The sequence below is a fragment of the Saccoglossus kowalevskii genome, chromosome 21, assembly GCF_978046115.1.
Source record: "Saccoglossus kowalevskii chromosome 21, keSacKowa6.1, whole genome shotgun sequence".
NCBI lineage: Eukaryota > Metazoa > Hemichordata > Enteropneusta > Harrimaniidae > Saccoglossus > Saccoglossus kowalevskii.
In genome coordinates, this window is record NC_140661.1 from 17,510,303 (window position 1) to 17,582,391 (window position 72,089).

At 36.8% G+C, this 72,089-nt stretch overlaps 3 protein-coding genes and 1 long non-coding RNA gene across 4 annotated transcripts; 2 read left to right on the forward strand and 2 right to left on the reverse strand.

Annotated features, from left to right (window-relative positions):
- The first annotated feature begins 15,101 nt into the window (after positions 1 to 15,101).
- Positions 15,102 to 16,029, forward strand: LOC146729673 (uncharacterized). The gene is made up of 2 exons (XR_014928075.1): positions 15,102 to 15,368; positions 15,856 to 16,029. It is a non-coding gene; the product is annotated as an uncharacterized LOC146729673 (long non-coding RNA).
- A 13,866-nt stretch (positions 16,030 to 29,895) lies between these two features.
- LOC146729674 (uncharacterized protein F54H12.2-like) lies at positions 29,896 to 31,071 on the reverse strand. The gene has a single exon (XM_085495053.1). It carries the CDS (start codon positions 31,069 to 31,071, stop codon positions 29,896 to 29,898), a length of 1,176 nt encoding a protein of 391 aa, XP_085351179.1.
- A 13,482-nt stretch (positions 31,072 to 44,553) lies between these two features.
- Positions 44,554 to 45,351, forward strand: LOC146729675 (zonadhesin-like). Its single transcript, XM_085495054.1, has 3 exons — positions 44,554 to 44,766; positions 44,879 to 45,164; positions 45,299 to 45,351. Exons 1-3 carry the CDS (start codon positions 44,554 to 44,556, stop codon positions 45,349 to 45,351), a joined length of 552 nt encoding a protein of 183 aa, XP_085351180.1.
- Positions 45,352 to 62,564: 17,213 nt separating this feature from the next.
- Positions 62,565 to 67,056, reverse strand: LOC146729676 (zonadhesin-like). Its single transcript, XM_085494908.1, has 8 exons — positions 66,955 to 67,056; positions 66,304 to 66,322; positions 65,788 to 65,931; positions 65,520 to 65,661; positions 65,232 to 65,296; positions 64,753 to 64,997; positions 62,952 to 63,238; positions 62,565 to 62,825 (listed from the first exon to the last, which is right to left on the reverse strand). The coding sequence occupies exons 1-8, from the start codon at positions 67,012 to 67,014 to the stop codon at positions 62,816 to 62,818; spliced, it is 972 nt and encodes a 323-aa protein (XP_085351034.1). The 5' UTR covers positions 67,015 to 67,056; the 3' UTR covers positions 62,565 to 62,815.
- Positions 67,057 to 72,089: the final 5,033 nt, after the last annotated feature.

A 72,089-nucleotide genomic window follows, 5' to 3' on the forward strand; every position in this document is an offset into this window, starting at 1 on the left:
CTAAAGTCATTCTTGGGTTTCTGTGGGTACTACAGGCGATTTGTGGAGGGTTATTCCAAAATTGTTAAACCTTTGAATGATCTAACAGCTGGCTACCTTCCTCCCAAATTAAGACAGTAACATCGAACCAAGCCTAACCCAACCATCGCCTACAAGTCTGCGACAGAGCCTTTTGGTGACAGGTGGATGATCCAATGTCAACGAGCCATAGAAATTATCATTGACTGATTGACTAAGATTCCAGTGTTGGCGTTTGCAGATCTTACCTTGCCGTTTGTTGTGCATGTGGATGCCAGTTTGGATGAACTCGGAGGTGTACTCTATCAAGAACAAGCAGGTAATTTGCGGCCTGTTGCATATGCTAGCCGTGAAAAAGTGAAAAAGCATAATCTGTACACAAGTTAGAGTTCCTGGCACTAAAATCGTGTATCACAGACAAATTTAGGGATTATTTGTGTGGTACTAAGTTCAAGGTACTCACAAATAATAATCCAGTAACCTATATTTTGACCATGGCCAAACTTGATGCTACTGGGCATCGCTGGCTGTCTGCGTTAGCTGCATATGACTTTACCCTGCAGTACAGAAGAGGCCCCACAAATATCGATGCTGACGGACTGTCAATACGTCCCAGAGGTCCCCCCATTGATGACCCACACTTTCTTACCACTGAGCAGAAAATCCAACGTCTGAAGTCACGGCTCCAAGGGCAGGGAGAAGAGACTGAAGAAGTTCTACCTGGAGCAGTGATTGGTGCGATTGCTATGAGTCACAATGGAGTAATCAATCTGGGGATGCCCAGCCTCATAATGTATTGTGTAACACTACAGCTGCCTACAAAGATCTGCTCAACTACTCAAACGCTACACCAGCCTTAATTGAAACGATATCGATGTCCCCAGACTCAATCCCATCACAGTGATGTTCGCCTAGACAGCCTGGCTCAGATTTGTCACATGCCTCAGTGGTAACTGACTGGTATGAAGCCCAGAGAGAGGACAAAAGCATAGATATTATTACACAACACTTATACAAGAATATCAAGCAAAAACCCAAAGAAGTGAAACTTTTATTAAAAGAATGGGGAAAATTGCGCTTGAAGAACAGAGTTCTGTACAGACATATCCAGGATCCAAGCGGGAAACAAATTGATCAATTGGTTCTACCTGCTGTTCACGGGGAACATGCACTCAAATCATTGCATGATGATTTGGGGCATTGAAAGAACCTTAGACCTTGTACGGGAAAGATTGTATTGGCCCAAACTAAAGGAAATGGTGGAAGCCAAGATCCAAAGCTGTGATCGATGTGTGAAGCGCAAAACACTGCCACAGAAGGCAGCACCATTGGTCAACTGTTCAACCAGTAGACCGATGGAGCTGGTTTGCATTGATTTCCTGTTGGTAGAACCATATTTTAGTAACCATCACAGTATTCTGGTAGTAACTGACCACTTCACGCGCTATGCTCAGGCCTATCCCACTAAAGACCAAGAAGCTAAGACTGTAGCAAAGGTTTTATGGGAAAGGTACTTTGTATATTATGGATTGCCAAAAAGAATACACTCAGACCAAGGAAGAAACTTTGAAAGCCGGTTGATAAAAGAGGTGTTACAGATAGCAGGCATACGTAAATATAGAACTACCACATAGCACCCTCAAGGGGACCCACAACCTGAACGGTTCAATCGTACGTTACTCAACTTACTTGGTACCTTAGAGGAAAAGCAGAAATCCTATTGGAGCCAGCATATCAGCTTCCTTGTGCATGCTTATAATTGCACCAAAAATGATGCCACTAACTTCTCTCCATACTACCTAATGTTTGGGAAAGTAGCTAGACTCCCACTCGACCTTTGTTTTGGTTTAGAGGACACCTGTAACTCCAGTTCTGACTACATGCAATATACCGCAGAACTGAAGAGTAGTCTACAAGATGCTTACAGACTTGCTACACGAGTGGCAGACAAATTAGCAGCTAACAACAAGAGGCGATACAATGGCAAAGTCAGAGTATGCAACCTACAAGTTGGTGATCAGATCTTAGTCCGTAATTGTGGGCTGAAGGATAAACACAAATTGTCAGATAGATGGAGACCAGAGTTGCATACTGTGAAATTGTTATTAATCTTATTATTTTAATGGTGAAGTATGGTTTTACTATAACTGAAGTTACTGCAGGTCGAGACGCCCTGATGAGTTGGAGGTGGGAGATGTAACCCGATTCCTAATCGAGTACAGATGTTTATATGCAAATGTCGGGTTGCTTCGCCCCATGGTGCATTGCACTCTCTGAATCCCTTTTCACATGTTGGTCGGTAACCATGTGGAGTGGTAGCCTGTCGCTTTTTGTGAGCCACGGAATTGTCTTGCCAGCAGTCGTTCCTTAAAGTTTGCACTAAGACTGTAATTTAAATTCGGTTGCAGAGCTGTCGGGCTATATTTTGCGCCGTAATGGGCCGTGCCACGTAGGAGAAATTGGTAGACTCGGAACACGTATAACCAGGATCCCGGAGTTGGCTACAAATAATCGTGTTGTCAAGCTGGATAACCACCTTGCTGTCGTAATTATTGCCGATATATGATGAGATTATAGTGAACTGTAGTGACTTGTTAATTGTATTTCATATTATTGTTAAATGTATCTGCGAACATGTCCCGCCCAATTAGTGTAATCAGCACTTAATCTATTCCTACCGAGGTGTACCTGTGTGCATATTACCGCAATTCAGGTGCCACTGTTTTGCAGATTGTTATATAATAGTCTATTGCCATTATTGGTTGTTCCACTATCGTGTATACGTTACACAGGTGAGAGTGTACCTGAAGTATTCAGTGAAAAATTGGGTTGATTGGATTTGGCCACTCTAATCTAACTTGCTGGTTACTGACAAGGTGGACCTCGTTTTGTTACAATTAGTCGGTACATTCTCCTTAGGTGACGTGCACTCGGCATGGACGTGACTGACTTTAGAGTTTATAATTTTGGTGTTAGTAATCCTAAGACTGATTAATTATTAAATAAGTTGTTGTGAATGATAATAAGTGTGGTGACAATCATTTGGCATAGCGTACCCGGGCCCGGTGTTAAAGGCCGGTTACACAAGCCTTGCTTGTAGATAGAAAACTTAACTGTTGATATGCAAGTTTGAAAGACAAATAACATAAATATCTTACATAACCTTATTGTTATATACCCTAGGAGGTTACTCCAAGTCAGACCCGGTACCCATGCTGAAGTAATGCATTTCTAAAAAGCCTCTGCACATGAATTTTCCCCCATTTCAAATGTAGAAACTTTAAATACATACCCTATATACATACTAAAATCATATTGTTTCCAAGTTGAGGTAACATAAATTCATGAGATTCCTTTTTATCACACGTTATTACTATACACGCGTATACAAGTCAAATAACTAAAAACACCTTTTTTACACGTTTTTTTTTTACTTTACCTTGTGTACCTTATTTTATTCGCAAAATGTGTAGTACTACTCACTGTGCCCGCGCTCTGTAGACTAACTCTTATTTCGTTCATCGCATTTACTTGTATAATTCACCCCTGGTATTGATAATGATATAATATAATTATCAATCAATCATGATTTTGTCATTACATAATTTGGATTTGTATTTGCAATCTCTTTTAATCATATGTGCACGTTTAATTTTTACAGTCTCATTATTCGTCATCGATAAAATGATGTAATTACCCCGTATTACATTTTACATGTAACATTGTCTGACTGCTCGATTCCATGGATGATCAGGTTATTTTGTACACATGGGTAGAACCAGACAATTAAACACTGCCAAATATGGCTTTCTGATGTCTCCGATGACCGATTCCATGACTTTTATCGTCAATATAGACGATAACAGGAAAATGCTTGGGGCACTGCACAGCGATAACAGTTCAGCGTTTAGGATCAGTACATGATGACATGGCAGTGATGGGGTCAATCGACGCGCATATGGGTTCGAGTGATCAATATTTTTAACGATAGCTTATACAACAAACTTACCAATATCTGTTCACATAAAGACATTCTAGTCAATGTCTTCTAGAATATATCCGTGTGTGTATGTTCGCATGTCGCCCAGGGTTAATATACGGTGATGACAGGGCAGTGCTTGGGGTCTATCAATGAACATACAAATAAGATTACGTGTGTTCGATCTCTCAACAGTCAATGTTTTCCCACATGTGCATGGAGACCTTAAACAACAAACGCACCATTCATTCAAGTTACAAGTTAAAAATTCCTGTACAATTTCTTCTAGAAATTACCACTTGGGGTACTACTTGGGGTAAGTAATCTATGATGACATGGCAGTGATTTGGGTCAATCAACGACCACTGTGTAACTGAAATATAAATGTCTATGACGCGTACTGTAATTGTTTCTTTTTAACAAAACTGCTGAACGTATATTCGACTTTTCTACAGTACATTGTATTATATTTAACGAAAAAAATCCCATTGATACGTAATAGTTATGTCTTGCCCAGTATCGCTCACAACACTGTTCATGTCCTGCCATCACGTGATAACGCTCTCCACAAATTTCGTCATACAATTTATAAATATTATTTTAAAATGTAGTGAAGTATGGCTCACATTCGAAATGCCAATCAAACCATAGTTTAGAATAATTGACAATGGCTGATATAATCCTATCACTATGCTGACTGGGTTTTAATGCACACCTGCAACCCGAATAAAATTCAGTGCACCAAAATGCTATCATCCACGGCATTGTTGGAACCACAGAATCTGACAAAAATCGTTCATTTTAATATACAGTTGTTTGTTATAGAAAGATAAAGGAGCTTTTTAAAAATTATTTTGAGCAAAAGCATGTCAGAATATCAATGTATCAATCCTCATAATAACACAATTATGTTGTTGTTCATGAAGTCATAGAGTTATTTGTTACAGAGAGATGGAAGAGGCATTTTATATCTCCCCAATCTTTTGGAAATATGAAACTACACAAAGGTACAGCTGCCTGTGCAATAAAAATAGGGCGTTCCATTGTTGATAAAGAGGGCGTCGCCCCGTAGCATCGTCAAGACAACATCAAAGCAAGTTGGTGACACTTTTGTTCAACCAATAGTCTTAATAAATTGCATGCGTTGTCATGACTGCACGTGGACTCTACCACTGAGGGTGTCGCCCCGTAGCATCGTCATGACAACATCAATGCAACTTGGTGACACTAGACTATATTATTAAATATTGCAAATATACATTTGCTCAAGGATATTTTCCACATGGATGAAACGATTTTGATAATGTATTTTCTGAACATGTAACATCATTAATCATGAGCATATCTTTTTTCTATTTTCCGCTTAGAATTTTCGCTGAAGAGATGACTCAGTGAAGATGAAATTCAGTGAATACACTTGTTTCTATATTCAACTTATCAAAAATTAAGGAAAACTAATTGCATACAAAACACAAACAAAACACATTTCAGTGAAAATTAATTCTTGCTAAAATAAAGATTTTTTTCATTAGATAGTAACCATATAAATGCCAATCAAACCATTGTTTGCAATAATAGACAATGGCTACTTACTTCGATAAACTGTTAGTTGGTCATGTGATATAATTATAAAGTGCATACATAATACCCACAAATGTACATCAATATTCATAGTATTGCACATGATTTGACATAGATACACAGATTTGACTTGAAAATTATTCTTACAATCACATGTCAATGAAGCTGTTACTCATATATAACATTTGAACATTAAATATATTACACTACAGTGAACACAAAGTTTGTCTGTACACAATCAAAACGTGTATTAATTCATGGTGAATATATTTAAATATATATAACGCATAACTGGTTCTAAATATCGCTTTTTATCCTTAATCTATCGTTCAAATGGACGGATTTCTTTTTAAATTATAGTATAGATTTCTTTTCAATTATAGTAGTTAATCCTAAGTTTATATCACAATTTTCAGCACAATTCATGCACGTAGTTAACTGTTATTGTTAAAAGATGTTCATACTTCGACGTTAGCTTAATGGATAGAATCTCTTATTGTTAAGTATTTGTATGTCAGTGTATTAAAGATGGTGAAGCATTTTAAGTGTTGACCAATTATTTGATTAGAGAGTCCGGTTTACTGTGCACTTGATATGAACGTGATACGAGATTGCTATATTTAATGCAAATAGTACATTCTATTAATACTTGAATATTCGGAAGGGGGTCTGAATAAAATAGCCCATCTGGAATTGGGGCTCTACTGTGGCCGGACAATATGTAACAAGTTAACTGTTATTATTATTCAAACATTAATCATATTTGAATGTTAACTTAAGTTCGTTCGGGAAACGTAATTTAAATTTTCGCCATGAACCTAAAAATCTGGTTATAGGATAATGTTTATACACATTGAATGGCTTGTATATCTCCATCGTTTCACTCATTTCTTAATCATATATCTACCGTTTAAGGGTGTACACAGTATACTTCAAATTTGAGTAATTTAGTAACTTCGTGATTTGAACATCTACTAGTAATGGAACATGGAACATATGCACCGTGCCTTGGGGATTCATTCGACAAGTTAACTGTTTTAATATGACGTCAAACGTCATTCAATAAATATAAAAGAAATAGATACAATTTATTAAATGTTTATGTACTGTGTCTGGCACCCTCAAACTTGCTAATTAAAGCGAGAAAAAAATCACAATGTATGGTTTGAAATACACAGCCTACCAATATAAAGCAAGACAAATTATGTTAAACGATGACAGCAAATTATTGTAATGGAAGGGTCGAGTTTGAATAAATGATAAGATAAACGATTTCATCCCTGACTTCTAAAAGGAGTCTTGTCCGCTTCATGTCAATACTGTCATGTCAAGAAATGTATGAATACACTATTCATAACGTTTATCAAATGCTTCAATGCAGTATTAACTGTACTCTTTCCCTTGATGACAATGCCTGCACATTAGATAAGTATTATCTAGATTGCAATCTGAGGCTAATATTCCCATAACCTCATTGAATTTGTTGGTTCCTAAAACAAGTATAATTGGCCAAATAATACGTTAATAAGGTTAATAAGCACTGATTGAAACTAAATAAAATGTACACTACTGCCAGAGCAATTATCCCCCACAGATACACTAACTATAAATTTCCAATATTCTAATCGATTTGAATACCAGAACATCATCTGGGTCTGGGTCGCCATACCTACAGACGCGTACGTGCAACCAAATGATCAAGTCAATATTTTTTTCAAACCCGACAAGCAGCCCAACAACGAAAATTGACAATCTAAATGTTTACTTAGTCAAATTCTATCTTTCTTTTTTTTTAACAAATTATTTTTTTCAAGCAAATTTTGTATACTTTGTATTTGGCAGAATATACAATCAATGTATACCATCAAAATGGACGTGCATGAGGCGTTATACACATTTCGTAAAAAATAATTATTTGATTAATTCATTAAACATGCCTGGGTACCTTGGAAAATCCGTTTGAAGGTTCCTTTGATGACGAAAGTGAATCATATCTAAGTGCACTGTAGATCTTAGAAGCACTTAAAACACACCGTTATAATTGAAAATACACTGTAATTACAAACATGTGTATTATATAATAAAACTCTTGTGTTTTCTATCTGAACAATAGTGTTTAGTACTTTTAGAAAAGTGTTTTAGGGAGTTATCAAAACACATTTTGACGAAAATTAAGCACATTGTAAACACACATAAATGTACTATACAATTTTAAAATAAAACACTGAGTGTTTTACGGCGGCATTAATGTGTCATTAAAGTATTTGTTCATAAAACATTAATGGACGAATGCATCCAAACGAGTAAACATTATGGTATATATGCCATCTTGACAATCACCGAAAGTGACGTAATTCAACGCAAAGTGAAATGGGATGTCAAGCACGAACCCATATGGTCTTACCAACCTAAGTACAACTAGAAATCGAGACAGGTGGTGAATTAACAACCTCGTGGCACAACGGATTTTATTAATCTGCATTTGTTGAACGGTAGCTGTAGTTCCAATCACATCTGAACATTCTCACATGTTATTTAAAACACTTTGAATTTGAAACACTTTAGAAAGCAAAATCACCAACAAAGTTCCAACTATCAGGGGGGAATCTTCTCTCCTCTGGGTTCTCCACACATGCCAGGGGGGTAATCTCGTCTCTTCTCTCTATCGCGTCCCCTTGAGGTACCGGACCGGGAAAGTCACTTAAGCTTTACAGTCAAATAAGACGCACACAACGAAATACGTTTCAACTCTCGTCTTAGTCAGTCAGTCGAGTACTCTATAAGACACAGCGACCTGGGGAAAAGTCCCCAAGACTATCGCAAGGCTGACCCAAGACGGCCCCTAGACTGCGTCAAGACTCGCCCCAAGATTCTCCAGGACTGCGTCTGCTGTGGTGTACTCGCCAAGACCAACTAAAAGTTCTTTATTCACTTTCAAAACCTTAACCATTTAAAAAGCAGTAAAAGGACTCTAGGGCGTAACCTTCAATCATTAAGCCAATCACACTAAGTACTGAACACGTCATATCTTTTAATTAATCGTTCACTACATTAATAACTGCGAATACTAACTGTCAGAAATAGTAGTCTGAATAGCGACGGTTATCTCGTAATTAGTTCCAAATCACTGAGTCGAGTTCCGTCCAGAACCTCAAATGGGTTGAAACGATGACAGACATAACACAGCCATTCACTCGTAATCAACTAATTAAGTCGATCAACAGATACGTGCAAACAATTTCATCATACATCCCTTCACTCAAACTGAGCCATGCCTCCTGGTATAACACGTTCATAAATCAAAGATTCCGTCAGCTAATCATCGTCATACGGGTTAAATACAATACTAATAAAAGGTATAAATCAAAAGATTTAAACACACTAATTAAGTACAATGATTATAAAGTCCAAATACAATGATTACAAAGTCACAAATATTAACGGTTATAAATAAAAAAACAAGGGAAAGGCTATCAATCGACTCGCTTTTCTCAAACAATCCGCCCAGGGTAACCCTTCGCTGAATTGTCTCCGTTACTAAGGTTACAAACTGTATATCAAAAGGTCAAAAAAACTAAGGCATGGCGGTGTAACCATGTGAACAGCTAATCGCGGCCGTCGACAGCACGATCACGTGATTACCAGGGATGCGTCTCTCGGTTAAAGCATTGCAAGCGGTAACTAATAAACAACGAATAAACAAACTATTAATCAAACTCCTGTCATATACACTTATAAACTTCAACTGAACTCACAAGTCGTTAATCTAATCCTCTGGCAAAAAGACGGGAAAGGCTAAAATGATAGACACTATTAAGTTACATATAATCCTGTCAATCATGAACAAAAGCTTGCGTAATCAAACAATACGTATATAAGCGCACCACCTATCATCCCAAAAAGACATTAAAAAACGAGTTGGTGCTATCAACTCAAAAAGCGTCAGAAGTATTCTGGAAACAACACGTAAACAACAACAACTCTTAAAACGTCGATATCTCTGTACATCGACAAATCTCAAAACTCTTAAAAACACGTGGGGCATCATTCTTCCCATCATATTCCGTACTCATAAACTCATTAAAACACCATAAAACTTCACAAAACTCATAACACTGTGTTGCAAATACTTGTCCACTGAGGCGCGCTTAAATCGTTATAAAGGACCTTGCATGTCACTATATATCAGTTCAAAAAAAGATCTGGGCGCTTACATAACATACAATTCAACATCACAATAAAAACGTTCAAAAAACGATAGGAAAAGCAAGCAATACGTTACATACTGAACAATAGTGTTTGGATTCTGAAAAAGAGTTCAACGTCTTGAGTTACACAGTGTCAGTTACAGTGTCCAGCGAACAGTTCTCTAAGCAATACACAGATAGCTAAAGTTCTAATTCAAAATCTATATAGCGTCTCTTCTCTTGTCATCGCATTAGTCCGGGTCGTTCTTTGTCATCTTCTTGTATTTAATGTCGCTCAATTCTTGATTATTCAGTCCTATTCGATACTCGTCCTTCCGAAGGGGCTCCAAGGTCTTCATGTCTTCAGCGTTGTTCATCAGTGCCATACTAGTAAAGTCATTAGTCGTCAAGCGCAGTTTCCAAGTCGTCTCTGCCATCGAGCTGCTAGTTCAGTTCGTGAGAAAGACACACCTTCACCATTTCAATGTTATTCACAGGATGTCAATGTGTGTTAAACACCTGTCCTGGTTCTCCACCACGTATCAGGGGGGAAATCTTCTCTCCTCTGGGTTCTCCACACATGCCAGGGGGGAATCTCGTCTCTTCTCTCTATCGTGTCCCCTTGAGGTACCGGACCGGGAAAGTCACTTAAGCTTTACAGTCAAATAAGACGCACACAACGAAATACGTTTCAACTCTCGTCTTAGTCAGTCAGTCGAGTACTCTATAAGACACAGCGACCTGGGGAAAAGTCCCCAAGACTATCGCAAGGCTGACCCAAGACTGCCTTTAGACTGCGTCAAGACTCGCCCCAAGACTCTCCAGGACTGCGTCTGTTGTGGTGTACTCGCCAAGACCAACTAAAAAACTCTTTATTCACTTTCAAAACCTTAACCAATTACAAAGCAGTAAAAAGACTCTAGGGCGTAACCTTCAATCATAAAGCCAATCACACTAAGTACTGAACACGTCATATCTTTTAATTAATCGTTCACTACATTAATAACTGCCAATACTAACTGTCAGAAATAGTAGTCTGAATAGCGACGGTTATCTCGTAATTAGTTCCAAATCACTGAGTCGAGTTCCGTCTAGAACCTCAAATGGGCTGAAACGATGACAGACATAACACAGTCATTCACTCGTAATCAACTAATTAAGTCGATCAACAGATACGTGCAAACAATTTCACCATACAACCGAAAACACCAGACTATAAATGTTTCGCAAAGTGTTAATGTATAAGACACATTTGTGTTCATGAGAGTAAAACACCAAAATATTTTGCTTCCAAAATGTTAAATTGTTTTATCATGAAGCATTTTCTAAAAAGAAACACACATGTAATATTTCAAGGTAAAACACTCGACTATGCATGTTTCATACACGACATGTACACAATTTCATCAGTGTAACAAAAACACTTTTCTTACAAATTGTTTTATCTTGAAGCACTTCCTAAAACAAAACCACATGTAATGTTTCGAGGTAAAACACACGACTAGGCATGTTTTATAAGTGTTTATGTATACGACATGTACACAATTTCATCAGTGTAACTGAAACAATTTTAATTCACCGACATGGTACACTAAGAGGCCTCAACCCAGTGCATAGAGAAATAAAACAAAACAAGGACAAATTGTCACAAAAGCAGTATTGCGAGAATTAAAATCAGAACTGCATGCGTCTTGATCGTGCACTTTTTGTTTCATGATTTTTCAAAGAACAAACTTTCCAAAACTAAACAAAAAAGAAAATGCCTTAGTATGTTTATTTCTTGTTCTAAGTAAGTTACGAAAGACTGAATCAGTTTTCAAGAGTGCCATATATCAAACCTAAAATGTGTATGCGCGTATTTATATATATAATATATCAATCCCTTCAAAAGATTATTTTGAAAAAATAGAATGAGTAGTTGGGCAAGAGTCGCGTTCAGCTATTGGCTTAGCTTGTTGCATTTAAATGAGTATAGAAACCATTCATGCTGAAGTGTCTAATGTGAGGGGTGGAGAAATTCACGATTGCAATGACTGGCTGTAGCTTGCTATTTTGTTGTTTAGAATGCAACCAGATATTTGTTGCATTCTTGGTTGTTCTATTATGGATAAAATGTTTGTGGCGGGTGCAAGATGTGTGTTGATCATGAGAAAAAAAGTATGCTGAAAACGGGGGCTTTCGGAATGGTGTATTTTGTGAACATTTTTTCGTTTGCAAGTTATCCAAGTAAATTGTAACAGCGACTCCAGTGACTGTCAAGTATGCCATGTCTCCTCTTTCTCCTACCTCATTCTCGGCTATTGTTACTGGTCCACACGTAATGCAACTATATACATTGATGAATTTATGAATTAATAACATCTGTAATTGAGTGTTTTAAATTAATAACATGTAACACTTCTAAACGTTTTAGTATGCCTGTGCATAGGCAAAGTAAAACTCTAATGAAACCAAGCGAAATACTACACAAATTATGTAGCGAAGTAGTTTTAAAGAATTAAGTGTAAATGTGACTTTCCTTCATGGGTAAATTATTTTAATCATTAAAAATTATTGGAACACGTGGCTACACATGATTTGGGAAGTTTTTTTTTTTTGCTTTGCGGCTTGGAGTAAATATTTTAGACACGGGATAGTGAAGGTGGAGTGTATGTATGACTTCACTATTTTGATGTCAAAAATAACGTCTTGTCCTAGCATGCTCATATTGCCCGGTAAAACATAGTAGTTGTTATTTACACTAACAGTTCCATATTAGTTTGTATATCAATAATTTTCAACTATTTAAAAGATTACAAATGTATGCACGGTGCTGAAGAATACAAAATGTTCAATACTTGAATTTAAGATGCTGTGTCATACATTTTGACTCCCAATTCTTTGGCTTCATTTAAAAGTGACCTACTGTACTGTAGTTAAACCGCTGAAAACCACGAAGGGAATTTCATTAATTGCTCAAATGATGAACCTCTTAAATTCACCAACTGGGATTTACACGAGCCAAATAATGAACGTGGAAACAAGCACTGTGATGAGATCTGGTAAGTAAATTTAATGTCTGCTAAAGCACGAATTAAAAATAATGCTGAAGAAAAATGTTTAACAATGAGGGATGAGGTTGTTTCTGCATTACACACTACAACAAAAAACATAAACATAACAAAAAACGAAAGATTGTTTATGCAATTATAAATTAGTTAATGAACTTATACTTGACAGGGAATTAAATGGTCTATGGAATGACGTTAATTAATTGTACGGTGGTACGGACCAATGCATTCTGCGAGAGTGAGTATGGTTCTAAAACATCTAAGTCCTTTATGTCAATCGCTCTATCACTTTGGTATGTTGGTGGTAAACCATTTACTTGCCAAGTAAAACATTTTCTATAGAACGGCTGTTTAGTTCAGTATTTCTGCTTGTAAATATAATTAAATTCATTTAGATATATAAACATTTTGTAAACACCCACTCTTACTTACATCACTATAAACTTTGCAAATATAAAGACTTATTTACTACGATTTCTACTGCCGATGACAGAACACATTTTTCAATTGAATAATCTTGTGTTTGTCATTTGTAAGTCGTTTATTCGATGCACATTAGTATAACAATTATATATGATGTGCAGCGTTGTTTTTATTAAGGGATTACATTCATGATAATCCTCATATGAGGACATTCGTTGGAAGTGAATATACATTTCAGGGCATAGTCAGGTACTATGTGTTAAAGGACTGTGCCGATAATCGTCGTTTTGAAGTCGCTACCAAGTTTGAACATAGAGAAGACAGTACCCCAGACCAAGTCAGACCGAGAGCTGTAGCATATAAAGTAACATTTGGAAATCAATACGTAATTATTGATGGACTATATGTCAGTACAGTAAGTTGTTAGTATGTAGTATTGCAATGTTGCAGATATATATATTTTTTTAGCGATCATAACAAGATGTTAACTGGACACGGAGGAAACACGAGTTAGATATTTCACACTCTGGCTCTTTTTACAGCTATGTGGTCAGACGGGTAATTCAGATAGTGATGTAATGACTTCCAGAAACCAGATGGTAGTAATGTAAAAGACGCTCTTGAAATTGGCGGGAGCGTTGTATTTTTACATCAGTGTCCTTTTTTACATCCTCATGTTTCTCTAATAGTAATTAGAAGCCAGAGCACGTTTTATTGTATGTTAAATTGTTATGTTTCGTCTCTACTTATTTCAACAAGTGGTTTGAAAAAAATGAAGCTAGTTGCCTAACATTTTGTGTGTTTATGTAGACTCATTGGAAATGACGATTGGCCTCGTAGTTGGGCAGATGTATTGCTTCTCCCTCTCTAGATCAAACACTAGCTTTTTGAAAGTCTGGATGGGTTTTTTTTTGACATGAACTATGTCTCTTCTTCTAGATCATTCGCAATAAAACCTGTAGCGGCCACGTGACCTATGTCACCATGACTCGTTCTTGAAAAGCGGCAGTAAAAGTTGAGAAGCTATTTTTTTAGAACCAATGAACATATTGAATTGCAGATTGTAGCATCTATATATAATGTTCATTAAAATTACAGAAGCTTTATATGACGTTATATCACGTGGCCACATTCTTGAATTTCTTCTAAATAGGAAATGATTTTAAACATTTCTCCATTAAAATTTTCTATGTTGCCTCTATCTACTTAAATACAAAAAGTGATTAAGCTAATGATTTTAATATTTTGCATCCTACATGTATAGCCAATGTTGTTAATGTAAAAATATATATCAGCGTTGATCAGTCACATGTGTTGTATAGGTTCGTTTGGTCCAAAATTCGGCATGTACATTACATTCTAGAGATACATTTCCCGATATTTAAAATGACAATTTTCATTTCAACATTCCTCAATTTTATGAAGCTATGTGTTTATGAATCTATGTTATACATTTGACCCAGCTGGCGTGAGGGTGAGCGTGGTAACAGCTTCATCCGTGTTAGAAAACAATATTTTGAACATTTCATGGAAATGGTTATCTGTGAGTTTCAATAAGTTGCAAATACTATTGACCGTATCTAGTGCCAACACAAGCCACCAGTTTCTCCGGCTAATAGTCCGCCCATAATGCTGGTAGAAAACATAGACACATCACACAAAATACACTGATCTGTCAAAAGCACGTCAAATAATCGCTTTGTATCCTAGCAAAGGAATGACAAACGGGATCAGCGCGTTTCGGTTTCTTCCGACTGGACGAATAATTCACCACATACAGCGGGTCAATCTGATTAAAATCTGATGTAGTGTACAAGCTTTAATTAGTTTGGCTATAAACTTATTTTAATTTTATTTTTTTTACTTTTGTTATTAATGCCCTTTTATTTCATTATTTTACTTTGATTTTGATTTTGTGATTTTTTTAATTCCGCCCTACCTACATCTGACCCGATGCCTATGTAACGAGATTTCAACGAGACCCACTATCGACGATTTTAGTCAACGAATCACAGACCTCCTTCTATAGCGCACATGATGACGTCACCGGGCAGAGTCAGGTGGCAAACACACTCAAATAAAATGGCGGATTATACCGACGTTAGCGACCGTGAATAACACGGCTTTTCGGTAAGTTTATCATTGTCAAATGCAACGAAAGTCATTTTCATGTTAATATTGTGGCTCGAATGGTTCGACTTTAGATCGTTATTTCGTACAGTTATTCTGGGAGTGACGATTTTGTTTCCACCGGTTCGACCAAACCAGTGTCTTTTTCCAGTCGCCTGCCCTGGAGACGGGTGATGTTTTGTTGACGATCGGGCGAAAATCGTCTACGGTATTGAAGTTGTAAATATTCATCAAATTGTATCAACATTTTGTACATTATACAATAACTCTTTATTAAAGTAATTGAGCTGATTTGAACTGGAATAAAATATTTTTTATTTGGAATACATCGCAATTGATCAGGAAATATTTGTTTGCTCCAATTTTCTGCGTCGATGCCGTGGGCCGGTGACCGTTATACAATTTAAAACCAGTTTGCATTGTTTACTATAGCTGTTTACAGTGTTCTAATCATTACGATTTACTTATTTTTTTGCTTCCATTCTAGATAATTATGCTCAGTGATGTAAAATTGAAGCGATGACTGAATGAACGAACCTTGGCTGGCGAAGATGTATCTGGAAGTGTACACATTTGTTGGAAGTGAAAAAAATATTCAATGTAATGACAAAAATTGTAAAATGCTGTGGAATTTCTTTTGCAAATAAAAATATACTAGTAATTTTCTATTAATGGTTTATTCAAGTGGGCAAAATATAATGTACAGAAGGATTGCCCGTATACACTGAAAAGTAAGCAACCGACAGCCTGTATAAAAGGGGGGCTGTGATTGGCTGTTACTTACGCGAGATTTGAACGGGACTTACATAGGTGTCGGATCAGATGTAGGTAGGGCGGAATTAAAAAAAAATCACAAAATTAAAATCAAAGTAAAATAATAAATAAAAGGGCATTAATAACAAATATAATAAAAAAATAAAATTAAAATAAGTTTATAGCCAAAATAATTAAAGCCCGTACACTACATCAGATTTTAATCAGATTGACAGCGGGTCTGACTATATGTTTTGCATGGGTGGGAAACAGATCGCAATAGTCAACATATAGCATACTTTTTGAGATAAGAACAATTCACAACATGCCATACAAAAGCTCCTGCGCAAATGGCATCACGTCACTATTTTATGATGTGATTTGCATACATATCTAAAGAAAAATGTGTATAAAGACATTTGCAGGTCCAACAAGGCCAAAACAAATCACTGAGAGCAATCGACAAAATCCATCACAACAAAATAACTGATATGTACGCGAGGAAACTTGTGTGACAAAAAGATATGGTACGCAATGATGAAAGCTGTTTCATTGTGTGTTATAATCAAATGGATTATGTATCTGGCAAAACAAAGTAGCCGCGGATTTTAATTAGAAAACCGATTGTGAACAATGGTATAAAACAAAGAGTATCCAACACCCAAATAATGTAGAAGTGGATATTAACTATTTCGCAATCTTCTTTCATGATAAGCATACAGCACAGCACAATGTCAATTGAGTCCACTTGCCACGTATAGGTAGCTTATTGTAAAATAGCTCTGTTATCACACATTAAGTAGCAGTTACCATTTCTAAATTAGAATTGGATGCAGGCTGTATGTTTCATTTGATCAGAAAGGAAATGTGCCTATCATTATACTTAATTATATTATACCAGTGTATCACTGCCATCAATGCATCATTGTGATTTGTTGGGAGACTGTTTTAATTTATGCAAGCCATGGTTAAATAGAGCATAATGCACAGTTATGGTGTTCCAAATAAGGCCCCAGAATACGAATTAAGCAATAACCCACCGCCGGAGGCGGGTATACCACGAGATATTGCACAATTCACGACATATATGCACGAGCGGTAGCGAGTGCATATATGGAGTGAATTGTGCAAGATCGAGGTTTATTGCTATTAGATTATACCAACTTCATTTCTGTGGCATTTTCGACACTCTCGGCCTTTTTACAAAATAAGAAAGAGTCGTTTGCGAATGACGTGTAATGAGCATCGGCTGGTCGACACGGTGATCAGAAGAAATGGGCGCTGGAACCAGTATTTAATCTTTTATCACACACTCGCGCTCAGTACACAGAAACGCACAGAACATCAAGTTTAGATATCATCACAATCAAAGGAAGTTTATTTCTACGACGCAAGAAACTAGCAAATAATTAGAAATTGAATAAACTGAACAAGCTCAACGCTTAATTTACATATGAATAGCTGTGAATAAATTATCATCAGCAGAACATTACCGGCAGCGCGCACTGTGCGCCATTTTTGAAAACATGTGCTGTGGACTTATTATCGTTGTCGAATTTTCTATTTTGTGTTTGTTATGCTGACATTAACTGGTCCACTAAAGATGCAGTTATGGAACAAAGCAGATGCTGCATGTGTACTTTGATTGTGGGTATTAGAAATAGAAGCGGTGCCAGATTCTGCGGGAGTTGGTCCAGACACTACTATGCCGGTGTTTTCTGGGGTACGGATAACGTTGTCGGAAACACCCACTTCGATCGCTACGGTAACTTCTCTGTCAGAGGATTTGTTTTTATACCCAAAACTGCGAGACAGGATACTGGACATTCCTTGACTCTGATTATTTGTGAGTTTGTTGGTGTAAGACCGAACACTAGCTTCGTTTTTATGTGCCGTGAAATACATAATGTGTCTGGGTTCAACTCCTGCCGAATCTAACACAGCGCACGCAGTTGCCCTAACATAATGATTTGTATGAATTGTCAACAAATTTGCTGCTATCGAAATCTCTTTCATCATAGATCCCAATTTATTTTCACGAATACCAGACTGTGTCAGTGGGCGTTACATTTACACGAGGCCTCTGAAACAACGCATTTTGCAATTTGGACAAATACATTTTGAAATGCTGCAACGGGACAATTTTCGCCGCCGGTAGCATACATTTTAGCCTGTGTTTCGAAATCGTAAAGGTCAATTTCATTAAAATTGGCAAAGCGTTTCTTTCTCTCCGTCTGCACGAATTCTTCGGTTTCTGCAAGAAAATCTTGCTCTGACAGCTCCCGAACATGATACTCGGCCATGTCTGTTGCAGACAACGAAAATATGTCGCAAAGAATAGCATGCATAAATTGTAGGTTGTACAATTTTTTTTATTTAACCACTGCCAAAATAAAATTTGTATATAATATCTTCATGCTATCAATATTACCCCAAAATTTCCCTAAAATGTAAATGCTCTTCCCTTTATTTGTTTACGAATTGAACTTCATTCATATTCTGGGGCCTTATTTGGAACACCATAACTGTGCATTATGCTCTATTTAACCATGGCTTGCATAAATTAAAACAGTCTCCCAACCAATCACAATGATGCATTGATGGCTGTGATACACTGGTATAATATAATACAAGTTTAATGTGTAAACAAATAAAGGGCATTTAAATAGTAGGGAAATTTTGGGGTAATATTGATAGCATGAAGATATTATACACATATTTTATTCTAGCAGTGGTTAAATAACAAAAATTGTACAACCTACAATTTGTGAATGCGACATTATTTCGTTGTCTGCAACATAAACATGGCCGAGTATCATGTCCGGGAGCTACCGGAGAAAGATTTCCTTGCAGAAACCGAAGAATTCGTCCAGACGGAGAGAAAAAAACGCTTTGTTAATGTTAATGAAATTGACCTTGACAACATTTAGTTGCTAAAAGACGAGAAAGCAACCACAAAGCAAACAGCGTGGGGAGTAAAAATTTTGAAATGTCAGTGACAACTTTGACATTGTGCCTTTTTTTACAAACAAACCATTGCTGGTTTGACCTCTTGATATAATTTCAAATAAATCGTTCATATCATTTTCCCCAGCATGGCTGATCGAGAAAAACGAAGATTCAAATTTTGAATTTCTCCCACCTGATGAAATAGCGGCTATATTACGCCGTTTCTACGCCGAAGCTAGAAGCAGAGATGGGGAGCGGTACTCCAAATCAAGCCTATCGGGAATGCGTGCAGCCATCAATCGATACCTCAACTCGCCACAATACCACCGAAATATCAATATAATCCACGACACAGAGTTCAAATCTTTCCTGCGTTAATAAAGAGCTCAAGGCAGACTGACTGGATAAAATTTGTCATAAAACCCCAATTACCACCTTCGACTTGAGAAAGTTAAAGTCTAGTGGGGTGATGTCAACTAGCGACCCGCTGAGTCTGTTACGTAAAATTTGGTTTGATTTGACCTTTCATTTTGGCCGCAAGGGTCGGGAGGGATTTCGAAGTTTGACAAAATATAGCTATCGCATCCAAGACAGCTACAACGAAACCCGGTATGTGGAATGTACATATTCTGAAAAAACCAAAACTCACCCTGAAGACGATTTCGAAACACAGGCTAAAATGTATGCTACCGGCAGCAAAAATTGTCCCGTTGCAGCATTTCAAATGTATTTGTCCAAATTGCACCCTGAGCAAAATGCGTTGTTTCAGGGGCCCCGTGTAAATGCAACACCAACTGACACAGTCTGGTATTATAATTCACCCCTTGGTGAAAATAAATTGGGATCTATGACGAAAGAGATTTCGATAGCAGCAAATTTGTTGACAATTTATACAAATCATTGTGTTAGCGCATAAAAACGAAGCTAGTATTCGGTCCTACACCAACGAACTCGCCAATAATCAGAGTCAAGGAATGTCCAGTATCCTGTCTCGCAGTTTGGGTTATAAAAACAAATCCTCTGATAAAAAAGTGACCGTAGCAACCGAAGCGGGTGTTTCCGACAACGTCATCCGTACCCCAGAGAACACCGGCATAGTAGCGTCTTGACCAACTGCCGCAGAATCTGGCACCGCTTCTATTTCTAATATCCACAATCAAAGTACACATGCAGCATCTGCTTTGTTTCATAACTGCACCTTTAGTGGACCAATTAATGTCAACATAACAAACACAAAATAGAAAATTCGACAACGATAATAAGTCCACAGCACATGTTTTTAAAAATGGCGCACAGTGCGCGCTGCCTGTAATTTCTGCTGATGATAATTTATTGACAGCTATTCATATGTAAATTTAGCATATGTAAATTTACTGGTTCCAGTGCCCATTTCATCTAATCACCGTGTCGACCAGTATGCAGCAGATGCCCATTACACGTCGTTCGAAAACTACTCTTTCTTATTTTGTAAAAAGGTCGAGAGTGCCGAAAATGCTACAGAAATGAAGTTGATATATAATAGCAATAAACCACCGTCGGAGTCGGGTATAACACTCGATATAGTAGATTCTATATGCGTTTACAAATAAGACAATAAATAATTAATGAGCCTTCTGCAAACCCCTTGGACATTTCGCAAAGTTTAAAAATATAAGTTTTTTTGCTCAGAAAAATTTGTTACATAATAAAATGTATGGAATCAGGAGCAACAAAGTTACAATTTAAATAACCCCAATCGACAAAATTGGTAATACATACAACGTTATTTATAATAACGATCATCCGATCATTGATAATACAAACCCTGTGTGTAATAAGGATCAACTCCATTTCTAATTTGTCTCCTCTTTCTGTGGGGTCAATATTTCCCAGTGTATATGGTATGTAGTATAGGTTATTTAAATATTTAGAGGCGAGCGCAATTTTCGAACTCGCAATTAAATTCAATTTAATTCAAAACTAAACTAAACAGTTTGAATATTGCTAGATAACTGAAACATTCAATAGTTTCTTTTGAACAATTTTGTCAATGTTAGGCAGATGATGTTAATTGTCATTAGTGTTACTTGTTTAATGTGTGGACTGTTTATTTCTAACAGAATAAAGGGTAACTTAGAACATGTGTATAATGATATCATGCCATCACTTTGTTTACTTAATTTAGAGGTCAAAGGCCAAAAATCGTATTGGGATTCTTAAATACTTGTCTCAAACATGTAAGTTTACTGCCTGACTGGAATGCTGTAGAACGTTTTACGTATATATATATATATATATATATATATATATATATATATATATATATATATGCGAGTTTTTTTATGACTACATAATGAATTACGAAGGTCCGTCACGCCGCTCTCAATACCTGGGTACATTTCCGGGATAAGGGCATAAAGGTCAACATCATAGTAATGTGTTTCTGTATATTCAGTTTATAACTATATGGAGGTATCGAATAACTTCAAACATGTCTCACAAGTTTCTGTGTTTTTATTTTTGCGACAAAAATGGGACTGTCAATGTTTTCACAATAAACCAGAAACGGCAATAAACAACACAATTTTTCATGGGATGCTCCGATACTTAGTTACACATTAAGGTCAAATCTTAGAATCACAATATATGTGTATACATGTATAAACAATATACCCATAAATGAAATTAGCTGCCACCTACAAAAATCAGTTTATTAGACATGTGCATAATTAATGAGTTTACATGACCACTCTATCTAAATCTCCCTCTCTTAGTGGAGAATTTCCAGGTGTTATTAAACACATTTCTGCACTAACCTTAGAAATAGATATGCAGATACCTATTGAGATCACATTTATTCTGAGCAAATAGTTCGCTAAGGTTATCCATTGTAAGAATCACATTTATTTATTAATAATTACCCATAAAAACAAGGCTGACATTCATTTTTGTAACAGTATGTCATCTATATTGTACGATAAATAATTTAAATTTAATTGTATTGTGCTTGGTGGAATCTGATGTTCGTAGTTTTCTTTCAAATTTGAACGAATCCCACCAAAGTTCTTGCTTGAATGTTGTGCTTTCATACTATAATCCAGCAATCAAGCCGCATATGTGCCACCTAATATCTATCAGTCCTAGACTTTGTCACCAACTACAACAACCAGTAGGTGCTGAGTGTACTTATGCTGTATGATATTTAGTAGAGGAAGAATTTCTAAAGCTAAATTAGATACTGCAATCACAAATAATGTGAGCCTCCCAAAATGTCAGAATGGGGTATAGACCAACAATCATTAGATATACTAAATGAAGTTTTCTGTGGTTTAGGTCTCTATCACACCTTTATGTGGACAGTCAAAGCGCCTTCACTTTCAGACACAAGCCATGTGCATCTGATGGCCGGCCCACTGGAATAATTTAACTGATAAATATCAGTATAAAGAAAAAACCCACAACGTGTCAATCTAAGTGTCATCTAATCATCTACCTTATGTGATCCCCACAACTGTACCAGTGACAATGTACACCAGTCTCACCTTCCAATATGCAATGCCATACATAACCCAGTCCCTCATTATGTGGAGTGCATGCCTCCAATATTACAGTGACTTAATTTCTTGGGGTCAAAATTCGGGTTTGCCTATTATGATATAAACACAAAAATAGATGATGTCAGTCAATCAGAAAATCAGATATTTTTGCGTTTATATCATAATTGGCAATGAAGTATGATATTGCATCAGCACTAATGAACTGGCAATTTCCCTACAATTTTTTTCTATTTGTAATGGTCAAATATTTCACCCAGTACATGTATGGCTTGGTCGTGATTATTCAGTGTGATATATACAGAGGCTTGTGCAAGCTGTTGTTGCGTGAACTCATCATTCATACGACTAATGAATAATTCAAGTCCCGAGATTTTCCAGTTGAAACGGCACCTGGGTGTAGTTTTCATTACACTTCCCGGTTTATTTTGGGGCGAGTTAGTATGAGTGAGTTTAAATTTAAGACAGATTGAAAGATGGTCAGATGCATCCAAAGTAATAATAAACATGTCGTCAACAATATGAAACAACTCTGAAGATAAAATGCCATAGTCAACAACACTGACGCCATTGTTAGCGTAACACGTGAAATCACCGCTTTTATCCCCAGGAAAACGACCGTTCGCAATATGTCATTCTAATTTCTTACATAGATCTAAAAGTTATTTTCCATATGAATTAACACATTTGTCTTTTGAATTTCTATGCCAATCCAAGACATCAGTTTGATAACCAGGCTGTAGAAAAGAATCATTATCCTGTACAATAAAATCGGGCATATTTCCTGTGCGGGCGTTAAAATCACCAACAATAATTAAATTAAATTCATCTAGACTAGAATATGCATCAATTAAAAATAATTCTAATTGTTCAATACCATTAAGAGAGTTCAACACGTACGTCTGGGAGTTTTCTGGCGGTATATACACAGCTGCTAACAGAATATCTGTGTCTGAACCAAAAACAATTTTGTCTAGAATAATTGAAACTACATTTTTGGATTTCTCGAAGACTCGCTTTACATGGGGAGCTATATAGTCGGCAACAAATATACATACCCCGCCAGAATATCGACCAAAACGACTGCGTTTAACATTAAATGTTGAAAAACATTTGTACATGGGGATAGCATTTTCAAACTCGCTCTCCGATATTGCCCATGTTTCGTTTAAACACACAATCGGATAAGTGTTGATTAACGACATGATATCAATGTTGCCGAGCTGTTTCGTCAATCCTTGACAATTCCATGAAAATATTGACAGTGGCTTGTCACTCTGTCGGGGCCGGCCGTTCCCCTAGCTTTGTGGTTGGTTAATGCTTATTAACTCTTTGACGACGTTTAACTCGTCGTCATAGATATAAACGCGTTTACCCAACTCCGAATTTACAATAAGATTATCAAACCTGGGTCTAACTTTTGCGGGGCTATCACAAGCTAGAATTTGACGTCTCTTTGCTAGTAATTTACTGGGAATTCCTCTAATTCTTGGAGAGAAGTCTTGAAATTAAAGGCATTACGTAGGACATGATCTTTGTCATTGAAAAAAGTGAATCTTGCAATGATTGGACGTCCAGCACGAGAGAACGGGGTTCCGGCAAGTCTGTGCACACGTTCAAATATAACTTCCTTGACTATGCCAAGTTTATCCCTAATCAAATCTTTGACTATATCCTCAGTCGTATCCCAATCTTCAGACGAATTCTTTTGTTCTATTCCACGGAATATGAGATTACACCTACGGTCCCTATTATCTTTGTCATCATTTTGTTCCCGCATAGTTATCACTTCGCCCATCAATTCAGACAATTCTTTCTTACATAGTTTCAATTCATTTTTATATTCTTCAATCCCTGCTTCAACTTCGTCGATTCTCTTTGCGCTTGAGATAGTAGTTACTTGAATTTCATGTAGGGTGTCTTCAATATTGTCCATTCGGTTCTGAATAGCAGTAAATCGGGTTCTCAAATCTTTTGCTATGTCGGCTAAAGAGCTCAGTATCGCGTCGATATCTTTTCTTGGCAATTTTTGGGAACGGGTGTTAGGACCAGGGCCTGGGTTGGATTCGACGTTTCCGCTCATAAATAACAACATTAGTATTAGGTAAATACACTTGAATAGTATGCGATGTTCGTTGATATGCAAATGAAGAAGTAGAACAAAAGGACTCCATGATGTTTTTTGACTCACACCAGAGAAACAACCGATTCTGGATCTGTAAGCTTCTAACGTAATTCCCATTGTTTCATATAACCGACAGATAGCTAAAGAGATTACTTACAAATAACCGTACAAAGTTTTAGGATAAACCAGTAAATCGTAGATAATAATGGAGCTGACAGGAGACAGTGATCAACGCATAACGCCCTCTATGAAACTATAGAAAACACTTTCACCTGGCAGTTATAGCTTTATATGGTTTCTTGTTTGAACATGAAAATGAAAACAATGAGTGATAAAAAACCACATACAAAAGTGGAAACATATAAAATACCTTCCTATTTTTATGTAACAAATACATTTATGACAAGTAAAAATTACATCACTGCATCAGAAATTTAACAGCAATGGGCACGAAAGTGTCTCAACATTGATATTCGGTTGAGATTTTGCTCAAAATATTTTAAAAGATCATTAATATTTCTATAACAAATAACTGTTAACTGGACGCCAGAATCTGTGGTTCTAACAGAAACATATTGGTGCAATGAATTGTTTTTTCAGGATGCACCTGTGCATTAAAACCCAGTCAGCATATGGATAATATTATATCAACTATTGTCTATGACTGTATACAATGGTTTGTTTGGCATTTCTAATGTGATGTAGAGCCTTATTTCACTCCATGTGTATAATTAGCAAAATTAGATTCATGATTTTAAGAGAATAATTCTAAATTGTATGATGGAATTAAACAAGTATATTGAAATTAAAGGACGCCGTATTATTGTCTATTATTGCACGATAAAAGGGCAAGCACAGTGATGTGTGCAATATTGGGCAAGACATGTTTATCACGTATTAATTGGCATTGCGAGATTCTTTACATCAAATGTAGTACTATAGACTGTATAAAAGTAAAATATACATCCAGCAATGGCTTTAGATGAAAACAGGTATGTGTGTATTACTGTTACGTGTAGAAGACCATGAACAAAGGATATGCGAACATAGGCAGGCAATTGAAATTACCTGGATATCTTAACCTGAACAGAAAATTGTGCGTTTGCTGTTTGATGCTACCCATACGGGGAAAACAAAGAATGTTAACTGATCGAACACTTTCAATATTATGCTCGTTGACTTACCTGCACGTAATGCAGTGTCAAAGCAGTGCATCGACCCTAAACGCTGCCCTGTTATCGTTGGGCAGTGCTCTAGGAATTCCCTGTCAACATCTCTCGTGGCGATAACATTCATAAGGTCAGCAAAGACATCAGAAAGTAATTACTTGACAGGGTTCAATAGTCTGTTACTAAATATGTGGTCAGCTTAAAACAATAACCTGTATAACCATGGAATCAAACAGTCAGACAAGGCGACATTTGACAATACGCATGTGCAGGTACGCCATTTTATCTATGATGAGTTACAAATAAATAATTGTAATGTTAAAATAAAACATGCAGATTTTACTAAAGGAGCTCGCATATTTCCGCAATCTGTTAATGCGATGTTTGACAAACAAAAGCTCAAACGTGTCTTGAAATAAGTGAAACATGAAAACACTGTTAGCAGATGCAATAAACACAATTATCATGTTGATAATCCTGAAAAATATTGATTTAAATATATAATTCGGGTGATTTGTATGGTCATGTATTACCAAATTTCTGTACTAAAATGCGTATTGTCAATTACATTTATTTGATTTCATGTTGATTGCAATCATTATTCTACATGCATTAATTATAAATGGGCGGTGTAATTGATTATGATTACGAAGTGTTGACAATTTAGCTCGTTTTAATGTTTTGCTATGGTGAATGAACAACATGTATCCGATCACAAATCACTAATATTTTATGCTCGTCCAATTCAGCGTCATTGTAATGATTAAAAGTCAAATATTTGTTTGGTCTGACACTCGTGTACACAACGCCGACAATATAATGAATAATTTTAAAGAGATGTTGCTCTCGACTGCCATTTATTTATCAAATTCGATGTGTGATATGATTGTAGATATGGAAATCAGTGCATGTAGAAAGAGTAAGTTTAAGGTTTGTCGGACAGGCGTATAGCGACAAGAACCAGTCCTCCGGAATTATAATACACTTACCAGGGCTAGGATTTGGCTGAAATGGGTTGTGGTTGGCATGAAATAATTGGGACACAGGTTTCAATCATGAATTTAAACAACTGAATTACAGTTTAATACTAATAAGCTACGAAATAATGCAAACATACAAAATAATTAACTGTGAAAATGTGGATAGAATGATAACATCAACATATTCAAGTTTGACCAGTATTAGTTTAAACAAATCTCGTCTATGTTCCCATGCTAAAATCTAAATCAGATATTAACAAAGCAAAACCTTCGCAAACATAATTGCTTTGAAAAAAACCTCTACTTGTTCTATTTTGAAGCACACTCATTATATAATGTTAAAAATGTGAAAAGAAATGAATGTTTTTTTTTATATTAATCCTCTTAACAGCCATGTAAAACGAATGACGTTGACATCTATAAATATAAAAAATAAGAGGTTATACGAACAACCTTGCTGCCTATATGCAGTTCTTGCTATTGTGTTTAGATGAGTGTTTTGTCCCAGCATTACTAGCTAGTTTTATAAGTTAACGAATCTGTTGATAGAAAATCAACTTTACATCATTTTTGACTATTTTGATGGGTTTGACATTTTTCCTTGAGTTATTTGAACCTTTGTTCCAACAATTCTGTGCTACATTGTGTAATATAATTCACTAATCTAGCCGCATCTGTGCCACCTAATACGTATCAGTGGTGTCCTAGACTTTGTCACCAACTACATCAACCAGTAGGTGCTGAGTGTACTTATGCTGTATAATATTTAGTAGTATGCACGAAGAAAGTACAGCGAAAACTTTTAAATTAATGTCAGTTTTGGAAAATGAGAAAGACAATTGAAAATAACATCATATATAATACTATTGCATATGAATCTATAAGAAAACGCCCTATTTCTTTCACACTTTTAGCTGACAGCTATAGCTTTATGTGGTTTCACGTTTAAACATGTAAATAAAAACAAAGTGTGATAATAAACCACATACAAAAGTGGAAACATATAAAATACCTCCCTATTTTTATGTAACAAATACATTTATGACAAGTAAAAAATACATCACTGCAGCAGAAATTCAACAGCAATGGGTACGAAAGTGTCTCAACATTGATATTCGGTTGAGATTTTCCTCAAAATAATTTAATAACAAATAACTGTTGACAGGACGCCAGAATTTGTAGTTCTAACAACAGCATGTCGGTGCAACGAATTGTTTTTTTAGGCTGCAGCCAAGTCAGCATAAATATAAGGATAGAATTATAACACTGGCATTTCGAATGTGATGTGATGTAGACGTCATCCCATCCCAATATGACGTCATCGTTATTTCTGAACGAACGACAGAGGGCGCTCACAAACACACACATATTACACAAAAGAAGAATATTAACTTTAAAAAACATGACATTTTAAAATGGTTGAAATAGAGTATACATTTTGACAAAAAACTAGTATAATCAGTTACATAAAATATATTTTTTGTTTTTGTTTTTTGTTGATTTTGTTGAAATAATTATTCATAAATTGAAATGATATACATTCTCAAACGCTGTTAAGTATTCACACTGAGTAATATAAGAATGATATTCTTAGGAGTAATAATGAGAATTAAAAAACGACATTTTAAAAAAGGTTGAAATACATACATACATTGAAATACATAATATCGAAAAGTCAATACACTTTTTTTTCTAATCAGAATGATAATCGCTCATCTGTGATAAAAAGAAAACAAGAGAAATAATATGAAATCGACAATTATATAAAGAGGGTATAAGTTATATATACATGTGGAATTTCAAAAGTATAATTCATCTAGTAAAACTGCGTGGGGAAAAATATTTGTCATAAATAGGGAGGTTGAGTCCGGTCACGTTTTCGATTACGAAGTGTTGACAATTTAGCTCGTTTTAATGTTTTGCTATGGTGAATGAACAACATGTATCCGATCACAAATCACTAATATTTTATGCTCGTCCAATTCAGCGTCATTGTAATGATTGAAAGTCAAATATTTGTTTGGTCTGACACTCGTGTACACAACGCCGACAATATAATGAATAATTTTAAAGAGATGTTGCTATATATTTTTTGTTTTTGTTTTTTGTTGATTTTGTTGAAGTAATTATTCATAAATTGAAATAGTATACATTCTCAAACGCTGTTAAGTATTCACACTGAGTAATATAAGAATGATATTCTTAGGAATAATAATGAGAATTAAAAAACGACATTTTAAAAAAGGTTGAAATACATACATACATTGAAATACATAATATCGAAAAGTCAATACACCTTTTTTTCTAATCAGAATGATAATCGCTCATCTGTGATAAAAAGAAAAAAAGAGAAATAATATGAAATCGACAATTATATAAAGAGGGTATAAGTTATATATACATGTGGAATTTCAAAAGTATAAGTCATCTAGTAAAACTGCATGGGAAAAAAATATTTGTCATAAATAGGGAGGTTGAGTCCGGTCACGTTTTCGATATATCTGTTCACATAAATGTCATTCAAATGTCTATCACACGTAAAAGAGTCGGCTACGGACTTCATAGGTTCCCCTCGACATCTGCGCAGCAAGTAATACAGGACGTATTGACCACACACTGTAGAGAACGGAGCTTGTAGTATTAGATGATTGTAGATCCATGTACAAACGTTTTTATCGAGAAATCTCTTAAATTCCACGTAATAAGGTTGACAACCGTACGAGTCAAAATATTCTCCGCGGTAGGGATGTTTGATACAACGCTGTGGGATACTCCAACACTTTTGCCTTAGGCAGTTGATCTCTAGCATAAACGCCGAAGAACACATTTCTAGTGTACGGATTAGTCGACAGAATATGATTCAGTTGATTCGTGTCCATCGCAGCTCGAAATCGGTCAATATGTTTCTGTTTCTGTCAATCTCGATAACGTTGTCATATTCAACATGAATCAAAACGGACACAGTCTCAGTCAATGCTTATCTGAACTGAATCTCAAGACCAATCTTTCCTTCTTGTATCAAATTGAGGTGATATTCGCTCGGTCAAATGCGAAGATTGTGTACCCTTCGGGATATTCGTCTCGAGTGATGCCGTTGCCTTGGTCTTGACCCATTTTATTTGTACCAGTAAATAGAGTGTAATAAGCCATGATGCAACTTCTGCCACCAGCCGCCGTGAAGTCCGTCTTCAATGGCTTTGCGGGAACTTTCTCGCCTCTAACATTGAGGACAAGTGATGTGATACCGTAATTCTGGAAGTTGAATGGATTGGTTTCGTAGGATCCGTTGAAAGACGTATTAGAAACCAGACACGGGATGATCCTTTTGGGCAACTGACTGAGGAATATCAAATCTTTGTTTAATGACATTGTATCAGCCGGGATGGAAGCGATTTTCATAATGCATCGATGGATGGGGTATTTTGCAGTACCATGTTTCAATGCTTCGACGTGTACCAGTTGTATGCTGGGGCTCAACTTGACTTTTCTCATCAGGAGAGTAGCGTTGGTGATGACTACTTTGAATGCGGGGTTTTCGGTTGAACTGATCAAGCAGAACTGATTTTTAGTTCGATGTAATTTCAGTCTAACTTCCACCCCATTGAGTAAATACTTTGGTTGAAAAAGTATGTCTCCGTGTATTTGTCCGATCATGTCAACCGTCTTACTCAGCGATGTAAACGTGTATCGACAATTGAGTCCCATGTTAGCGTCACCATCATCGGCTTTCGGGTTTGCGACATTCATTTTTCCAGCAGTGTCCTTCTCAAATATTGCTGCACCAATCTGCATTGATTTGCCGTCCCCTCCATAATTCGATAGCGTTTCAATCATGGCTCTGTAATAATAGGTGGGAGATGCGTCCGAAATGTGTTTTCTATTTAGGTACACTTCGATTTGATTGAAGAGGGAATGCAACCAAAAGTGTGAAGGCCCTACAGTGGCGTCCGCAGCCAAATTACTCCCATTGGCATTCGTGATTTTAGCCTCGATGTGCAAAAGCATAGAACCAATATTGATGTAGTCACTTCTGGCCGAAGGTATTACGAATTCGATCAGACCATCAGCTATATTCGTGAGTGGGTTTACCTTTTTTATAACTTCTTTTTTCAATACTTGTCCGTGTCGGAGAATAGTAAAGAGATCGAGTTCTGTCTTTGCACATTCGCAGGAGTGTTCGTGTACAAAAGCCATGGTGTTCAGTCGAATATATCCGGAGATCTTCTCCACTACTTAGCCTTGGAAGAAATGACATGTCTCGTTGTTGTCTTCTTCCTTTTGATGGTGCGCCCTCGCCCCATTTGATAGGGTCTTCCAAATAAATTGCTCAATACTGAAGAAGTAATTTGACTACCTGCAGTTATTGCTCTACTCGAAGCCACTTTTTTAAAGGTTTTCCCTTGTACAACATCACCTAGAATACCCAAGCCAGCATCGAGCGCTGGTTTTGCCACTGCTTTCAGACCTTGTGTTAACAGAGGTTCAGTCGATGTCGCCAATCCAAAAAACATACTTCCGATTCCATATCCGCATTGCAGTCTTGTGCCGGAAAATGCAGACCTTCGTCCAATCTGATTCATGTAGTAATTTCTATAAACTCCCACGTGAGGAGTGTAAGGTCGATGTCTGTTCATTTTCTTTTTCTTCACACTAGCGAAGGATGAGCTTTGCGAAAACGCAGCGTCACGATCACACGCCCACGTTGAAATGGCAACTTCTCCCCCGTATCAGACTTTATATCAATCTCCACAGTCTCGAATGTTGACGTTCGAATCGGAAGAAAGTATGGTTTGTCGTAAGTGTGATTGATGCTATCTCCGTGGGTTCCTTCAACATTGACTATTCTCAAGAGAGGTACGGAAACGTCACCGACCATCTTAACTGTTCGGCCAATCCACCCATCAAGATTACACAAGCTTCTTCTTCGACCACTATGGTCACTCTCCTAGACCTCGAATTATATGTCATCAGTATTTCATCTGGCAGACCTTTTTCTCGAATCACGTCTAAAATCATTTTGATCAAGTTGTAGTAGCCCGGATTCAAGTTCAGTTTTCTGTGATCTCTCAGACTGGGTGAGGCATCGTAAAAGATCCTATTTTCGCCATGTACGACGTTGTACCATGAATTTGGGGAGTGGATGTTGGCCAATGCTACTTCCCAATTGCCATCTAACTAAAGCGTTCTTGATAGTTTGACAGTGTATTTTGTCAAGCGAGGCATTACCAGGGAGCGTCAAAAAGAAGTCCTGCCCCGACATGATGATCTTTGAAATGTATCAGGTCATCTTGTGTGTGAAAGGTATTTATAAACGTTCCAAGTCCCTGATCCAAGAATTAAACGAATCGTCATACCCATCCCACTTAACAAAATATTCCATAAGGCCTTTACGTTTTCTCTTGCGCAGTACTTTCTCCACAACATACAATGCATCATCGTCCTTTACTTTTTTTCTGAAGTTCTTCTTCGTAGAAAGTACCTTCCAACATTTCACCGTTGTAATCTGAAATTTTGTAAACAGGTGGTTGCGTGTTGAGGCATCCAACAATCGTGAATACCTAATTGGTCCAATTGGGCAGGTATCCTTTTTGAAAACGTGTTTGGTTTTACTGATTCTGACTCAGTCACCGTGTTTATAAATCTTCTTCCTCCCCTTTTTCTCTGAGCTTAAATCACCATAGGATATGTATCTGACCTTTTTCTGGTTTGCGTAGGTAACAAGTGAGGGTTTGGTATTTATACTTCTGTGATGAGTATTGTTGTAAGAATGTACCATGTCATCTAATACAGGCAGATACGTCAACGTGTTGTTCTTCGTGAAATATCTGAACATTTTTCCCTTGATGGTTCTGTTGTATCTCTCCACAACGCTGGCTTTAGTCTCATTGCCTGTAGTAAAGAACTTAATGTCTTCGCTCTTGAGGTAGTTTTGAAAAAGTCTGTTGGTGAATTCCTCTTTCCGTGTGCAAAACGTCGAGGCGACGCCCCTTCTTAAGTATTTTCCAAAATGCCTCGACCAAACTCCCCCCTCTCTTGTCTTTCAGAGGTACGATGAAAGCATATTTTGAAAAAAACGTTGATACATGTCAATAAGAACTTGTATCTTCTGCTGTATCTGGATATCGAGGAGAGATCGCATAGATCGGCCTCCCACTGCTCGTCAACTTTGAAAACCACCACCCTCCTTCTTTTAAAGGACCGTCTAGAGGGTTTTTGCAGAGTATATGTATCCTGTTTACTCAACCACTTCTTTACGTCCGACTTGGTTATCTTTTTTTCTCTCTTTGTTTTATTTTATGGCAGCGTAAAGGGAATTCAAACCCCTGTATCTTCCAGGACTTTGGACATCGTAGAACAGTTCGTCTAGGATGGTACCTGTCTTCTTCATCATTATTTATTTCACACATGCAGAGGCAGTGGATACGTTCGATAAACGAAAGCAAAGAGGGACATGGATCCATCATGACTGACTACACCAAAGTGAGATTGAGGGGATGCGTTATATTTAATAGGTCACCCGAGTGTGTCAAGGATGAATGGGAGTGGAAACCACATGGGGTCCATGTCTCTGCGGAACTCTCCCCTTGAGTGTGTTGCTATGCATGTAAGACCACCGATCCAACAAGGTCTTGAGGAACATTTGGCATTTTCATAACTTCGGCAAATTCTCTCCAACCTGTTGGAGTGAGATTCTTCCGTTTATGTAAGAAATCATTGACTAAATCAATCGCGTGTGTGCCTGGCACAGATTGTTCGTCAATGATTAATTCATTGTTTTCACCCCAGTTGACCAGTTGGTTCTGTTTAACTTTCTGAAGTAGAAGCTTCGCTTTTCTCTACATGCTCTTGGGACCACTTTGTAAGACTTCGGATGTAATTTGATCTGGTACACTGTCTTTGTCGGATTGAGATTCTCGATCGTCTACAGCGACAGCGCTGGGTAATTGCTGCGTAATGGAGATTGGAATCGGTCCGTTTTTTTTCTCCCGCAACAACAAGTATTTGCGCAGAACTTGTTGGTACACTTTGACTTTTTCGTCTTCAGGCAACTCTTCCATTTGCGTTGTGTCATTCACGTCTCTATCCAGCAAAGTCAATGATTTCACCACAGGTCTCGTCATTTGAGCATTCTGGTTTTGCATGGTAGAAAATAGCTCAGCAGGGACTAAAGCCATCTTCTTCACGGATTCCATCTATTTAAGACCGAGTAGGGGTGGGAGTATGCTCGAAATTAAGGGAGCGATTAAGGCGGTCAGGAAACCCCCTTTCTGAACCAGATTTTTTTTTCTTTTTTCTTGACTGGTGTTTTCTTATTGGACAGTGCTCGGAGATATTTCATGTACAATGCCAATTTTCTTCGCTGACTAGGTGATAGCTGGACGTTCCCTTTCAACACATTGAGCGAGCATTCGCACAGACACTGTATCAAGTCACTAGAGGCTCCATCAATTATCCCCTTTTGTTGTTTCGAGTTGGCCTTTTGCAATACAGAGAGAAAATCAGCATTCTTTCGCATGCGGGTTGACATGATGAAATGACTGATGGTGGAGGTAACCGTGAGGTTCTTGGGTGGAATCGGTGAATGTCTCCTGAAGAAACTAAATGTTTCCAGGGTTCATTTGCCTAGCCAGAAAGTTGACTTGTGATACGTCCCTTGGAAAAAACAGAAAAATGTAGTGCGTGCTGAGACTGATGGTTCTCGATTGCCTGCCCTCATGAAAGAGAGTTTGCAAAATCAGTATCACGGATAAATTTTGATGGTGAGAACCCTTCGTGAAGAACTGGGCGATTTGTTTATCGTAACCCGTTTCTGTCATCAGATCATCTATCACCAACAAGTTTCTTTTAGATGGGTCAATTATTCTACCAATAACTGGAGGTATCCCTTCGATAAAACGAATTCGAGGCACTGTCTTCATCATTTCCAAATAGGCTGGCTGAAACTCGCCGTAGCACCAATAGATAACGTCTGGTGGTGTTTCAATCTTGCATCCATGACGATATAATAGGACCTCGCTCGTTATCGCTCGTTATGTTTTGTTTTTAGAAGCCGTATGGGAGGGTACAGTAATCATCTTGTATCACCCGTTTGTCATACACTAAACTGTATGTTTTAACTTCTCTATGGAATATTATATCTCCCTTGCGCATTATTTTTCAGGGTCTTTAACATGTAGAGGACCGCTTGTTCTCCGAACGAGCCAATTCATGGAGTCAAAATTAATTTCCAGTTGATTTCGGTAATTGAGGGTGAACCCCCTCACTTTACACACCGTTTGGTTCCCACTTTTGTCCGGTTTGTGTAGTCGGTACACGTAATTCTTCGGTCCTCCCAATACGAAATGTGTGATGTAATTATCCACGAGTTATTTCTCTCGTCAAATCTCTGAGATAATCACCCGTTGGTGGATCCCATTCTCCAACTCGCTGGATGTAAATGATAGAATCTGTGTCAAAGTACAGGACTGTACTACCTAATTTCTCCAGAACACTGTAGAGTTTAAGTCGGGCATAGCTCGTTGTCATGGCAGCCAGTACAACGTTCGTATTGGATATTGCTTTGTAATTTAATGTAGTCTTCTTTATCGCAGTGCTGGACAAGAACCATTTTGTCAGAGACAATAAAAAGATCTGTGACATACTTTGTACTATCCATCAACATTTCCAACAGTTTGGCGGCCGTTTCTACATACGTGCTCTGTCCAAAGTTTGATCTCTGTCCCGGCTTTCCCCAGAATGAGTTGAGGTTTAGCTTGGCGAGAGCTCTGAAGCCTGGATTTGGGGTTATCTTGCTTCTGTCCAAGACGATACCTTCTCTTTCACGGTATCTTTGGATGTACATGGTTCGGTCTTCGTCGGTGCGACACCACTCGGGATAACTGGAAGACTCTTGTTTAATTTTAAGAAACATGTTGATGTACTCAGTGACAACCCTCCTTCTCCAGTCTCAGAGTTGTAGGTTGCCGACTCATTGTAATGCCAAACTTCTTATAACTTGGAGATGCGATACTCTACTTCTTCAGCCTTTTCCAATTCCGGAGTGCACGAAACACCCATCAGTTGGCATCTTGATTCATGGTTTCCGCGCATTTGGAACAGAGTGGGAACATCAGTTTGTTGTTCACCCTGAAAGGTAGAACTGGTATATACAATCTACTCCGAGGTAAAACATCGCACTTGATAATACCGAAATAGTCCAGGGGTTCTACGATAAAGTCTTTAGTTACGACTGTCGGGTGGCCAACTGGATATCGCGAGGTCTTATGGATGTACGGGTGGAGGCTGCAAAAGTCAACATATTCTATCTTTTCGCCTTCCTTGATTTCGTAATACAGATGCAGGGCATTAGTACGACCGCCGAGAAAAGCCTCCCTGCCTCTGATAGGATTTAAGTTTCCGACAAACATCTCGACTTTGTGATTGTTCTTCATCAGGTTTTTGAAATCGCATTCCCACATGGTAACTAGCGAGTATGCTTTCGATTTCAACCACTCTTCCCTCGCCAGTAGCCTTTCATAGAGGGAGGTCATACTGAGTTCATTCTTGCGATTCGTTTTATTCCTTCTGGGAAAACACTTTGGGCAACCATGGAAGTAACAACCGTAGTTATCTGTACTCATACAAGGTTTCGGTAGAAGCATCATATCCGTCTATGTGATAAGGTCCAATTTTCATCTCCCTTCTGGAATTACGAACATGTTGAATACGCGTGTTATTGACGTGTGCCTCGTATTCCATCCATCTTATAGCATCTGTAAGATTGATTCTGGGCGCTGAGATAACCTTTCTCAGGCACAACTCCGATTGTATCAGGAGTCAGGAAATTCTTTCGAAATATGACATTGCACACAGAGGCAATCGTGTTGCAACGGCTGAAAGGGTCAACTTTGGTGAGATCCATCATCATTGATCTAAATGCCAAACAACACTCCTCAAGTATGCACACGTCGCTTCGACAGTACTTGAGCAGTTCTTTACGTAAATCACAAACAGAGTTATTTTCTACTTCTCCATTGTACCATGTGTAGAATGTCTTTCTAGCCTCCTCCTTCATACCATCTGGGACAAAATAACGACCCCTGGGTATCGGTCCTCTGTAACTGTCTCCAGCGGTTCTCAGAAACAGGTGGGGAAAAAGCCCTTGTGTAACTCGTCTATGCCGAAGGTCTTAGGAAGTTTAGATAGAGCCATGGGCAGGAAATTCAAGCTATCAATTAATTCGATATCTGCACGACGGATGTATCGTTGCATGACTTTTGAACCATTCATGATGACTTTGGGTAGTATATTGTGATCGTGACAGTATTTCAGAATCATAATTCCATCGTACCCATTTGTGCGATGAAAATCATCCAATTATGCTCTTTTTCTAATGCCCACTCGCAGAAATCTTCCAAGGTACGTGGACCATTGAACACTTTCTTCGTGTTTGGTGGAATTCTCGCTATGCACAATTCTGGAATATGAGTGCAATGTTCGTAAAAGACATAGTTACCATGGTTGTCAGAGTCATCCTCCTCCTCAAATTCTTCCATCAAATCGTCAGATTCTTGGTTCTTTTTTCTATCAGTGAGTGGTTGAATGTAACACAGGTGGTCGTACGTCTGAAAAGACTTGCAGGTTTTCCAGTAAACTTCGTTACATTTGTGAGACCCATCACGATATTTGAGGAGTTTGTCACATTTTTCGCAACGTTGAACTGACTGGCAGAGTGTTTTTATCCCATTAACTGACTTTTGATGCCGTTCAAAACATTCTTCGTTCTTGAAAAATCTGTGACAATTTCCGCATTGTTGCCATCGTGTAACCATGTAGTCCCTTTGATTTCCACAACTCAAACACCCGGTCGGACACATGTGACCATAACGGTGAGAATAAGAATTGTCTAGTGCAATAGTACCGCTTTCCCAGAAAACCTATCATTTTTGTGATGATGTTGTAGTGTTTATCTTTCAGAAACAGATATATGTCTTTGGAACCTTCTGCGGCATCGCCAACAAAGATGATGGAGTCAAAATGATCGTGCGACAATACGTGTATTCTGAAATCGGGTAACACGCTCTGAATTTTGTAATCTCCTCGATGCCACATGGTCCCTGTTCGACTCTGGCTTTCCGTAAAAGTTCTCTAGCTCAAACGGTTTGCATAGAGTAGTTTGCCGTTTTTTCCTGTTCATAGTATTCCACACCGATGGTGGATTTTCGTCTTTTGTGGCGTCTGCCAAGGCGACCATGATCGCTCTAGCGCAACACATCTGGCCATCAGAAACGATTTCAGTGACAGATTTGGAATTTTTCAACCTGTCTGCAATCTTCGTATCAAACTGTCGCTTCCTCCCATGTGTTTTTCCAGCACCAAGGGGCATTTCAACAGATACCGTCCTGATGGTGATGTTTTCCTCAAGGGATATATCTTGGTAAGATTGTAGAATCAGCTCGAGCAGTTGATAACAGGTTGTGTGTAATACGTTATGCACTTCATCGAACGTATTGGCATTTGGATGCGAAACTTTTACAAACCAATCCATTCCACTCACCTTAAACTTTTTGACAACACGTTTTTTCTTACTGACAAGATTGAAATTAATCTTGTCGGTGATATTCGCGTCACTATCATCCGTGTCAGTATCACTTTAATAAAATTAAATAAATAAATAAATAAATAAATAAATAAATAAATAAATAAATAAATAAATAAATAAATAAATAAATAAATAAATAAATAAATAAATAAATAAATAAATAAATAAATAAATAAATAAATAAATAAATAAATAAATAAATAAAACATTATCTTTCGTAGGTGATTGCTCAACTGTGTCGTCTTCACTGAAAAAATAAATGTTATATTATTTTTATTATTCATATTCATATTGTTTACTAATCTTCACAAGCATACCGAACGAATTATATGTATAGTATTCGAGTACACACCTGCTTATAATAATACATTTATGTTCTAGGTCTGACAAAGTTTGAAGTTGTGTAAAATTCTTCCTGTAGATGAAGTTAAGAAACATGTTTTATTTTTCCCTCACATAAAACTTTCAAAATGCTCATAAATAAATCAATAAATCAATAAATATAGTTACCCATCATCTGAATTGTCATATTCTACTATATGTCTGAAAAATGAAAACAGTTTTAAATCAACATACTCACACATTGAGGGCCTGCATTTATGGTCGATTCTCTAAGACAGACCGGAAAACAGAAATCGATACAAAAAAACAAAAGATATAATCAAGTGAGCGTTGGGAGTTAGTGTAGTGACCTACATGACAAACCAAGGTGATGTCTAGTGAAAAGACACCCTAAGTAATTTAGAAAATGTAACTCCACGCATAATAATTGTTTCAAGCTGAGGGGTACACTCGGTAATTGAGTTCAAGCAATGATTCGATTCACAAATATTTTTTGTGAATGAGAGATAGGACATCAATTGAAAACATTGTAGTATTCCTTTTCTGTAAACAAATCTCCATTATTATACATTCTGACTACTTAGACTTACATATTTGAGATGTTTTTTTTTGACATTTCTCACTGTTTCTGTGTCAATTTTTCCTCAGTGATTTCAACTAATAGTTTTTTAAAACAAAAAACTCACATATCCTGAATTATTGGCTAGTGTTTGAAAACGTGAAAACAAAAATAAAAATGAATCGATTACCTTTTAACAGTGGAATCCATTTCATCCAATTCTAGAGATCGCTTAGACACCCTGCTGAAAGTTAGGTGGCGTGAAGCGTAAATGTCCTCTTGTTTTGTATAACACACGAATCACACCAACTCTGACATTCATATTTCAACATCATAGTCAGCTGTGATATTTACCGTGTCCTTGTGGTCTGTTTTGGCTTGATACAATTGTATCAGGACACCAGTTGTACGCATTCATCGCTCAACACCGGGCAAGTGGTTCCGAGGAATGTTGTAATTTTGTGTGGGAAATAAAAATTTGGTTACCAGCTCTTACCAGTTCTATACTTGTAGTAGTGGTTGTCTACCTACGTCATCACCAAGATTAATGTCTCAAACAATGTTGTATCTGTGGGAAAATAAAAAGATGATTCATACATTCTGTTTTACACCACATATATAAATATAATGTATAATCCAATCAACAAGCGAGCATTATAATTTAAAACACGAGGAGTTAGTGATTCTCGTCATTCCTTCAGATAGCAGCCTTGCTTCAAGATGAATCAGCTAAACACATATTTACACGAATTCGCTGGCTCTCTAGCTCAATACGTCTTGACCCCATCTCCAACCTCTGAACATAGCATCATGACGAGTCGTCCTAAGAAACGCTGGGCCGTTAATTCGCTGGCTACAACATCTTCTGACGAGGCAACGTGTCCAACAACTTGTGAATGTTCTAAAAAGGTAGTACCTGACATCAGTGCAGCGGCTGGTAAATCTCCCACTATCACTCCGAAAGGTGAGAACATCTTTACTCACCTGTTGTGCCCCATCAAGAACCTGTACGTAATGATAAATTCATTCCGTGGGAAACGTTATGTACATATTCGTGAATATTATAACGGGTACCCAACGAAGCGCGGGGTAGTATTAACAATGGAACAGTACACAAATTTCAATGAAATATTACCCCAAATCAACAGTGTTGTCAGGTACGTTTTTTTTACATGCAAATAACACATTGATCAATGATTATAGTTATTTTATTTGTAAGCCGTGGTGAACACCTCCCACCTATTGCTGTTATATCGGTTCGTTCAGAATGACGCGACTATCAAAACACAAGCAGTCAGCCAATTCGTTAGTAACATTGCAATCAGATTTCCCACCTATACGTTTGAGACTGTTGATAGAGATATTTTTTTGTATTTTTTCACAGGCAACAGGAAACCATTGGATACACTGATTATGAAAAAAAATTGTCACTGAGTTTATCTGTGTACAGGTGCGTCGCATCATTCAATCCAATTGCCTAGCTTGTGAAATAGGCCATCCTTCACAAATACGACACGCTTGTTTATCTTACGGATTCTGTGATGAAACCAGTCAGATTAGCAAAATTCGTTTATACATTAATCAAGCTTTGTGCGTAACATTGCCACTTGTTATGATGCCTTTCAACGCATTCACCCAGAACTGGTCGGAAAATATTCTAGACGGTATAATCGTGTGCTGCTCCATTGTATAAATTGACCCCTGAATTATGCTTACCCTCCTGTAAAATCATGTTATCAACACGCGAAATGGATTCCCAAATCTTTGACATCATACAGAAGCATATATAGAATAAACATTCTCTATAGCACAGTGAAATGTAGGAAACTTGGTGAGTTTTCTGCTGACCCCTAACCCTTTTCCATTTAGTTCAATTTAGTTTTCTATCATTTTCAATCATTTTTTTAAATGTCATGTATAACCATTTTATTTACTCAGTGTGAATACTTTACTGCGTTTGAAAATGTATACTACATATTTCAACCTTTTTTTTTAAAAATGTTATTACTCCTAAGAATATCATTCTTATATTACTTCTAATAATATCATTCTTATATTACTCAATGTGAATACTTAACAGCGTTTGAACATGTATACCATTTAAATTTATGATTAATTACTTCAAAAAACAACAAAACACAAAAAAATATATATATATATTTCATGTAACTGATCTTACTAGTTTTTTGTCAAAATGTATACCCTACGTATTTTAACCATTTTAAAATGTCATGTTTTTTAATGTTTATACTATTCTTTTGTGTAATAATCTTCGTTAGTTTTCAAAATGACGTGTATTTATTTCTCTGTGTGTGAGCGCCCTCTGTCGTTCGTTCAGAAAATTCTTTCGTGACGTTTTTTGGTTGTGAGCGCCCTCTACAGTTCGTTTAGTCATTAATTATGCCAATTTATTCACACGACCCCCATTGTGACGTCATTAATTATGTTCATTTATTCACACGATCCTATTGTGACGTCATCCCGGCGACACTATAGGTACGACCATGAGGACGCTGTTCATGGGATGACGTCATAACGATGACGTCATATTAGGGTGTGATAACGTCATCCCAATATGACGTCATCGTTATGACGTCGTCTCTTGAACAGCGCCCTCATGGTCGTACATATAGTGTCGCCTAAACTACTTTAATGGAACCAGTTATTAAACTTTTTAACAAGTATATTGGAATTAAAGGACGCCGTAGTATTGTCTATTATTGTTCAATGAAAACTCAACGGGTGAATCACTAGAAACTCTGTATGTGATATTGAATAAACAGCATGGAAAATATTATGTTAAATCAAACTAAGCATGTACTGCGTTCGTGACTCAAATCGACGCTCGCATACGGAACCTAATCGCCTAAATCGAAACTGTGCACAAAATTTGCTTTTCCTTTTTACATTTTTTATGAGCTTGCTGAAAGTTTTTTTTTTTTTGCACAGTGTGAAATATTTTTTTCAGAGATTTAGTCGTGCAAATTTTTTTTGGTTGATATAATTGTCTAAATTCGAGAAATTTGGAACATGCAAATAAATCTCTATTTTTTGTAAACTGTAGTACTAAACATTGATATTTTCGAACCTTTCTGTGACATGACCCACACAATTTTTGTTATGCTCTTATAATGGCATAATGACTGTAAAATAATGATTTTATTGCAGTAATGACTGTCTAGAATAGGAGTGCTTAGTTTGATATGTACTACAAATTCAAAAGAATGTCTAACATACTTGTTCTCATAGTGATGTCATATATGTGTTGATGATAGCTTGTTTGTTGTCATACCGGTTTTCGAGTAGTTTCATGGCAGTGGTGTAGTTGACGTCGGTAGTTGCTAGTCCGACTCGTCGCTTACCTGAAATTTTAATATCAGAAAATGTTGATGTATGGTGTATATATGAATATGAAGCGAATGATTCGTTTTTATCATTTTTATATTATTTTAAATTAAAAAGGGTGTTTTTAAATCAAAATCAGGGTATACATTCAAATAGTTTTAAGTGCATTTTCACAAAAAATGCACGATTTTAAACCAAAATCAACACCACTTAATATGGTATCATAGTACATTATTATAAACCATAAAACTCGAAAGTTTAAATAAAACTCTTTCAAATGATTTATAACTTAATGGGTAAAAGATATATTTTACTCGTGTAATTCAATAATTAAAGCCAATTAAAAATATAGTCTCTCAACGTGCATCTCTACCTTAAACACCATTCTTCAGATTAAACACAAGTTTTACCAATGTTATTTCTAAATGTTATGTTGGTTAATTTTCAACGAGCGGTTTTGTATTAAATACTTTTATACATAATTCATATACATAAATACTTGACACACTGTTCTCGATAACACGTTACTTCCTATTTGAAACATGATATTATTTCTACAACAGAAGATACAAATTTATGCAAATTGATTACATACATGTTTATTACACAAATATTTAAAAATTAAACAAGAAACTCAGACGATGATGTTTCTGGAAATGCCTTAGTTAATACTCAATGAACAATACCTTCAGTAAACTATTTTATCGGCAATGGATAATTTAATGATACGGAATTACAATAGTCACTTGCGATTAACATCTGGCATTTAAGCTATGCAGGTCTCTCGAGCGTATATAAAGTTTTGGATGGCCCAATAAACTGGTATGATGCTAAAGATAAATGTGAAGTTATGGGTTGCAGTATAAATGCAGTAACAGTGACAGGTATATTCAGAGGCATAATTATGCCGTAATTGTAGCAAGCAAGCCTAACCGCTATCTATTAAGGTTTTTAATCATGAAACAATTGAATCTAATTGCTAATTTGTTTGCTTATATTTGTAGCCCAGTGATTGTTTTTATTTGCGTTTTTTGTTATTTTCATTTCATTAGGTTATTATTGGCTTGGCATAACTGATCTGAACCACGAAGGGCAATTCACTTACTACACTGACGATCAAGACATTGTATACAGTAATTGGTATAATGAACAGCCAAACAATTTTAGAGGAAATGGGAATTGTACTGATATTAAGTAAGCAAAGTTAATGTCACCTAAAAGTAATGTAAAGTTAATGTCATAGCTAAGAAGAATAGTGACAAATTATAGTTTGGAATAACTGTTGATATTGTTTCTGTATTACACTCAATTACATCAATAACCAATAAATCACGAAGGCAATCTTGTTAAAAAACACTTATTGTGGCCTACGCGATTATATTTCAGTCAATTAACTTATATTTGACACAGGAGTGGCGATTTAACATGGCAAGACTATAACTGTAATAATACGAACGATGGCGCAATCTGCGAGTGTGAGTATAGTGATTGATTTGTTTCCACAATAATATCAGGTGCACTGTCATTCGAATGTGATAGTGGCAACTCACGCCTTTGCCAATTATATCATTTCTATAACATACATTGGGATTTATTTACTCATTTATTATTTATTCATTTATTCTATTTTACGGCACTATAAATATAAAATATATATATATATATATATATATATATATATATATATATATATATATATATATATATATATATATAAATTATATCTAAAATAAAGAGCAATTAATTTGTTTTTCCACTCGTGTCGGACACAGAAGCAGAACAATTATACAAATTGTGTGCGTTAATGTTTTTATTATGTCCTTCTAATTGAGTGAGCGGTGATCCTCATATGAGGACATTCGATGGGCGTGCTTATACATTCCAAGGCACATGCTGGTATCATCTATTTAGGTACTACACCGACATTCCTTGTTTTGAAGTCACAACTATGTTTGAATCAAGAGAAGATAGTACACCGGACCAAGTTAGAACAAGAATTACCGCATTCAACGTAACAGTTGGAAATCAATACGCGATCGTTAATGGACTGGATGTTACTACAGTAAGTTGTCAATATGTAGTATTATGATATTGTGAAGTCAATTTACATTTATTTATGAATTTAGCGAGCATAATAAAATACTGAATAATTAATATACTTACTCATTACAAAGGGAAGTACCGGTGGACAGATGACTGACGCAAAAGTTATAACAATCCAGGAAGACGATAAACATATAAAACTTCACTTCATTTCGAAGGACACAACATTCCCTTTTAATTGGACTCTGAGAAAGCATGTATTAGATGTATCCTACAATGGCTCTTTTTACAAGGGGAAGCTATGCGGTCTGATGGGTAATGCAGATGGTGATACTCGCAATGACTTCCAGAAACCAGACAGTAACATTGCCAAACAGGTTCTTGAATTTGGAGAAACTGGAAACTGCATGACAAACAGTAAGTTTATTTCAGTATATTAATATAAATGTTTGCTCCACGAATATTAATTAAACATTAATTTAAGATATTGAAAAGATAATTTTTATTTCAAAATTCATGAAACTATTATTGTTTTTCCACTCTTATTATAGATGTTTCTAGGGATTCAACAACTGACGAAAGGACAAGCGTGGATACAGCCTGATTAGTCATTTTCTGGTGATGGTTATATGAAAAATACACAACAATTCTCATACTTCTATTTAAAATTAGGCAGCATGAGTATTATACCTAATGACACTATAACACGTGGTTGATCACAATCTTCGGGAAATTAGTAGATAAGTAAAACATGTATTGATAAACAAGGTTAGTTCAATTAAAAGATGTGGAAAAGCAGATGTATGAGTTTCAATATGCTGCAAATAGAATGGTATGTATTTAGAGTCAACAATTGCCAATTGCAAGTTGACTTTCAGCATTTGCAAGTTGATGGTTTCCCCATAACGCTTGGTATACAACAGTCATATCACAACAATCCACTGATCATTCGAAAAACACGCCAAATAATCGCTTTGTACCCTAACAAAAGAACATTAAACGGAATCAACAGGTTTGTGTATCTACCGAGTGGGCTCAACATTTCAACTACACACCGCAAAGCTGACTACCAGACAGTATGTATTGCATTAACGTCGATATGTGTTAACCCGACCACAGGAATGGAACTTACACTGTTATACTAATAGACGTGACCTGCAATTTGTCGTTGTGAAAGTTATTTTATGAAATGTTTCGACAGCCACTATACACCGTGTTTACTGTTCCCTTGAAAAGAAATTATGTTATATTCATAAGGCCGTGTTTTTTTCAAAAACAATCAAGATAGCAGGTAAATCCGCAGATCACAAAAACAGATCACTGATACCTGTATTCTTCAACAGGGTGGCAATGCGTTCACATTGAAAAAATGAACAATCAAAAGATTTATTAATAGTACATGTAAATATTGGGCGCACATACACCAAGTAATTACACATTGGCATTGCCACACCCTGTCATTGCCAGAAATAGACAATAGAATCTGGTCAAGTAGAGATTTCCTGTCTATCCCATTGCAGTGACTATAATTACATGCAAAATTATTCAAGACAACCGATGATGTCATATACTTCAAAGGTCTATTGTTTAGCCTAATTGAGAGTATATTGTTATGTTAAGTAGTTCACAGCTTGGGGTTGGAAACAATAGTAAGTGAGGTAATCTTTTGTTTCATTTGTTCTGTGCCTACTTGTATTTGTCAGCTGATATGAAGCCATGTAATAAATGGTTGTGGTTACCAGAAGACAATATACCCTTAGGTACACTCTTAAGATGGCATTGAAGACAGTCACCTGTTATATACTTAATAAAAAAATATGTGGACAGACTAATCTTGTAAATATCATTGTGGTTGTCAACGACGATTGGTATGCAAATTACGTTTGTCTGATGCATTACAAGACAAAAGTCGAGACTGTCGTGGAATAATACACAACTCACGGACAGACAGTGTGATGAAACCCCTTCTTTATAAAGAGGAAAAACGGCCGATACACTATATTGATCTTGTGGTCTGACCTTCAGCATCAAAAGCAGTATGGCGATAGTGGTTCGAAAAGTGTGATAATTTTTAACATGAAATAACAGACATAAAATAAATCTTGATTTAGGTTACTTCCTGTTGTTAATTGGATTAAAACAGTTATATTTGCTAACAATTGGATCGTACATCTGTGTAAAATATGCATGAATTTTAACTCTAATTTGGGCAGCGAATACTGCTTCTACAACTGCGTCAGCTGCATCGCCGTGTTCATTGAACCAGAGAGTATCCAGAATGAAGCAAACAAACTTGAACAGTCACCTGCGTTACTGCATTTTCCTATTTTTAAAAATAGAGTCTAGTACACAATTACATATCATCCATTGGTAATACACTGGGCCAGTGTAGAATTTATCATCAGGTTTTACGGCAAGTTGGGCATTTAATGGTGGAGTTTTAATGGAAACATCTATAACATATCGAAAGCTTGGAACGTCACCTGTCTATTACGAAGCACACAAAAGTGAAGAAATGAAAAATATAAACTCAAAATTAAATTTTGTTTTAATATATGTTTATGCAATGCATTCTCTATGGCACATCCTGTGATGTTTATTTGACTGGGGAACACTGGCCAGGACGGAAGTCGGCCATCTTGTCCACTCATTTCTGGCGATGATATTTGTGTTGCTACATGAATGTATGTGCCCTTGGAACACGATTATAAAACGCATGAGCAATTTCACTGTGACCGAATACAAGTTTCTCATTTGTAACATTGAAGAATTATTCAAATCTTTGGAATTGGTCATGTTTTTGTAACTTAGTTCAATTACTGTGAATACAGACATCATGTATGTATTTGCTGTTTACATAAATAAGATTGATGCATGTATTAGTCGCGTTACAAGTTGGCCCATTTGTAAGGTACATAGCGCTTCTCTACATTAACTACGGTCTGGGTAAACACCAATAAAATCCCCCAAAAAAATACGTTTTTATTGTTTATAAAGGCAGTAACCTCCATCCACAACATGTCAAAATGAAGAGTTACCAAGTCAAATCTAATTTAGCAAGAAACATAACATAAGAAAATAACGTACGACGGGTACATTTTCACCAATCTACTAATCTGAGCGATAAAAGTCCAATACAGTTGTTGCCTTCTTGTGTCAAGTAAACGAAACATTTAAACTGATTTTCTTCTAGGGGGTTGGATGTTGACAATGTCTCGATAAAAAAATGCGTTACAACAATGTATATGTTGAATAATGAGCTGATGAGAATTTGTGGCATGTGTTACAAATACATGGCAGCTACATCTGGTCTCTTGTCGATTTAAAGGTAATGAATCTGATCACGAATAAGCTTTGTTAATACAACGGATATTTGACCTCAACATCTCCCTTGGGACCAAATATACGATTAGAGTCTGTAATAAAGTATTACACCTAGGACGATTACAAGGGACAGAACCATATTTCTCAGGGTCTCTCCTTTCACCCGTATGCACCAATAACCTCCTTAAATTGGTGTCACGGCGCCAGGCAGTAGTAGGCATTAGCGGAAACGTAGAACTTGTCTCCTCGCTGGTCCGTAAAATTTGAAAATGTTTGTACATTATGTTTTTAATTCTGACATTTAAAGGATGGTACGTAAGTGCCAAAATTACACAATCCTGATTGCCACGGAAAACCGTTGATCCAATACAATCCGTTCTTGACATTGACATAACCTTGGCCAATGCTTTTCCAGTGACATTACGAGGATAACCCCGTTTTTTTATATAATCACATAAATTCCTCGCCTGGTTACGGAAATCAGTATCATCGCTGAAAATACGACGTACCCGGAGTAACTCTGAGTAAGGTGTGGAGTCCTTCATTCTAGTAGGATGTGATGATTCATACTGTAAATAACAATGTGAATCAGTAGGTTTTGTTTAAATTGATGTAGAAATCCGATCACCATCTATCTTAGTAGAAATATCGAGAAAAGGTAGTGTTATTGTATTTATTGTGTGTATTGTATGGCGGGATTAAAGTTGTTAACAAAGTCAATAAACTGTAATAACTCATCCCGACTGCTTGACACGGCACCAAAGCCATCATCAATGTACCTCAGGTTTAGTGCCTTCAAAGGACGAAAAAATTAACTCCTCTTGATATGACATGAATAAACATGCATAGCTCGGACCAAAACAACTGCCCATAGCCACACCTCGTTTCTGTATATAATGTTTACCATTAAAAAAACAATTCCCGTTCAAAACTAATTCCGCTAGGCGCACCAACACAAACGTAAGAGGATCCTTAACTGCCCTTTTATTCAGAAAATGCTGTAAAGCCAACAGTCCATCAGTGTGCGGGATAGATGTATAACGTGATTTTACATCCATAGAAAATAAAAATCTGGGTATATCCGGCGTGAAACGAAATAACTCTAGTTTCCTACGTGCATCATTAGTATCCTAAACATACGTAGGCTGTGACGCAACAATTTGTCTCAACATTGAATTCAAATATCGAGCTATGTGCTCAGTCGGACAATTACTTGCTGGACAATGGGTCTACCACGATTGTTTACCTTGTGAATCTTAGATAATAGATAAAAGACTGGTGTTCGTGGTCTGCGCACTATAAGATTTTTGGCCTCTTTCGGCAAATCACCCTTAGCAATATAACCATTAACCACATCACCTATTTCCCGTTGTATTTCATTAGTTATATCCACATCAAGTGCCTGGTAGGAGTCTGTATCCGATAACTGCCTCTCCGCCTCCACCAGATACAAATCTCTACGCCAAACCACCACTGCTCCACCCTTGTCAGCTGGCTTAATAACAATGTCATCACGTCACGTTCCTGACGAGTTATATTGCTATTTTGCCATTTCTGATTAAAACTTAATAGTATGTGTTTCTCGTCTACATACACTTATACACGAACGGTTCGAAGACGATCTTGATCCGCACGTATTTTACGGATATAATACCTCGTTTTAGTGATTTCTTTACTAAATTATGAAAAATGAAACTTAGAAATAAACTGCCCCCAAATTTGCGTAAATATTACACTGCTAGTTCCTTGTTCGGAAGACGTTCTACGTTTGATTTTATTGCGTACGAGAACGTTCGAATATTACAAGCTAGTTGAAACTACAAGCTAGTTTGAACCTTTATTATCTTTATTATATGTATGTGTTCACTCCCTAAACAATATTACACTAATACATGTGATTAAAAAGCAACTTAACATTCATAAAAATGTCATGTTCTGTGTATAACACTAGTGTAAAAAGGCGGCGGAGCGCCATTCTAGCCAAAATCAGCTAGTAAGCCGTCATATGACACAGGTCTGTGCTGAAACGACGCTTTCCATTATTTTTCCAAAAGAAAATAAAAATTTCGAGAACAGACTCGATCAAACAATAATTCAAATATGTCAATGGAAATATTGATGTCTGTGCTTCACCAAAACTTCTCGCAAATGGAAAAACTCACGTTTTATTTTTCTCTACTGAACGATGAGGGCGAACTTACTTGGTGCTTGACCCTAATTATAAACAGGTTATAATACTGACAAAATGAGAGTAATCGATTGGGAACCACATACACATGAACAAACATAAAACAAATAAATTCAAATTATTTTTCGTTCATGATTAGGGTTTTAACTTAAAAACATATTCGAGACTATCAAAATCATGACAATCATTTAACAAATGTGTGTTTTACCGCCTTGTTGGAGTATATACGAATCAATTCATTGCAACATATTTAAATAAAAACACATGTTTGTGAAGGTAATATCACGATTTTTTCCAGCCCAAAGGATGGTGGTCATGACAAATCGTAATATTCCTCGATATTTAATATTTATTTATTTATTTATTTATTCACAGCAAACAGTCATTCACCATGCACAATCGAATCTGTCATACATCCCTCACAACCGCACACCCACAAAATAACTTATATGAAGTATGAAGTATGCAATATTTTATTTTATGTAATATAACAAGTGACACACTACTCAATGCAGTGCATACATTTTCAGTCATGGATACTCTTTGTTAATTACCGTGTTTCAGCAGTTATTGAATATAAAATTATTAAAATGAATTGACAAATTCTCAAACGCAAGGTATGTCACTATTCGCCAGATAAAAATATCAGTGTGCCGTAAAATTTACTGCAATGACTTTCTCGCGAACGTTCCGCAACTTCTATTCACAAGTCACTCGGTGTACATCCGCAGCGATTCCAGTTGGACGTTTCAGTGACGGTTACGTCAAACATTTCTGCTTTATATAAAGAATACTCAAACATCAAAACTTAGTATCCATTCTGGTACGTTTGCTATCCATTTCGGATGGCTAAAGGTCCTTGGAAATCTTGAGAGCAACTATGGAACGGCAATTTGTTATGCGCAGCAGTTTCAGTGACGTCATCTATGTGTTATACTATGTAATATCTACGTGGCGGGCAATATAACATGTAATATTCATTTTATTCAATGTCATGTGGACGAGTTGTTCCAATCACATCATATATAATTATCTTCAAAACAAGTTGAAATTTAAATTGAATGCCAAGTTAAAATTGATCAAACAAACAATGGCAAATATATAATCACAACACACATTGCCACCCGGAAAGATCAAAGATCTAAGACAGAGTTCAGATATGGTTTTGTACTGCTCTTCGAAATTTAGGATATTTTCTAGATTTTAGCATTGGTTTATACAAAACATCATCAATCAATTAAGATGAACTGCAATGATCGTGGAACCAGCAGAAAGTTTGATTGAGTCAGGGACATCTGTCATTGAATATGCGAGGTAAAATGATTTCGCAAAGTCAAGCCAAGTTCAATTCAGCGGTGTCCATAGACAAAGGCAAGATGACGGATACCAATCAACTTGACACAATCATGACAAAGCTCGGGTCACTTGAAAATGTTACACTCCAGACTGTGCACATAAAACAGATTTAAATAAACAATGAGCTTTAACGTTGTACTTCCTTGATTCAGTATAATCCTGTTGTCTGGACTTGAGAACAGTTGCTGCCATAGGGGGCGCTGTAATCCTAATAATAATGATTATAAAAATATAACATGCACAGACACATCAAATACATTGACCAAGTGATCTACTGCATGAAACTGCAACACAGTACAACAGTATTCATGTAAAATTGTATAAAACCAAAATACTGAATAAATCTGAGTAAAATGTATCACTGAAAGGATAATTATTTATCAGTATACTAGGTCAATCGAACACAAGCACTCCAGTTATAACGGCACGGGGAATTGTCCGTTTTGTGGAATTCAAAAATAGTCAAACAGCTAAATTGCAATACAATTCCTGATGCAACGTTACACATTCACACTCATGCTAAACTCATCCAATGTGATAGTGTAACACAAGGGAAAATCATATGATTCGATATAAATAACCCACGCTCGGTTGCGATTGTTACAGTTATTGTTGAGTTCAAACTACATGGAGAGGGAACACACGATTGTAATTATAGTTAGTTTGTACAAACCTCCAGCATATCTTCCACGTTGGGCAACGAAATGCTACAGTTCCATTCGTCACAATTTCTCTGAAATACTGGTTGGTGCTGTTGTCACATCAACACGATGGTTAGCAGTTCGTCTCGGCAAATGTTGGTGAAACTTGAAGCTGGGCGATGATTTCCATGGAAGTCGGTAGAAAGTTCATCGAGGACTCTCACCTCCGGGTGTGCTTTAGCTGTTCAATCAGGTTACTTACAGTCGCTCTGGTGTTCGACGCTTCCTGCAACACGGTCTGGCACTAATTTGACCGTTAATTCAGGCAGAAATTGAGATGTTTCTTGACAAAGGACCAACTCTCCTAATCTGTAAAATATTAGCTAATTGAATTGGGCGTGAAAACAAGGTGTGACATCCTCCCCCTCCGAATGGTCTTTCGAGCTACCACCAATGAGTCGGCTACCATCTCTGGGGAAGCGCGGAATACCACACTAATTAACCCTGTCCTAGGGGTATATAAAACTTTTTCTTGAATCTTCCAGGCCTTCAGCCTATGAAAGTAACAAAATCAGGCATACTGCCGAGTCTAATAATGCGGCATCATACACCATGAATCGTTCCTTCACTGTCATCTGTTGTGTGTACCTTCCTCGTAACTATCACCTTGCTGATAAGTGAATAACAAGTGGCTCCCGTAGGAGAAAGACATTCCAGCTACAGGAAATCCATCAAGACAATTCGCAAATGTGCACAACGACAACAGTGGTCAAGCAAGAACACACACGTTCCTGGTGGTCAAGGGTGTCACATCTGTTTTCACTTCTCAATCCAGGCCTTTGTGGATCGAACCTAGAAAAATTTCAAAATTTGTACACTGTCTGAAAAGCACAATAATCTACCAGCTGTGGAGAAAATTTAGTGGTTAAGATGAGACCACAGTCCTCCTACAACTGAAAACTATTCTGGAATAAAAGAATTGTTAATAAAGCATCACATAATATCATCAAAACACAGGCAAAGCACTGTCAATGTCGTCTGTCATCATTGTTCATCGGTCCGCCAGGCAAAGGAAGGGTCAAACTCCCAACTGAAACCCTGGAAGAAGATGGTCAAAAGATACACGTTAAGACGAACAAGACAACAGAAACAGAGACCCCCTACTGAGTGGACCATCAGCGGGTTTCGAAAGTGTACAAGTAACATAACTTGGCAACATGCCATATGAGTCCGGGTATGCTGTCGCTGACAAAGACACAAACAAATGCCTGCCTGGGTCTCGGAAGCAATTACTATGCCACTTTAATAACTGACTAGAAGTGGTCAGTAGTCATCATGTCTACCATAGTTGAGTTTGGCAAAGCAATATTTTCTTGCTTAGCATGGAACTGTCCAATATGCTTTGGGTAAAACTTTTTCGCAGTCGCATCAAGTACTTTTGAAACAAATGTATGTTTGTTGGAAAATCCATAATATTTGGTTTTTCGTCGTTCCTGTAAGGGATTACGCCTTTCTTTCACAATTGGTGAAGATGGCTCTTCACAAATGTTGTTAGGTTCTTGTTCATTTTCACCATAGTCTAAGGTTTCTGTTTCATTTACTTCCTTGGCTTCTGCACCACTTTTACTGGAAGTCGCATTATCAGATAGGGCGGTTGATGTGGTTTCTGGTTGAAGTTGATCAGAGCCACCAGCCACAGAGTCGGTATGGCTTCTGGTAGAATGGACATCAGGTATTCAAGACTGTAACTTGTCACTCATACCATCTGCTGCAGATGCCGCAATGTCTCCAACACATGAACTAGGCATGTCAGCTGCATTTGCGATAGATGGGCCACTCTCATCAACAGGGTTTGCCAATGTTGAAGGAGCGGGTGGGTTTGCTATACCAGACAGCTATTGTGTATGGTGCAAATCAAGTCAGTCTGATCATTATCAGGTAAAGTATTTCTTTCATTTGCAACATGTGCTTCTTCCTGTAATTCAAACATAGTGTCTGTGCTGTTTGTAATCGGGTCATGTCTAACTTGGACAATTTTGTCAGAAGACTGACTAGTGTATGAATCAGAGGTTGAATCTGACGTACAATGGTTTGCATGTTGTGTCAAACGTGTAGTCATCCTGCGTCATCGTCGGTTACGGTGGTCCCTATATTCTAGTGGGATTTCATGGAAATGTGCATGTTAGGGGCATTTTGGGGTAAAAGTCGGGAACCAGACTTTTTAGCATAATTGAGGTGTGCTGAATCCGATAAGCCCGGTTCCCAAGCGTTTTTTAAATGTCTAATTTCCATAAACAAAATGGCCGCCAAATTTTCTGCCATATGTAGGTAACTAGGCAAGCAATCATGACATATAAAGTGCCCGTACCTATGTTTTCAAGGAATATGATGAAAGCATATTTGATATAACCAACATAACACAATACTCATAAATATGCAAATTAGCTGCCGCCATTACTGAAAAATCGTTTTTCTCCTATATCTCTGTAACTAAATAAGCACACACGTCAAATGAAGTGCCTCTACCTAGGTTTTCAGGATCAGGGAATATGTTAAAGACATCTATAGAGCAAATAAATGAGTAATAAGTACTCAGGCTGAGTAAAGGAGGATTTAGTGAATCAGAAAGCCAGCACTTGTATAATCCAAGTTTGAAAAGGGGATTTCCCTAATGCAATTTCTGCAAAGAGATTCACTGAATCAGGTTTCTCACCTGATGCGCTATGATTAGCTATGACATAATATTGACATGCTACCTTCAGTGCCCTCCCATTAGCTTTACAGTGGTTACTCATTGGTTTTGATGATGAGTTGAATTAGCCAGATTTTCTCAAATCGATTAATACTCGAGACGCAGACAGAGGTTATCCAGTTCTATTTTTTTAGTAATCTGAGGGATAGGATAACTTCTAATTTGCCATAAATTGTAGGGCCTTTTCAGACTACTAATGACCCCGACATTTGTGACTTAGCTTCATGACACGGTCAACAAGTGCAGTACCTCAGTCCTGAGAGAGCCAGTTGAGGTGCCCTCAGGACTGAGTTACTACACATGTTGACCTGTCACCCTGTTAATAATTGTTACTTTTGCAGGTTATGATGAATACAGTAGTTAGCTTAAAAAGACCTTCAGTTGTAGATTACAGTGTGTGTATATTCTGTCAAACTTATATCAGCAGCATTGTTTTTAGTAAAGCAAGTGACCATGGACTCGCAATTGTCAAGCAAGCCGCTAGTAGTAAACGAAAGCTTCGGGACTATTAAAACATCAATTTCATCGACCGTCTTGAGAATGTCTTAGATACTGACGACGCTCAAATCTTGTGTGGCACAAAATATGCTATGCCTATGTCATGGACAAAAGTAAGATACAACATTTGCATGAGACGCAGACTGTGAATTGAAAAGCAGAAGCAAGTTGCAGCAAGGTTCATTTCCGGCAGATGTGTTTATCACAAAATACCACCTGGCATGTCTTAGTACATTCACAAGATCTACCACCAAAACGAAACAGGAGACAAACAAGACAGACATTGCTATGCTATGGCTTTGCAAAGAGTTGCATCAGTCAGCAGATAAAGAACACGTTGTCCAGTTGAATGATGTCTGGGAAAGGTATACGGAGCTAGCTGATGAATGTCTATTGCAATCCAGCCGTCTTACTATAGAAGGAGAACAACATTCAAGGAAAAGTTACAGTCACAACTGGGTGACATTTTCAACTTCATCCAGCCTTATGATAAGAACAAATGGTTCTCTATAAGTGAGGATGAAGCAATTCCGTGCATACTAAAAAAGACAAGAGGTACTTAGTCTAGAAAATGGAGGTTATGAAAACAGTGACGAACTTGGCCGAAGCTTAGTATTGAGTGTAGCGCAGGATCTAGTTTATTGTGTCAGTGGTGCGAAAAAATGAACCCCAAAACACATTGGTCTAGCAAATACATTGCACCAAGCCACACGATCGAAGGATCTGGTGGGGTTGTTTAAAAAGGCTGGTCATTGTCCGAGTTATGAACAGGTGTTAAAAATAGAAACGTCATTGGCTGAACATACCCTTAAGTTCATGGACCAGGCAACGGAGGCTGTTATTCCATAGAATATTGTAGCAAACAAGTTCATCGATGAGATCCTTGACGGAAAACAAACATTCCATGCAACACAAATGGTAGTATGACAACGACGTCAAGATTCCAACATAAAACCGTCTTGAACAGTATTCAATGAGTCAGTCACATCAACGGAGCCAGAGCAAATTGCAGTAGGATATTTTCCTATAATCCTTGCTCCAGCTCCAGAGTTAGATACACTTAATACAGTTGTTAATAGGTACATTGCAATAGCTGCACATTTCGATCAGGAGCATACAGTCCTAACAGTAGATCAAGCATTATTCTGAAAACTCATAGAACTGAAATGGTGTGTTGAGAAATACCATGATAAACTTTATCCTCGACTTGGTGGACTACATACCGCAATGAACTTCCTGAAGGCAATAGAAGATCACATGACTGATTAGCTGAAGTGTGGCTGAAAAGTGGTATACTAGGGGAAGGTGCCATACAGCTTCTCATTTCAGGAAAGGCATACAACAAGGCAATGAGAGCTCGCAAGCTTACTGTGCAAGCTTTGTGGAGGGTTCTTTTGTCAGCATTTCTTTCATTTGCTGAAGAATTGGACAAGAATTGTTTTGATGCTGTAGCTGCAATGGTCTCTGGTGAAGATATAGAAAACATTCCAGAATTAATAGCAACACTAAAGTTTGAAGGGTTTCAAAAGCTTCTAAAGAATTTTGTTGAGAGTAAATCCATTGATGTGAAATTCATCTTCTGGTGGGACTACATGAACATGGTGACCATAATCTTGTCGTTTACTCGCGCACAACGGGAAAGAATCTGGCACCTCAACCTCCACTCCTTTAGTCTGATGTTACCATACTTCATGCGTTATGACCATTTGAACTACACAAGATGGGGTCCGGTGTATATAGCAGAGATGCATAAACTTCCAGAACCTGTGTTATCGGAGTTCCAAAATAGCAATTTCTTTGTCAAACGTTCAACTGAAAAGTTCAATCAAGTAGATTCCGACCAAGCCAGCCATGGAATGGATAAATGGCACTGGATAGAAAGAATACGAAAACAATATAGGCACTTTGTAGATGGATTCTTTCTTACAACCTGAGGTCTCAAATCGCATTAGAAAAGCATGCAATGTACAACCATGGTCCTGGCAGTAAACGTGTTCATAAGGAAGCTACCAAATCACTACAGAAGCGGGATAATGACGACGAGGATTCGTTGCTTTCTGTCTTCCAGGGATTCAATGTGTTTGCATCAGGTTGGTCAGACTTATTGCAAAATCTGGCAACAAAGAATCTGGCAAAAGAGGCTATCCCGAACTCGTTACTTTGTGCCAAAGATCTTGCACAGGAAGAAGTGAACACATTCGTTGATTGTACCAGACCAAGGCGGCAAGCCGGATTTCCAAATCCATTCACCGTTACACAAGAGTTACGCAAAAAAGTTTTCATCGCTCTATGAAGTGGTTGAAGACAAGTTAACGATCCTAAAGGTGAATAGAAACATCCTTAAACGTCTTGTTACCACCTACGAGGCAGGTATTCCAGTTGACCTGCCATCTGTCCTTCAGCATGAGCTTCTGCCAGTCCGCGTATCACTTGCCGAAATGAATAGAAGACTTCGTACAGGAAACAAGTCGGCATTGACAGACAAGTTAATCGAAGGTGTTATCTGTTCTGATGCAATTGAACTTAATGGGAGATCATCTTGCCTTATAAATGAAAGACAAGCACTGGTAGTTGCCCTTGGAAGGCCTGACAAGGCAGAGGCATTCAGAGATTTTTTTGACACATATCTAAGAACAATACTAAAGGCCGCTTCTAGCCATGAACGGGTTGATGTTGTCTTTGACAGATACAGGGAAGGAACAATCAAGGGTACTACCAGGTCAATACGTACGAAAGCAGCTCGACCAATAAGACGACTTGTTGTGGGTCGTGATGTGCCTCTTTAAAAAATTTGACAAACTTTCTGTCACTCGATGACAATAAAGCAGATCTCACTAATTTTCTGTATGAACAGCTGGGTGCTCAGGCGCCCAATAAGGAGGTTGCAGTTGCTGGTGGGTTTAGATAGGAACTTGAAGTTAGATCGTCAAAGGCAACAACAGAGTTGACAAATCTGTGAGCCAATCATGAAGAAGCGGACACTCATTTAGTGTTACATGCCGTGCATAGCCAGTTCAATACCGTTGTTGTATCATCTTTTAGTTTCACATTTTCCGCGTGCACAATTTGAACACCTGTGGATGCTGTCAGGTACCACGTAGAAGCCACGATACATACCCATTGCAACACTAATCAACAAACTACCCAGAGATTCAGCACCAGCTCTTTTACCCTAAAGTGGGTGTGACACCACATATTATATTCAAATCACACCAAGAATCGGCATGGGAAGTCTTCAAAGAGCACCATCAACTGCTCATTAACTTGGGACTAGGGGAACTCAGAGAAGAGATTATTCGATCTTCCGAAACGTTTGTCTGCAGATGGTATGGTGTGCTGAAAACTGACTCAGCAGCAATGTATGTCATATGTATGTACTGTACTGTACTGTTTCGTACTGTACCATACCGTATCGTACCGTACCGTGTAGTGTAGTGTAGTGTGATACCGACAACAGCAATTTATGCCTTGTTTCAGGTAATTTTTAATATTGAATATTTATTCGAACACTAGGTGTGAATTTCAAGTGTAGATACAATTTCAGTTGAGAGAGGAAGATTTGTTTTTTGGTTGTTTGATCATTGGTTTAACTTGAAATTGTATGGCTCTAATCATATTTTGATATGGAGCCCTCTAATAAAAACATGATATTAACATGATTCATATGTATTTATTACTTTTTTAAATTCTGAGAACTATAGCCTTTGAATATGATGTCAGAAAACAAAATAAAAGTATGCTGAATAAGATTATATTAATCATATATTATACCTTTTCAATTTCCCATTCCAAAAATATATCGTTTGACTCACATCACAAATTCTCACGTGCTCATTGTTCAATATGTACATTTCTTTACTGCAAAAAATAATCGAAAAACTATCAACATCCACACTTGTCTAGCGGCAACTCCGTTGAATTTTTTGTTTACTTAATACAAGCTCAAACTAATACTGCACAGACTAGCAACACGACTTTTCTTTTGGTCAGATGCGTGCCACGTTTGTTTTGGAGCTTAACTTTATCCAATAAACAAACTAATCTAACTAACGCGACTATAACATGTAACGCGATGTCATTATATTATCAAACAACGCGAGAAGTACATAGTAATTATTAATAGTTTATTGTCATTTTTTCTTGGTTGAATAATCTTGACAAATGCGACAAAATATATTTCTATTTATTCCCCATGTTATTTTAATCATGCAAACAAACGAGAATGGAAATCGCACCGCTACCTATAGTAAAAGTTCAACAAAAGTCAAAATAATGAGAAATGTTACTAGAAATTCACTCATTATGTATTCATAAATATTGTAGACGGAAGTAGGAAAAATTCATACTGAAGTAACTTATACATAAATTGACTGATTTGAACAGAAACGGTGACGATCCAAAGGTTAAAACTCAGAGATTTATTTTCCATTAGATTTGTGTGTTCAGCATTATAATGATATTACGAAAACACACGAAGCAGGTAAATGCGAGTGCCTTCGGAAATCTTCAGGCTAACTTTAGACTCAGAGGACAAACGTGCGTCAATAAACTACAGGCAAGGTGTGCCGAGGCACGCATTCCACGGGCGTAATCCCCAATTCACACTTACAACAGTCGGCATTGCTAAACTGTTCTATGTTAGTCTGAGATACAAGAAGACACCAACTGCATTGGACTTTTGTCACACAGATATTAATAGATTGGTGAACGTTCCCCCATCGTTACCAGTTTCTAATGTGTGTCACACAATTGATTTTTACTGTCTTCATTGATATTATGTAATGTAAAAATGATAAACAAGGAAACGTTTATTTTATTGATTTTTTGTCAGATCTTGGCCAATGTAGAGATTTGTTATGTAATTTGCATATGGGTCTGCTTGTAATGCAGACAACCCGACTAAAATCTAAAACATGCATTAATCTTATATATAACACCAGTGAGTACGTTCAGAGTGTTGTATTCATAATAATTAAACTACTTGCATCCGCGATAACATGAACAATTCTAAAGATTCAAATGAATGCGATTGCTAATGCATTTTATAACCGTTTTCGACATGTTTCAAGAAAACTGACACTGTCAAATTTTATTGTTTGTCATTCAACATTTCATTTTCCACTGAACCAATTATTAGACAACTTAAATATAAAGAGCGAGGCGATGTCAATGTTTCATTACGTGGTGTAAGTGCACCCAATATTTTCAACTTTTGCACGCATTGCTCAATTTTTTTTTGAAAAAAAAAACATGGCCATGCGACTTTGCATCACATATACACTGCCTTAAGGGAAACTGTTAACGTAGTGGATGATGGCTGTTGAGGTCCGAAATATTGTCAGAAAAACTTTTACAATGACAGCGACACATTGCAAGCCATCTCTAATTAGTCATAATTTTCTCCAGATTCGACTTAAGGTGGAATGATAGACAGAAATGAAAATATTGTAATCTTTTTTTACATATTTTATGAAAATAGAGAGAATGGAATAATAATATGAAGTCACCGTACTCAGGTAAGAAAAATCGAGGTAAATAATAGCGTGAAAATAACATGTTTTGTCCGTTTTGAGGATTTTTATATATTAAAGTTTTGCCCGGAGCCATAAGGTGAACACAAATTTATATAGTGTTAACAAATATTTTCTATGTCTAGAAGTATTTTAAAAATGACAATGTTAGAGTAGATTTCCTTTGTGGAAATATGTTCACACTCTGGTCTATATAAACCGTTGCTGAAATGACATTTTAGGTATATTATTTTTGACAGTGAAACAAAGGCGTTCACACAAAATATCACAAGTAGCATTCTACTTTAAAATCAATCTGGCATTTGTTAAAATCAATCTGCTTTGCTTTGTAATACTGATCAACTACTCTATAAGGTAAAAATGACTGGTATTTTATTCATTTTTTCATTTATGTATTTGGTTCAACACCTACATTTTTAAACGTCATGAAATACTTAGCTAACATATCCCAGGAATCGCGAAATGTCCGTTGGCACAAGGCTCAATAATTAGTTCCTATTGTAATTTCATAAATATTATTTCATTGTATGTGAAAGAAATTCTTGTATCCTTATGATCAGTTCTCGTCTTTTTTATGAAGATTACATCATTTAAATTTCCGACTCGCAATGTTGTTCAATGGAGGTGGAATGAAAAAAATGTTTGTTGTTACTCTTCAACTATAAATATTAATAAAGGCACATATCTGTATCCGCTCGAAATAATAGTAACAATTCCAAAATAACTGTTGCTAAATTGTTGATCAGGAGGCAAACACCTATTGTTACACGATTCGTATAATGAGGCGACATGAAGGGCGAACTTTAAGTTATTGTATATATAGCTACACAATCTAAACAGAATTTATTGTCTTAGAACTATAGTTTAATCGAAAGTTGTTTTGCAACTTTGGAGGTATTTACAATAACACAAATATAATTCAACACTGATTTAATACAAATTAAATTTCATTTAACATCAGTGCAACTTGTGTGATGTATAATTTCATACAGAAACGATTTGACTATTAGGTGAATGATAAGTGATGGGTGACACATGAGGAACATGAAGTGCTAAATCATAATGCATAACTTCATGTACACCATGATGTCTATACATCATTCGCTTACTAATTTGACATTATGTCGAGTATATATCAGTTCTTTTGTTCTGGGGGATTTTTTTGTCGCTTGCGGTCAGTCATTTATTTACATTGTTGGGCCTACATTTCCCTATACAGATATATTGTTGAGTATTATTCTCATTTTTAATGTATTTGTGTGCGAATTATATAACAAAGTTGTGTTCTGATTTGGAGGTTCCAAACGGAGATTTGAAATGGCATGGTGTGAATTCTTTTATTTCAAAAGTGTGCTGTATATCAGTGGCACCAGAAGCAGTGTGACTTCAACTTTTGTGTTCGGATCAAAACTTATCGACGATAATGCAGTACATACTGTCTGATACTCAGATTCGCGGTATGTACTTTGAATGTCACGTTTCACTCAAAGATACACTCGTATTTGCAATACAATGGAACTCAACGTCTGCTTTTCCACATATTTTTAATGAACTAACCTTGTTGAACAATACAATACATTTACTTATCTACTAATTTCCCAAAGATTGTGGTCAATCACATGTTGTGTTATTTATTATATTACTCATGCTGCTTAACTTAAAAATATCATGTTGTTGTGTATTTCACATATAACCATCACCAGAAAATGACCAAATATTTAGATTTCTGAAAACTGATCGGGGTGTAACCATGTTTGTTCTTTTCAGTTGAAGATTTCCTAGAAACGTCTATAACATAAGAATAAAAAATATGGTTTAACTTAATGAATTGTCAAATACTGAAATAAAAAGTATCTTTGTAATATCATTTAGCAAACATTTATAAAAATATACATCAATATACAAACAACTTACTTTTTGTCATTCACTTTCCAGCTTTCACCAAATTCATTAACGTCTTTGGTAATGCTACCATCTGGTTTCTGGAAGTCATTGCGAGTATCACCATCTGCATTACCCATCAGACCGCATAGCTTCCCATTGTAAAACGAACCATTGTAAGATACATCCAATGCATGATTTCGCAGAGTCCAATTAAAAGTGAATGTCGTGTCTTTCGAAGTGAAGTACAGTTTAATATTCTTATCCTCTTCCTGGATTGTTATAACTTTATCGTCAGTCATTTGTCCATCTGTACTTCCCTGTGAAATTATTCAGAATATTGTTATGATGGCTATATTCATACAAAAAATTAAAAGGGAATTTTGTTTGCAACAACACAATACTACAACTCACTTTGGTAACATCCAGTTCATTAAATCAATAAAATCTTAGAAAGAACTCTCGTGTGCTGAGAGTATTGGAGACACATTAAAATTAATTCAAAATTTTAAGATTTGCTTTTCAAACAGGAAGCTTGGCAACTAATTTTTGTCTGCTATTTGAGATGCATAACATGAGAAAAATGTAATTCAAATTACAAAAAAATATAATACATTAATTAGTTCCAGAGTACCTCCACAATGAATTCATTTTTTAGATATCAGAAATGAGTTATTAATAGATAATCAAAATGTATGTCTGTGGATTACCTCAATAAGCCAAATTAATTATTATGCATCGATTTAACTCTGTATATTGTTCCAGGGTGCACATGTACAAAGTTTCATTATAATGTGATGATTAATCCTAACTAAATTAGTGGAAAGCTGAAAAATAAATCATTATGCAAATTAGGTATTTTTTATAGATGTATATTAACCTAAAACAGTGTGTTATAGTAAATATGTACCAAGATTCATTGAATTAAGATAAGTACTGTCACATACCATCTATGTACGAGGTTTCATTGAAATGTGATTAGAGCCTAACATTATGATTTATTATGCAAATTAGGTAATTAAAATGATCAGATTTTAACCCAAAACTGAGCGGTTCTGTACATTGTTCTGGAGCATCAATGTACCAAGTTTAATTGAAATGGAATAATTAGTACATGTGATATCAGCGTAAAAGCTGATAATTGGGTAATTATACAAATTAGTTGATTAATAAGCACACATTTTTACTTAAAATTAATCAGGTCTTTGGATTGTTTCATTGAAAACTAATGAAGTAATATTACTTGAAATATCAAAAGCTGAAAATTGACTGATTGTGCAAATTAGGTAATTAATATTTCACATATCCGTCTGTGCATCGTCCTATGTACTATGTAAGTTTCATTGAAATGTGATGATTAGTACCTGAGATATCAGTGAAAATCCGAAAATTGACTAATCATTATTAGCTAACTTATAATTAGCTAATCATAATTAGGTTAATTATATGCATAAATTTGTACCCAAACCTTATCACATCTGTGCATTAGTACAGAACATCTATGTACCAAGTTTCATTAAAATATAATGAATGGCTCTTTAGATATTAGTGGAACAGTCAAGGAACAGCTGGAAATTAAGTAATTATCATGCAAATGAAGTAATTAATATGTTTGAATTTCAACCCAAATCTAATCAAATCTGCGCATTAGCCCAGAGCATCTATAGACCAACACACGGTTCTCACGGTTCTCAGTGGACAGACAGACACACACACCCATAACAGACACATACAGACAGGGTAACTGAAAAAACTCCCATTGTGTGCTTCACACACGGGAGTTAAAAAAATTAAAAGGGGATTTTGTTTACAAAATCACAATACTACAACTCACTGTTGTAACATCCAGTCCATTAACGACCGCATATTGATTTCCAACAGTTATATTGAATGTGGTAGTTATTGTTCTAACTTGGTCTGGTGTACTGTCTTCTCTTGGTTCAAACTTAGTTGTGACTTCAAAACGAGGCTTGTTGGTGCAGTCCTTTAGGAGAATGTACCAGCCTGTTCCTTGGAATGTATATGCACGACTATCGAATGTCCTCATATGAGGATCACCTCTCACACCATCAGGAGGGCCTAATAAAAACATTAACTCACACGTTATGTATGAATGTTCTGCTTTTGTACATCACGAGAAATAAAAGTGGAGAAACACAAAAAAATGGCTCTTTATATCCTAATTGTTCACAGTCATCAATCAATTTATGTTACAGAAATAATTTATTTAGCAAGGACGTGAATTACCATCAATACATTCGAATGGTAGTGCACCAGATATTATGGAGAAGACAGATCAATCACTATACTCACATTCGCAGACTGCACCATCGTCCTGAAGGTTACAGTTGTAGTCATACCAATACGTGTTGCTAAAACTACAAATATAAGTTCATTGACTAAAATATAACTGCATAAGCCACAATAAATTACTATACCATCTTTCGTCATTTGGAAATCGGATCAATCGTGGTCAGTCGGTTATTGATTTAATATATTGTAATTCAGAAACAATACAAACAGTCACTCCAAACAATTATTTGTCATTATTAATCTTAACTGTGACCGATCTATGTTTAAAGCGACATTAACATTACTTACCTAATATCAACACAATGCTCCTCTCCATTGTCATTATCTGGCTCTTCTAAATCCCAATTATTGTAAACAATGTCTTGATTATCAGTGTCGTAAGTGAATCGCCCTTCGTGGTCTAAATCGGTCACCCCAATCCAATAGAATTCTAGTGAATTCAAAATAAAACCAGGCAAGTGCAAGCAATTACTGGGCTACATATAATAAGATTTCATTGTTTCATGATTAAAATCCTTAATAGAAAGCGGTTAGACTTGCTACGACATATTTGTACCTGATGTTGGGAGTAAAGCAAATATAGCGTTGTATTCTTGCTCAGATTTGGGTTGTGCTAGTACACAACCCATAGCTTCACAACTTTCTTTACCTTCATACCAGTTTACTGGGCTGTCCACAAGTTTGTATATGCTCGTCGAACCTGCATATCACACAGGGATAACGGTTAATAACATACCGATAAAATAATATCCATTAGCAACTAAAAAGGCACATATTCGGTGTAGCTGCTGAATAGTTTGATACAATTTCAAACTGTGTTATATAAAACCAATGTAATTGTCTTGCTACTAAGTGATGCAGTAACAGTGTTAATACGAACAACCACACGATAGATCCCAACAGTTAAATTGAAGCATTGAACACTTTTCCAAAACCGTGTACACATTTTCAGTACATTTAAACATGTTTTGTTGTAAACTTAGTAATTGATAGTGATAACACGTTCATAGTTACTGATTAACATACTGATATGGCATTGTCAGTGGTTTGCTAATAAAGAGAGTGTACTTACTCCTCTGCGCAAGCAGTCTCTGCATAAAAAGAAAGAATACAGCTGAGATGTTAGGTGTTAATGGCAAATGGCCAGTGTAATTTCGAACCAGTAAATTCTTCATTGGCGATGGAATACTTTACATATTTTTCGATAGATGTTGACTATGCTACTGTGTTGTAGAAATATGGCAATTTTCAAAGAGAAAAATCGTGTTTTCAAGGACATTATGTATAATGAAGAATTTATCTATAAAATTTTTAGATTTTAGAAACCGAAAATAACCAACACAACATTAAGACATGTACATAACATTGTTAAAACGTTTGTTTGGTCAAAACAATGGTGCCAAAATAAAATATTTAGATGTGTACGCTAGAATGTATCATAAACTATTTTGCACAGCCCATAATACATGTATTAGAAACAAATTTGTTTGAAAATGCTGAAATATAATTCCATATAGTAATGATATCACCTTCCTATATGACATTTAAGCTTTTGTCTTTTCGCGTGTGAAAAGAATAGACTACGGTCGTTGATTTAATGATACAAATATATAAATTTTAAATTGTATTCAGAATATATCAAACGAACAGAATGAAATATACGTGAATAGATGATAAGTGAGAATACACAGTACGTCGTAGATTAATAAGAGAGTAAACCTACCTCGTGCGGGACTGCTAGAGTCAAACTAGTAACCACAAGAATCAATAACAAACGTAACATTGTTTATGTATTTCCTACAATACTCTTCAACATAAAATGCTATATGGAGACTCCAGACAAACAATCATGCAACTGATAGATTTGATCCGTTCGTCCAAATTTAAAGATTTTTTTTGCTGACGCGCGTGTTAAATAATCACTCCATTTGGAAGCATTTCTATTGGCCAAATAAAATATTGCACCCGTAAGTGACTTTATTTGCGCATGTTCTGTTTCATTCCTTGATAGGCGACTGCTGGGAATGGTTGGTAGCTGAGAAAATACACTATGGCTTGCACTGAGTAATGCACACTACTGAGTAAAACAGCGGACATACTCGTACACTACATTGGTACATATCACTTCGTGCTAAGGGTTGCTTTTAATACAGTATATGTTATGGGAACATTGTGTCTAGATTGAGTGATTAGAAATTAATTGTTCATTCTGTTCTCATAATTGTTTCATTATTTGGCAACCATGTATACGTTATCTTGATAAGTCAAAATAAATGTATTTGCATACACATGTTACAAAACAGCTCCTGCAAGAAATATTGTTTTTTGGCTACTCTTGTGAGTATAAAACTGTTCCACGCTGTTTGGTACGTTTCATTTGATTTTAGACGTCTTCAGCTGTTTTTGAACGTGAGCCTTTTCCGGCCCCTGATAACGCGTGTTCAATATAACGGCCCCCACTATGGGCTCTTCACGTTTCAATTTGTTTGGAGGACTGCCCCTAAAATATGAAGTCCACTATGAATCTATTGCCGATTTTAATATTTAAGGTATTGTCCATACAGTTGATCCGCGTAATATTATTGTTGCTTCTAGGGTTAATGGAAGTGTTACTATTTTTCTCGATTTGAACAAGCCTATTGAGCTAGTGTGCACTGTTATTGTCATCGTGAAAGATTTTAAAATTCACGTTGATGCGTTGAAGCACAAGATAAGCCAGCGACTAAAGTTGTCTTGTCGGGAGTGGCCCCTTTGATTTCTTGTGATACTTATAAAAAAACGTTTCTGTCGTACGAAACATTCGAACAATACCTCTTATATTAGCCCTACGTATTGCGCGGTGTTGATCGTAGCAAACTAACGGATTTTGCTCCAGCATGCAGCCATATGCAGTCACGGTAGATTTGTTTGCAATCGGCATGCATTGAAACACGACTGTTTATGACGCATTACAGACAAAAAATAATAACTCCATTCAAGACTACTTTTTAACGCGAGATTACCCAAATTATTTCATCAGTTACGAGACAACACGGAATAGTAATTTATAAACAGAAGTTCATGTCTATCCATCCTAAAAAATAAAAGTGAATTTTAGATATCCACCTCCAATGTGACACCGGAGATCGAACACATTGTTATGTTCACTGTGCATGGCTGTGGTCGAGCGGTGGGGAAGGGGTTATAAGCGTCGGCCCGTATTATGATACTAAGCCCCCGACACTGTTCATGTTGGATGGGCTACTTTAGGGTGTAAAATACACACCCAAAGCAATTGCAAGGACATTTCCAATAGATCAATGAAAATACAAACTCTTAAACTTAATCGAAAAAAAAGACGATGTGATCACTCCTGTATAATCCCAAGATAACAAAAAATCTATCGATCACTGAAAATCTGGTTGTCACATAAGTCTGATTTTTTTTTTTTTTTTTTTTTTTAGTTTGGGACTTTGTATTGCAAATGAAGCTACTCTAAATAGCTGCATTGGCGAACATAATGCAACCATGGAAACATCTATTGAAAAAGATGACCTGGTTTGTTAAACGAGGGCTGTTCCAACTAGTGAATTAATAATGTCAGCCAAACATTCTCTGTGCATTATATTTTTCTCGTTCGTTTATCTGACTTAAGACGCCGAGAACTGACAAACTGTCATACGAAATTAAACCTGGTGCAGAACTAATAAGAACCAATGTCAACAAATGTATGGTACGAGATCCATCCATCTTTCTTTTCCCATCATGTTATCTGATGATGGAGATGATATGGAGTCCATTGCATCTGATGTGCCTAACCTGATCTTGCATGACGATTCTCTCAAATGGACTGAAAATTTACTATCTCATGAAACACTGGTTTTATTAGCCCCCGCTGGATCTGCGTCCACGGCGAGGGTTAATAATATGGGTTGTGTCTGTGCATCCGTCTGTGCGACTAAAGTTGTCCTGTCGGGAGTGGACCCTTTGATTTCTAGTGATACTATAAACAAAAAAAGGTTTCTGTCGTACGAAACATCCGAACAAAACCTCTTATATTAGCTCTACGTATTGCGCGGTGTTGATTATAGCAAACAAACGGACTTTGCTCCAGCATGCAGCCATATGCAGTCACAGTAGATTTGTTTGCAATCGGCATGCATTGAAACACGACTGCTTATGACGCATTACATACAAAAATTAATAACTCCATTCAAGACTACTTTTTAACGCGAGATTACCCAAATTATTTCATCAGTCACGAGACAACACGGAATAGATATTTATAAACAGAAAACAGAAGTTTATGTCTATCCATCCTAAAAAAGATAAAACTTAATTTTTGATCTCCACCTCCAAAGTAACAGCGGAGATCGAACGCATTATGTTCACTGTGCATGGCTGTGGTCGAGCGGTGGGGAAGGGGTTATAAGCGTCGGCCCGTATTATGATACTAAGCCCCCGACACTGTTCATGTTGGATGGGCTACTTTAGGGTGTAAAATACACACCCAAAGCAATTGCAAGGACATTTCCAATAGATCAATGAAAATACAAACTCTAAAACTTAATCGAAAAAAAAGACGATGTGATCACTTCTGTATAATCCCAAGATAACAAAAAAATCTATCGATCACTGAAAATCTGGTTATCACAAAAGTCTGATTTTTTTTTTCTAGTTTGGGACTTTGTATTGCAAATGAAGCTACTCTAAATAGCTGCATTGGCGAACATAATGCAACCATGGAAACATCTATTGAAAAAGATGACCTGGTTTGTTAAACGAGGGCTGTTCCAACTAGTGAATTAATAATGTCAGCCAAACATTCTCTGTGCATTATATTTTTCTCGTTCGTTTATCTGACTTAAGACGCCGAGAACTGACAAACTGTCATACGAAATTAAACCTGGTGCAGAACTAATAAGAACCAATGTCAACAAATGTATGGTACGAGATCCATCCATCTTTCTTTTCCCATCATGTTATCTGATGATGGAGATGATATGGAGTCCATTGCATCTGATGTGCCTAACCTGATCTTGCATGACGATTCTCTCAAATGGACTGAAAATTTACTATCTCATGAAACACTGGTTTTATTAGCTCCCGCCGGATCTGCGTCCACGGCGAGGGCTAATAATATGGGTTGTGTCTGTGCATCCGTCTGTGCGACTAAAGTTGTCCTGTCGGGAGTGGACCCTTTGATTTCTAGTGATACTATAAACAAAAAAAAAGGTTTCTGTCGTACGAAACATCCGAACAAAACCTCTTATATTAGCCCTACGTATTGCGCGGTGTTGATCGTAGCAAACAAACGGACTTTGCTCCAGCATGCAGCCATATGCAGTCACAGTAGATTTGTTTGCAATCGGCATGCATTGAAACACGACTGCTTATGACGCATTACATACAAAAATTAATAACTCCATTCAAGACTACTTTTTAACGCGAGATTACCCAAATTATTTCATCAGTCACGAGACAACACGGAATAGATATTTATAAACAGAAGTTTATGTCTATCCATCCTAAAAAAAATAATACTTAATTTTTGATATCCACCTCCAAAGTAACAGCGGAGATCGAACGCATTATGTTCACTGTGCATGGCTGTGGTCGAGGGGTGGGGAAGGGGTAATAAGCGTCGGCCCGTATTATGATACTAAGACTCAGACACTGTTCATGTTGGATGGGCTACTTTAGGGTGTAAAATACACATCCAAAGCAATTGCAAGGACATTTCCAATAGATCAATGAAAATACAAACTCTAAAACTTAATCGAAAAAAAGACGATGTGATCACTTCTGTATTATAATCCCAAGATAACAAAAAATCTATCGATCACTGAAAATCTGGATAACACAAAAGTCTGAATTTTTTTTTTTTTTTAGTTTGGGACTTTGTATTGCAAATGAAGCTACTCTAAATAGCTGCATTGGCGAACATAATGCAACCATGGAAACATCTATTGAAAAAGATGACCTGGTTTGTTAAACGAGGGCTGTTCCAACTAGTGAATTAATAATGTCAGCCAAACATTCTCTGTGCATTATATTTTTCTCGTTCGTTTATCTGACTTAAGACGCCGAGAACTGACAAACTGTCATACGAAATTAAACCTGGTGCAGAACTAATAAGAACCAATGTCAACAAATGTATGGTACGAGATCCACTCATCTTTCTTTTCCCATCATGTTATCTGATGATGGAGATGATATGGAGTCCATTGCATCTGATGTGCCTAACCTGATCTTGCATGACGATTCTCTCAAATGGACTGAAAATTTACTATCTCATGAAACACTGGTTTTATTAGCCCCCGCCGGATCTGCGTCCACGGCGAGGGTTAATAATATGGGTTGTGTCTGTGCATCCGTCTGTGCGACTAAAGTTGTCCTGTCGGGAGTGGACCCTTTGATTTCTAGTGATACTATAAACAAAAAAAGGTTTCTGTCGTACGAAACATCCGAACAAAACCTCTTATATTAGCTCTACGTATTGCGCGGTGTTGATCATAGCAAACAAACGGACTTTGCTCCAGCATGCAGCCATATGCAGTCACAGTAGATTTGTTTGCAATCGGCATGCATTGAAACACGACTGCTTATGACGCATTACATACAAAAATTAATAACTCCATTCAAGACTACTTTTTAACGCGAGATTACCCAAATTATTTCATCAGTCACGAGACAACACGGAATAGATATTTATAAACAGAAAACAGAAGTTTATGTCTATCCATCCTAAAAAAGATAAAACTTAATTTTTGATCTCCACCTCCAAAGTAACAGCGGAGATCGAACGCATTATGTTCACTGTGCATGGCTGTGGTCGTGCGGTGGGGAAGGGGTTATAAGCGTCGGCCCGTATTATGA

Bases quoted from the DNA above. Each gene is read 5' to 3' on its own strand.
- LOC146729674 (XM_085495053.1), bottom strand. From the start codon at position 31,071: ATGGCTTTTGTACACGAACACTCCTGCGAATGTGCAAAGACAGAACTC.
- LOC146729675 (XM_085495054.1), top strand. From the start codon at position 44,554: ATGAGGACATTCGATGGGCGTGCTTATACATTCCAAGGCACATGCTGG. The intron at 44,767-44,878 runs GTAAGTTGTCAA...CTCATTACAAAG, and splicing joins ATGGACTGGATGTTACTACA to GGAAGTACCGGTGGACAGAT. The intron at 45,165-45,298 runs GTAAGTTTATTT...CTCTTATTATAG, and splicing joins TGGAAACTGCATGACAAACA to ATGTTTCTAGGGATTCAACA.
- LOC146729676 (XM_085494908.1), bottom strand. From the start codon at position 67,014: ATGTTACGTTTGTTATTGATTCTTGTGGTTACTAGTTTGACTCTAGCA. The intron at 65,297-65,519 runs GTAAGTAATGTT...TTATATTTGTAG, and splicing joins GAGCATTGTGTTGATATTAG to TTTTAGCAACACGTATTGGT. The intron at 64,998-65,231 runs GTGAGTATAGTG...TGTTTTTATTAG, and splicing joins CGATGGTGCAGTCTGCGAAT to GCCCTCCTGATGGTGTGAGA.